The following is a 72,089-nucleotide window of genomic DNA, read 5'->3' on the forward strand; positions in this document are numbered from 1 at the left end:
ATTCTGCAAGACCTATTAAAAATACTTTAAAATATTGCTGAGAGAAATTTAAAACCATCTAAACAAATGGATATATATACCATGTTCATGGATCAGAAGATTTAATTTTTGTTAAAATGTCAATTTTCCTCAAAATTGTTTTATACATTCAACACAATCCCAATCAATGTCTCAGTAATATTTTGTAAAGACATTGATGTGCTGATTGCAAAATTTTGCACAGAATTGCAAAGGACCAAGAATAGCCAAAATAATTTTGAATACTGAGAACAAAATTGAAGGACAGAAAACTCAATGAGTATAAATGATTTGAATATGACTATCAATCAACTTGATATAATTGACTTTTATAGAACACTTCACCCACTAACAACAGAATACACTCTCTTCTAGGCTATCCAAGTCTCAATCAATTCATAAAAATTTTAATCATAAACAGTATTCTCTGACTGCAATAGAATTAAATTAGAAATAATAATAGGAAGATAATTAAAAAATCCTCAAATATATGGAAACAAAATAACACATTTCTAAATAACTCGAGTCAAGTAAGAAATCAAAAGAGGAATTAGAATGTATTTGAACTTTAGCACTTTTATGAAACTGAGATATTTATCCCTATTTTACAGGTGAGAAAACTCATTCTGAGAGCATACATGTCCTGTTCAAAGCCACACAACTGGAGTTTGCCAGAGCTGGAACTCATACTCAAGCTGTGGTAGTTCCCAAGCCCAATCTGATATCCTATGTAACTAGTCATTAATATATGATTGCCCCTAGAACCCAGTACACATCAGAACTTATTGGCAGTAGTAGCTAACACTTATTAAGCCATTTCTATGAAAAAGCGCTTTTTGAAGCACATTACCTGGACTGATTCATTATTTAGCACAACTCTATGAAGATGATACTATACCTGCCATCGTGTAATAAATGAGGAGACGGGGATTCAGAGAAGATAAGTAACTTGCCCAGGCAGTTAGCTAAAGTGGAGCCATGACCTGAACCCCAGAAGTCTGGTTCCAGAGTTTGCATGCTTAGCCATATACTACATTGCCTTTAAATTGTGGGGCAATTGGGGGTGGGTGGAGTGGGAAAAGGGGAGAAACAGATTTTGTTTTTAATGCAACTAGTATATTATTAATCAAAACAAATTAAATATGTGAATTTAAAATTTAAAAATAGGTAAATTTTAAAATATAAAAATTACAAAATTTAACTATAGGTGAATATTTATCAGATTTTAAATATAGATAGAAAAGAGTTTTATACATAAAAAATAATTTAAAAATCAACATATTTGACTACACTAAAATTTAAAATTTTATACTTCAAAAAATCTATATTTTTCATTAACAGATTAATAGCCACACATACTAATCGACCTTTCAAAACAATCAAAAACAACAATTATTTATTCTTGTATAAAAACAGGCCCTGAACATAAACAGACAAAATGACAGAAGAGTTAGAAAAGGCCACTGAATGTATGCCAAATAAAAAAGAAGAAACGCTAGCAAAGAAAGGAATGCAATTTTAAAACAAATTTTCTTTTGGCAATTTTCATATGGCAAAGACAGTTTTTGATTTGTTTAAGTAAGTTATTTTGCACTCTGCCCACAACCAGGCACGCCACCGACCACGGGCCACCTGGGGTCCAGAGGCAGGAGCCGAGGGCCATCCCTGCCCACAACCAAGCAAGGAGCATGCCAAAAACACCACTTCCACACAGGTGGCCCACAACAATAGCCATGCTGCTGCAAAAGCGGCTAGACACCATAACAGTAGCCATAGCCACTGTGCAGATGGCCCGCCAGTCACACCACTGCATTGACACAGGAGAGTCACCAGCAGAAAGCAAAAAATAGAAGAGGACATCACTCTCTATGAGGCCAACTCCAAACTAATAGGAGCATTTTCTCTATGATAATAGTGGGGGACCTGAACACCCCTCTCTCAGCACTAGACAGACCATCTAGGCAACAAATCAACAGAGAAACCATTAATCTTTCAGAAGGAGAGAAGAAATCTACAGTTATTAGAGGTGGGACGGGGGACAAAAAGGGGGATGGGGAAAGATTGGATAAGGGGCATAAAGAATAAATGCAATTTGTAATAATGAATATGCTAATAATATTGATTTGATCAACCTACGTTGTACACAGGTAATAGTAGTCAACATCATACCCCCAAAATATGTATAATCAATTATGTTCCAAAAAAATAAATTTAAAAAAAAGTTACTTTGCTTTTGTTGTTGTGTTCAAATAATTCTTTGGCAAGAGGAGGAGAGAATGGTTTTATTTACAGACTGCTTGTGGAACTGTCAATAGTGCCACTTAAATTGGTGATGTGTGTTTTGAAATTCTAGAAAAATATCTATATTCTTCATCTTGTAATAAAAATTTTATGAAATTATCATGAAGAAAGAATCAGCTTTACACCAAGATTTACATGGAGAGATTTTCTTGGTATGAAAGAAAAAACAGAAAATAACCTATACGTCCAAAGATTAGTTAAACATTATCAAATATATATAGGCATTAAAAATCATATTTTTAAAAAATGTTCATGAATGTTTAAGGAATGGGAAAATGCTTAATGTAAAAACGCAGGTTATGTGGAACATGACACCGTACGTAAGTGAAGCAAAAAGGAGACCCATCTATAGAGGGAAAGAAAGGCAAAACTCTACCACGTATGTTTATCTCCAGACGGTGATATTTTCAAGTATTATTATTATTATTTTTCAAATTTTCTACTATATCCCTTTATTACTATTGCAACCAGAAAAAAAGACGAGTTCTTTCTTAAAACCCCCATTCAACCCACACCTTCCACCTGGGAATGGTGAATGACTCTCTTCCTCATAACATTAGCTTAGAAAAATAAAACATCTGCAGCTCAGTTATGCTGCTAGTCCTGTCTCCAGCCAGATCAAACCTGACCTTAAATAAACAATAATCTTATAGGAGTAAAATATCACTTACAGACCCTGAAAGAGGACCAGAGCTTTTTAGAAGAATTTCTGAGAAACTGAAAAGAAGTGATGTAACAACCTCTTCGGGTCCGTGCATTACTCTGAGAGGGTCTCCGAGGGGGGTTCAGGTGCCTCACTCATCCCATGGATTGATTGCTAGTTGGGACAGGTGTGCTAAGGGTGACCGAGGCCGCGATGAGGATGCAGACAAGGAACAAAAGATGGTCACGAGTGGCTCCAGCCCCCTTGTCAATCCAGGCAGGAAGTTCCAATAGAGATTTCAATAGGTCAAGGAAAGAAACTTATCACTTACGGATTTTTTTTTTTAATGGATAACCCTTTTATGCATTTTTGAAATGCAAGAGTCTTTGGACAGTTCGTTTCTGGATGAATTGCTAACAAAAGAGACAGAGGGATGCCACTGGATCTCAGAGGGCAGAGTCACAACAAGATCTTCATCGATTTGCTAAGTGTGTTTAGTGACAGGCCCTCCAGCAACCAATCAGAATGAGAAATGGGATCTATTAGTGGAGTTGTTAAAGCATCCCTGATCTTTGCAGATGACAGCCGAGTGTCTGCCTTTCTCTACAAACATTAAATCATTCTCACGTGAGAGGGGGAGGGAGTGAGAGAACACACACAGTACTAGGAAAACATCTGAACAGTGATTGCTTTATTTTGGAGATGTCATTGAGAACACCAGAAGTTCCAGTTAGGAAAACATGGACATTTATTTTTATGAGTTTTCAGCCTCAGAAATTATTTATAGGGCAACTCCTGAAACAAAGTAATAATTCACCACAGACTATAGGGCTGTGTCTATGTTCTGAAGCCCTGAGAATAAAATATTCATTTTTAAGTATGTCTACAACTGTGAAAATGAATGCTAAAATTTAGTCATCAGTTGGAACTTGGTCACAATAATTCATAGGCTTGCCAGCCCCCGGATCAATACTGTTTCACCTGTGTGCCTAGAGGTTCCTAGATTTACCTGTCTTAACATTGCTACTCCTTATACCATGCATCACATCTACTTGAAAACATAATTTTGTATTGGATGAAAAAAGAAAAATGTGGTTCTTCCAGTAATTAACTTAGTGCCACTGATCTTTGTAAGAAACCAGAGGGATGAAACATGCCCCATCAGTAAATTAGGCTTATGGGCAATCAGTAAATCTATAGAGTTAGTCATGTTGAGATGGTATTTGACTATGACAGAGAAACCTCACCCCCAGGCAAAGACAAATGCATTTATCACTTGTCAGTGCTTTGGTCTCCAAAACCTTGCTATCTCCAGACACATATGCCTATTATAAATTTCTGCATCCAATGTCTCAAAGTATGGTTGTGATGCCTGGCAATTTAATTTATCTAGTAGACCTTAGATCATTCAGGTTTTCCAGGTGAAAAATAAATATACTATATTGGTCACAGACACTTCACACATATAATTACCAGGTTACGATTTCCTCCACTTTCGTGTTTCCAATAATTATCTTTGTAAAACTTGTGCAATGACTGCACGGCATGAGCCGGCTCCTCCCAGCTAAAATTCTGGGAGTTATGTTGCATGTTATTATTGCTTTGTGTTCAATGTGCATTTCTAGATCTTACTGTAGGATTGCATTCTATTCTCAATTCATAAAAATGGATCAACCACTCAAAGGTTAACCATTGATCATAAAAGCAATGATGAAAACAGTGATGCCCATAAAAAATACCACAAGCCTGCATTTTGAGTTTACTTTAACCACATAGTAGAATTCTTTCTACTACGAAGTCTGTATTCCAAATTTCTTTTCAGATAAGGAGACTTGCTTTCCCTACTCTCAATATGGACAGTTACATTTACAGTTTGAGGTTCTGAATATGCCTTCTCAGAGCTCAAAAAGTAACCTTTTAGCCCTGGTCATAGTAGATTTCTAGTTTTGCATTTCAGGGTTTTACCCTATGAGGTCCCATCCAATACAAAAGCCATGATCTCCCTGCTAAGGAGAAAAAAGTGTGTTCATTTGGTGTGGAGGACATTTTGTAAATGCAGAATAAAACATAGGGAAGGATAGTGTCTCAATTCGTTTTGGGCTGCTATAACAGAATACCTGAGACTGGGTAATTTATAAAGAACAGAAACTTATTTCTCCCAGTTCTGGAGACTGGGAAGTCTAAGATCAGGGCAACAGCAGGTTTAGTGTCTGGTGAGGGCTGCTCTCTACTTCCAAGATGGTGCCTTAGTTTTGCATCATCCAGCAGGGAGGGATTCTGTGTCCTTACATGGCAGAAGGTAAAATGGCAAGTGAGCCTAATGCTGGGTAAAGCCTCCTTTACAAGGGCTTTAATCTTATTCACAAGGGAGGAGCCCTCATGACCTAATCACCTCTTAAAGGCCCTGCCTTGATACCATCACATTGGTCATTAAGTTTCAACACCTGTGTTTTGGAGGGGACACATTTGAACCATAGCAGGTAGCATATAAATTAAACTATTAACAGCAGTTAACTTTGAGGACTGGGATTGGAAGAGACTGGTGTGAGAAGAGAGAAAATTTCACTTTACACTCTATTTTTTTTTGTGCCCTTGTGGCAACTCATTCATTCATTTAATAGATCTTTAATGAGCCCCCTGCTGTGTGCTGGGCAGGTGTTAAAGTAAACAATGAGAAAGACAAAACCCCCTGCTTTCAGTGAGCTTATCTCCTAGTGGGAAAGAAAAGGAGTAAATACATAAACAAATAAGTGCATTTGAAAAATATGCACTGGAAACAGCACAATGAGGAAAATAAACAGTCCAAGGGGATCTGCTTTGGAGAGAGTTGATCGAGAATGGCCTCTCGCAGGAGGGAACATCAAAGTTGATTTTGTTCCATGAGGAGGCATCATCACTCTATGAGGGACGATCTGACCAGTCCAAAAAGAGGGAAGGGCAAATACAGAGCCTGGGAGGGAAGGGGTTGCAGTGTGCTGGGGACGAAGCAGCCCAGCGCCCCAGAGGTTAGAAGTGAAGGGAGAGACACTGAGACGAGCTGGAAAGTGGGTCAGGAGCACTTCACACACAACCTCCTGGGACACATAAACAATTTGAATTTCATTCAAAGAACACATATCTCCTTTTTAAAAAATGCTTTTGAAGAAGAGAAAGCCTCCCAGGCCCAGGTATGACCTTGCACTTGAATCATCTATATTGGCACCCCTATTCCATGGGAGCAGTTATGGGGGTTGGTACAGACCACAAAACAGGAGACAGCCGAGCCTCCATTCATTTTTCTGAATCCCAAGGAGAGGCCTCCAGCTGGCGATGGAGACGTGGACTCGTCCTCCACAGCAGGGGACTGGCTCGGCCACCCATGCACGCTCTACTGCTGTTCCTGATCATAGCAGACGCTTCTCAAGTGCTGCCCAAACTAAACGTGAATGGTCGTGGCACTTTCTGACCTATTTAGTGATATGAAAAGGCCCATTATGAAGCAGACCTCGACTGGAAGGTGAATCGGTTTATCTATTTCTGTGAAGACTTCTCAAACGAACATCAGGGGTTCAAACTGAATGTCCCCTGAAGCAGGACCTAGAACCTAGGAAGGTCACTCTCTGAGCTTCCCCCTCCGTTCTCCCCTGATGGCCCTCATGTGACAGGTGTCCTGCCCTATACCCGGAAGGAGGAAACATCACACAGAGATACGAGGTACTTCAAAAAGTTCATGGAAAAAACAGAATGAAAAGATAATACAAAATTTTCCATGAACTTTTTGGAGTGCCCTCATACAAGAGGTATGTAAATAAACAGGCTGTGCTGCGCAACCCCAGTTTATTTCCATTAGGTCAGACCATTTTGTCCTCCAATCATCCTTCTGTCCATAAAAATAGAGTTTTCCCTGGGTCTTTTGATCCTCATTTCTGAAGGCTACAGTGTCACATAAATCTTATATTAAATAATATTTTTGCTTTTCTCTTGTTCATTTGTATTTTGTTGTAGAGATCTCAACAATAAACCTAGAGATGGCAAAGGGAAATGTATTAGTTTTTGTTTCCTACAAGTAGGTGGAAAGAAAGGAAGGTAAAGGTGGCGACTATATGACAAGACATGGAAGTAGACTATAGTAAGGAGCAAGACAGGGAAGGGACAATGGGACGGAGACAACCTGCCCTGGGCCAAGGGACTTATAAGCACCCAAGTCAAGGTCTTTTTCACAGAGTGACTCGGAGACCTTATTGTCATTTTGAGGAGGTGCATATTTTAATTTAGAGTCCCCGCAAATGCAAAGATTCCCATGCAGAGAGAACTGAGTTTGCTGAGTGTGCAATTGTTTACTCTCTCATCAACTGCACAGTGATCACCCAGTGAGTGTACAACCTGATTTCCCATCTTAATAAACGCTGGCCAAGAGAAAAGACTCCTGAAATTCAGAGGCAGAAGACCTCAGGAAAGTCCCTTTTTCCCTGTTTTCCTCAGAAGACTCATGTCCAAGAGAACACTGGGTCGGATGGTCCCTGAGGTTCCTTCCAGCTCTGTGCAGTCCTAGAATGGCTTTTGTCCGCTCCTAGCCGAGCTCCGATGTTCAAAGCAGAGCATGAACCCAGCATCTGGGAGGTCTCTAGGAGGCAGGGCTTTCCAACAGCCATTCTTCTTACAGTGTTATGTTTGGAAAAGAGATTCTGTGAAAATGATACCATTGATTTTTGCTATTTATTTTTTCTCAAAGGCCTTCATATCAAATTTTCTCACACTTCAGATCAAACATGTCTGTGGGAAGCAATGCTTAGAAAAAGAAGTCACAAAGTCTGCCTCTCTGAAGAGTGGTTCTCAGATATAGAGAAAGGCCCACTGAAAAGGAGGGAAAATGGTCACTTTGCCAATGGCCTGGCTTCTCAGGACACCACCATGATGCCAGCACAGCCCAAATGGAGCTCTTCTGAAGACATCCTCAGTGTGTTTCAGGTAAGAGCAAAAAGTCTTCTGAGGACAATAGATTGACTATATCTATTTGGTAAAGTTTCTGACCCCCTCATGAATCAGAACTTCAGCCTTACATTATCATGCAGATGGGTGATGGCTGAGTATATGCCCCCCAACATTACAGAGTACCCCTCAATTTCCCATAATATCCTCAGGTTCCAAAGGGAAATGTTAATGTCAACACTGTAGATGTTAATATAGTAGAAAATTAACATTACTGTTCCTAAATCTGTCATATTGATGGGAAAGCATAAGTCACAGTTCTAGTTATTCTACAAATGATTGGTTAGTTAAGATTTTGATTTGTTTTGCTGAAATAGCCCTGTGTATGTCTCATCCTCTGTTCCACTGAAGGGCTTCTGAGCTGTGGGAGTTAGATCCCATCCACCCTGGCCGACCTGTATTTTGCAGAAATGATTGGACTACTAATTTATCAAGGGATTAAAGAATGAGACCTTGACTCTGTCAGGCTACCGGGTAAACATAAGTCTTGGCCAAGCAGCCAAGCTAGGAGCACTTACTTACAAGATTTATCTCCTGCTACAGCCAGCACAAGGTGCCCAGCCTGGGGATTTATCTAAAAAAACAGAGTGCAAGGGTTTGACTGGAGGTTTTTTGAGGAAGGCAGAATATGGGGAATTAGAACTACAGACACAGCATCGTAACTCTAGAACTCTCTCACTGCTGGCTGTGAAACAGGCAATTTGTCTCACCTGGATAGTAGCATGAGCCCTTTTTCATTCTTTGTAATAGGTCTGTAGGTGTAGCAGGTGTGGACCAGACCAGCACCAGAAGATGGAAAGAAAGAGGTACCCAGAGACACCCCTTATCAATTCCAGTGATTAAACCCAAGCATATGTGTGCTGTTGAAGAGATACATTTGACAAGTTTTATGAGAAAGCACCTGAATGTGTTTTCTATAAATCTACTAACCTGTTTCAAAGTTGCCCTGTAAATTATAGCTTCTGATTTTGCAGGGCTGTGTTTCCAAATTTGGATCAACAGTGTCCTACGAATGGTTAATTGGAACACATTCTGGGCAATGTCAAAGGCAATTCTGTCCAACAGAAACAAAATGCGAGCCACAAATGCACACAACTGATGTCATTTTTAACTTTCTAGTAGCTACATTAAAAAATAGTAAAATGAAACAGGTGAAATTAATTTTAAAAGTATATTTTATTTAATGCAACATATCTAAAATATTATCATTCCAACATGTCAACAATATAAAAATTGTTATTACGAAATTTAGCTTTTTTTGTACTAAGTTCAAATCCAATGTATGTTTTACACTCCTGGCACATCACAGCTCAGACCTGCCACATTTCCAGGGCTCAACAGCCATACCGGCCATTAACTATCACATTGGAGAGTATAGTTCTAATCTATTGGTATCATTGAATTTAAAACCTGAAACAAAAAAAAATTGTCCATACGATAAAACAACACACTGATGAAGAATAATTGGGATATGTCATCAGTTTTCAGAAGTTGCAGTCCTGTGGGCTTTAGAGTGGTTGTTAATAGAGCTGACGAACTCATCAGCCATTTCCTTATCCTAAAAAAAGACACACTTTCTTTTCAGCAAACGGAATAAAAGGAACCAGCTACTCTGTTAAGAAAACTGAACATGCAGATTATCTACGAAACTCTCAACTTTAAGATCCAGATGTAACTGCAAGTCTATGTTATGTGTAAAAACTAAATCAATGACAAGCACTCATATAAAATTATGTGCCCCTATTGTAGCAACTGGTATCCAAACACTTATTGAAAGTGTACAGCATGTAAAGAATAAGTTCCTTAGTCATAATCGGTAAAGGTCACTATTTTCTAATTCAGAACCAGAAAATAACTCCCCAAGTGCCCCTTTGGGAAGAGACTGAAGACAAAAACAAAAAATTCCCTGGAGCCTAGTAATCATAGCCAGAGAGTCAGATAGAACTGAAACAAATTGTTCTGTCCTCATTTAGCTCATTGTGAGTGTGCAGACAGGGACAGACCAGTATTCCAATGGGAGGGACACAGATGGACCAGAGGAGATCGTGTGAGGCTGTGCAAATGCGGTACCGAGCATGACTGCACCATACCAACACCAGTGTACAAAACACTGGCAATACAACACTTACGGTTCTTGTAACAACTCATTTGTGCAAATGTAACCTATGAATAGCTAATCTTGTGCTTTAAAAAAAAAGTCATTTAATTGCATGGAAAAAATGGTTCAATTAAGAAGTGATTGATTGAGGGGCCAAAGGAATACAGTTTAGCCACACAGTAAATATTTGCAGGTAAATGAAATAGCGTATTTGGCAACTGGCTCCACAAGAGCACTGTTATTTCTAAACTTCTCCAGCAAATGGCTCTGTTAGTGTGGTCTTACTTGTTAACATTCCCTAGTCCCATGGAGAACTTTCTAGTCAACCCTCATTTAATTTTTCCTAATCCTAATACAAGCCCCTAGCAAGTCCCTTTGTACCTGCCACCTGTGGGAGATAAAATTCTTATTATTCTTTTGCCTTCTCATCAGTTGCTTCTGATAAGAATATGGAATCTTAAAAGAAAAAATGCAATTCAAAAGAGACTAGGAAGTGAATGAACCAGAATTATTATAAAGATCTCAAATCTCAATTGGTTTAAAATTGGATGTACTTTTGAATGAAAGTACTAACTTGATCAAGAGGTTAAGAGGTTGAAATGTGCTCCATATGACACTACTGTACTGAATTTAAAGAGAAGAACTTAGAAAAAGCGGTGCTGACAAGGTAGCTGAGAGCAGCTTTGGGATCTAGTTCTCTAAAACCTGCTGTGATGTAAACAGAGACATTCAGGAAGAGGTAGCATGAACAGGAACACAGCTGATTTATAGTGAGATATGACGTAAGTCACGATTGAGGTGGAAGAAGCTGTAGTGTTATGAGATCAATTTATACCTGAATAAAGTTTAAACAGATACACCAAGACTATGAAAACTGGATCTCAGATAAGATCAACATTAAAAGCAGATGTGCTTTATAGCCATATATTGAGAATGCTGAAAAGCTAATGTTTTTCTTGCTTTTGTTCAAATAGTCGAGGTCTATAAATGTACTGGTAGAAGCAGATGGCATCCTCGGATCAGAAGCTTCCATGGAAAACATCTCTGCAGACATCCCTGTTCTTGGGGAGTGGGACCTGGAGCACGGGTTACTCATTGTGCTCACTTGTGCCAGCTTTGCTCACTTGCTGATGGAGGCCCTTCGAAGGGAGGTCTTGAAATTCGTGGGGTTTCTAGCTCCTCTGACCAAAACTGGCACAGAAGGTTTCTTCTTCCTGTGAACTCATCACTTGTTTTATATTAATAATATTTGTATTCATTTATTCAACAACTATTTGTTGAATCTCTTTTCCAAGGGGAGGGAGCAGTGATAGAAGCAATTACTCTTTTCCTCTTGATTCTCAAAATCTATAGAAAAAACAGACATTGATTAATTAATAAAAAAATGAAAATGCAACTGCAATGAAGGTTTCCAAGTAAAGAGCTTGGTGTTGTAAGAGAGTGTAAAATAAGGGCATCCTTAGTCAGGGGTATCAGGAAAGACTTCTCCATGGACATGGCAATTCAACCGAGTGGTCTCGCAGATGAGTAATTTAACTAGATGAAGTGCAGAGGGGTGAACATTCTGGGTAGAGGAAATAGCACATGCAAAGGCACAGTGGTAAGAGGAAGTGTGACAAACAGTAAGAACTAGAAGAAAGACAGTGACTGGAAGAGAGAGAAGAAGGGAATTCTGCAAATCTAGGTGAGACAACAGTGACCTGGAATAATGTAGCAGCTGTAGATTTGGACAAAAGAAGAGGGAAACTGGAGATAGAATCGATGGGATTTGATGGTAGATTAGCAGGGACACATATTAGTCAGGAGTCTCCAGAAAAATAGAACCAATAGGATATATATAGATATATAAGAGGAGAAGTATTATGGGAATTGGCTTATGAGGTTATGGAGGCCAAGAAGTTCCATGATATGCCATCTGCAAGCTGGAGGACCAGGAAGCCCGTGGTATAATTCAGTCCAAGTCCAAAGGCCTGAAAACCAGGAGCTCAGATGGATCACTGAGAGCAGGAGAAGACGGATGTTTCAGCTCAAGAAGAGAGAGTGAATTTGCCCTTCCTCCCTGTTTCTGTTCTATGCAAGCCCTTAACAGAATTGATGAGGCCCATCCAAACTGGTGAGGGCAGATCTTCTTTACCCAATCCACTGAGTCAAATGCTAATCTCTTCCAGAAACACCCTCATAGACACACCCAGAAATAGTGTTTCATCAGCAATCTGGGCATCCCTTAGCCCAGTCCAGTTGATACATAACATCAAGCATCACAGGACATCAGGTGAGAGGCAAAAGGAGAAATCAAAAATAATTCCTATGTCTTAAAATTGAGTAATTGAGAGGTAACATATACTGAAACAGGAAAGCTTTCCTGTGTTGGGAGGTTTTATGTTGTGTTGAGAGTAGGAGAGGTTTTAGGGGGGGAAGGGAGGAAATTAAGAATTTCATTCTGACCACGTTAAGTTCAAGGTTTCTCTGTGATATCCTATTAAATAGGTCAAGAAGGATAAGAAGATTTATACTCAGAAGGAAGGTCTGGGCTTTAAACAGGCTTTTGGGATCCGTCAATATAAAAACAGTATTTAAATAGGGAGGAATTGAGAAGCTCATCCAGGTTAGAGTTCAGAGAGAGAAGAAAGTTCATGTCTAAGCCTCGTGGAAGCCCAACATTGAGAAGTTTGGTAAAGAAGGAGGAACAAGCATATGGAACCAAGAAAAAGGAGCCAACTCATAGAAGAAAAAAACAAAAGACCTTTGAATCACAGTAGCCAAGCATCAAAATGTTTTAAGAAGTATGTGGTCATTGGTGCCAAATGCCTCTGAGAACACACATTCGATAAAGACAAAGATCAGGATTGTTCACTGGATCAGAAAACATGGACGTTGCTGGGGCCCTTGGCAAGGTGGTTCCAATCAAGTTAGAGGAAGAAGCTAAGACACAGAGGGTGGAAGAATAAATACTGCAGGGGTGTGACAGAGCAGAGACGTGACAGAGCAGAGACAAGAGAGAGACAACCTTTTGGGTGACATCTGGCTACTAAGTGTAAAAAGGAGGATGTGGGCTCCAAAAAGTTTCTTTTTCTTTTTCTTTTCTTCTTTTTTTTTTTTTTAATGAGCTATGCTTACTGTTTGTTTTAATCAGTAATGTTGGCAACCGTTTAACAAATGGATCTCGGGGGTGGGGGGAAGCCTTGGTTTGCAGAGCTGGCCAATTTCTGCAGTGCTTCTACTCTCATAGGGGTTGATTTCACGCTACGCATGTGATGTCACTGCATGTGAACTTGGGCAGAGAAGCTCAGAATCAGCTCTCGCAAGCCAGTACCACATGGCTCCAGTATAGCTCTGCTTTCAATGTTTGCATTTTTAGGGGCATCATCCAGGTGAGAGTGAGGGATTTACAATGCAGGACATAGAGACCAAAACCAAAGGAATGGAATCCTTGTAAAAGGGATTCAGGGCACAAGAGAGAGCTGGCCTTTGAGAAGAGAAGGAACATCTCTCCATTCTAATAGGAGGAAAAATGGAAACAGGTGCAGATGCAGATGCTGACAGAATTCCCACCTGTCTTTTCTCTTTGTAAAGACGAATATTCCAGACTAGGACTTTAGAAATTCTATGCCAAATAAATTGCAGTGTCAGGAATCCATACTGTATGGATCAGCACAGCTAACCTATGTGATGTGAACTGGATGCTTTCTGTTTACTGTTATCTAATTTATGCTGCAAGCAACAGGCTGTTTCTAAAAAGAACAAAAGCTGTAAAAACTGTACAGTCAACCAGAATGTAAAGTTATCAGTTGAAGCTTCTTTCCCTGTACTTTAGGGGTGCTCCTGTATTTTGGTGAAGAACCACCGGCAACCTGATAGGTGGTGAGATAGTGTGATTCCGTCAGACTTGCACATCAGAGCAAAGCTCAGGATTCCTCACTAGAATGTGATGCTTCTAGGGCCGGCCTGTGGTGCACTCGGGAGAGTGCGGTGCTTGGAAGCGCAGCGACCCTCCCGCCGTGGGTTCGGATCCTATATAGGACTGGCCAGTGCGCTCACTGGCTGAGCGGGGTGCGGACGACACCAAGCCAAGGGTTGCGATCCCCTTACCAGTCACAAAAAGACAAAAAAAAAAAAAAAAATGTGATGCTTCTAAAGAGAGATGACCTCCTTGACAGAACAGTGCAAGCTAATGCCCTTATAGAAGTACAGCAGCCTAGACATCATTGCTTTACAAAGGGACTCTCGCTTAAAGATCATATCGTGTCTCTGGTTGGGGCACCATGGCACTATGTATGCAGGAGAAAATGAAAACAAAATAATTAGTAATAAAACAGGTCAATGAGACACAAATATCTTTATTTTAAGCCACGGCTTAGCTTTTCTAACAGTGCCTTTCTTGCTCTGAATTGCTGACTAGCTGACGTCCTAAAGTGCTCTCTTTCTAAAAAGGAGAAAGATTTATGCGATCTGAAGAGAAACCAGAGTATAAAGTGCTCTCTTTCTAACCTGCCCTCTATATCCCCAGGGTTTCCTCTACCTGCGACTCCCCTGCGATGGACATGGACACTAGGTGAGACCAGAACAGGCTGCTGGCAAAGAAACCCCAATCCCTGGTCACATTAGGTCCCGGGCTTTATTGCCCTATGGAGCCTGAATGGTGAATTGAGGTTGTGGTGTTTGGGAACAGGGGAATTATGCATGCGGGAACTAGAGTCATTATGCTAATTGAGGAGACCTCTTTGTTGTGAGATTTCCAGAGCAGGAAGCAGCTTGTGTCACAGATTTACAGTAGAAGTCCTAAAACTAGGACCCCCAGGTGCGCCCCAGGGCGTGAGGAGGGAGGTAGCTGGGAGGTTAATCTGGGAACAAAGAAAGCGTGCTGGAAGCAGGCATTAACAAGCAGAGCATAAGGTCTAAGGCTGGGAAGCTCATGAATAAGAGAGTGAAGAGGGAGAGTGTTGAGGGAAGGGAGGAAAGGAGGCAGAGAGCTGTGCAAAGAAGCATCCTTGCTGGAAATTCATGCATGAAAGGAAAAAAAAAAAAAAAAAAAAAGCCAGAAACTAATTTTAAACAGCAAAGGAAAATAAAGGCTGCACAGTTGCTGATCACAGATGAAGGCAAGGCGGGCGGCGGGGAGCGTGTTGGGAAAAGTCCCCGTGCTCTGTCTGCAGGCAGGAGGTGACCTGCAAAGAGAAAGACGTGAGCAGATGCTGCCCCAGAAGAAGCTGGGGCCCCAGGGGGATGAAGGGAGGGCCACACGGGCACTTGGGGAGGTGAAACCTAGGAACAGTCATCTGAAACACTCCCCGTGCTCTTGCAGACCAAGGGAAGAAAACTGTTTCCTGTTATTTTTCTCAAATATAGTTTTTTGCTGCATAAGGTCAACATAAAACAGGGAGGAAATGGGGACCACCGCTTTGCCCAAATTAACCTGGAGTTAAAAGGACATCACCTCCTGACCCAGCAAATGAGAAATCACATTTTTTATTTCCATAATAAAATCTTTTCTCTGTGTAGGAACGTCTCCTTCTGTCTCCAAACCTGTGACGGTATCACCCATTGTTCCTAAAGGAAAAACAAAGAAACAAAAACCCTTGTTGTATGAACGGAACACACACCTCCAGCTTCACCTCCCGCTTTCTGCCTTTCACAGCCAAGGGTCTGCAACAAACAGCCATGCCCACTCCCTGTCCTCTTACCATCTCTTTCCCCTTGACCCTGGGCATCAGGACTCTTCACCCTCACCTCTCTACGGAAACTGCTTCAAGATGCCTCTGATCCCCTGATCAAAAGCAGCCAATGTCCTTCCCTAGACCCTCATCATTCTGGACCCTTCCATAGTAATCAGGGTGTTATCTTTTGCCCCAGGCCTCAGAACTGTCTTGCTTTGGTGTCAGGGGCCATCAGCTGTCTTCTCTAACACTCAACAACTCTAAATCAGTGGTAATAGTGTCCTCACCTGGTATCCACGTCGAACTACCCTGGAGGCTTGCTCCCTGGCAGATTGCTGGGCACCACTCCTAGAGTTTTGGTTCAGTAGATTTGGGTAGGTAAGTCCAGAATCTGCAAGTCAAACCAGTTCTCAAGTGATGCTGTCGTATCCAGTGCAGGGGCCCTTCTTCAAGACCCGCTGCTCAAATAGTCCTCAGCTCAGGCTGTGCATTAAAATTCCCTGGAGCTGAGGTGCTTTTAAAATGCCCAGGCCCCACCCAGACCAATCACGTGAAACTCTCTGGGATGGGGCCTGGCTGTCCCTGAGACTTTAACATGAACTCAGAGTTGAGTCTACATTTGCCTCCTTCCCCAGTTCCACCTTGTCATGCCACCTTCTGTGGTGGCCGCGTGTCAGGCTGGAACTTTGCCCTTTAAGCTTGTGCTCCCTCCCTCCAGGTGGGAAATCACGAGACTTGCCCAAATGCAGTGGCTGTGGGGACAGAGACAAGGTCAGCTTTGAAAGATACCCACGATCTAGAAATAACTACTTAGTAACCATTTAAATATGGGCACTGGAAGAGACAAATAATTCACTTATTTAGCAGTTCTTAAAGACGATATTTCATGACCTCTCTGAATACTGGGAAGACCACAGTCCACACTCGCCCAGTAGTTTTACACAAATATTATGCCAAAACCTGTGTCCACAGGATGAAAAATAGGACACAGTGTTCCTTCTTCTGGCAGTAGCTACGTTCCAAGACCCTCAGTGGATGCCTGAAACCCAGGATAGTACCAAACCCAAATACCATTAATCCAACAGGTTTCCGTTCCTGTCTTCCACCCATAAGTTTAATCCCTTCTACGTCTTAACTAAGCACCTATCATGCACTGTGGCCATAACTTTTGCAGCCTGAGGTGCAACAGCAAATCTAGCACAAATTTCTTTTTCCTTCTTCACAATTTCACAATAGAAGACTCGTTCATACCATAGATCCTAGCAAGTTCATCAAGTTTTTCTTTCCTTACTAAGTTGGGAATTTTCACCCTTTCACTTATAGGAAGCACTTTCCAGCTTCTCTCTGGCATATCCAAATTGCCAGCGTCAAAGACTCTTGTGCTTTGGGGCCATGATGAAGTAAAATAAGGGTCTTTGCTCACATGCGCCGTGATCCCACCGTTACTGAATTAGGCTCTTGGGTCAAAATGTCATCAAAGTGAACAAAGAACCCTGCAGAATTTAAGGCAAGCAACACTTTATTAAAAAGAGATAGACGTATGCATAAGGAAGTCAGCGATAGAAAAGCTATCGGGGAAGCAATTTTAAAGGCAAGCAGTTCCTCCATTGACGTCAGCATCCTGTCTTGCTGATTTCTGGTGTGGGGTGGGGGTATCAGTTCCAGGAACTCCTGCATGAAACTCCCAAAGGCGTCTCAAGGACAACCTGTAACTAAGTTTTTATAATGACAGACAAAGAAAGAATGGGTAGATAAACAGAAGATTTAAATAAAGAACAAGACTTGGGGAAGGAGTTTTGCAACTCAGTGAGTATCTGTTCCCCTCTTATCTCAGTTTATCAGGGCGGTTAAGCCCAAACTGTCTCTTTCAGTTACTTTTATCAGAGAAATGGGGTAATCGTGTGCCCTGGCAGGTCTCATGACTGAGGAATGGAAAAGTAACAAAGTGTCCTCTGCAGGGAAAATGGAGTCAGTCTGGTTCACAGGCCTGGACCTGTCCTGTGTCACCACAACAGCCTATCTGAGAACCAAGATGGCTACTTAGTGACCACTGGTTGGGGAGTGTGGACAGGTGGATCCACTGGACAAAGGGACGATTCATGTCCCAGGTGAGACGGAGCCAGACAGCAGATTTCATCATGCTACTCAGAATGGGGTGCAATTTAAAACTTATAAATTTTTTACTTCTGAAAATTTCCATTTAATATTTTTGAACCACAGTTGAGCACAGGGAACTGAACCCACAGAAAGCAAAAATGAAAATAAGGGCTTCTGTACTCACCTGTGCAGGGATCAAAAGGCAATAACCTCCCTTGATACTTTGCCAAAAAAGTAATTAGGCCTATTTGGAAGCAGATTTTGTTTTCATTTTGTTTGTTTCACATTCTTGGAGGTTTCTTTTCTTTTTCTTCTCCTTGTAAATCCACACATCAGTAATAATACCACATTTGCTATTTGCTTGCTGGCATCTAGTTGCTTTCTCTCCATACACAAACAGCCTTTTCTATTAATTTCTTTTACTATTTTTTGCCTCTTTGCATTCAAAGTAGCCATGTGTTCCAGAAAGGCTAGATAGATCATTATTAAAACATTCATTTCATAAAATTTATGACAATAACAAAATAAATTGAGGCAATGAAAAGATATTTGATAAATTTCAGCAATTACAACTATTACAGAAATAAACAGAACTACGTAGAAAGCCCTAAGCATGATAAAGACTATTATCAAAGTTTAAAATCAAGTATCATATTAAACTGTGAAATAGTAATTCATCTCATTAAAACCAGAACGTAAATGGGAATACCTTCAAGCATCATTTGTACCTGACATTGTTTTGGAGATCCTAGTTGATGTAACAGTAAAAGAAAATAAAACTAGTGCTATAAATCTGCAAATGAAGAGAACAGATTATCTTTATAATAATTTATATAAATTAGTTTTATATAACCATATGCCTAGAACACTGAAGAAAACAAAATAATTTTTAAAAAACTATTAGAATTAAAAAGCAAATTTATTTTTTTAAATACATGAAAATGCAAAAACCGTCTTTGTACTAGCAGAAATCATTCTGAATGAAAGAGGAGTTTTAAAAATTCCATTGATGATCAATTATATTAGAAACTAAATTTCCAAGGAATCTGAAAGAAAGTGAGCCGAGATGCCAGGTACCATTCAAACTTTATTAAAGGAAAAGAATCTGCTGAGCTGTGTTCAAAGTGGCAGGCAGCCCTGGGATGCCTTCAAAATGGAAGACAGCACTAGATGTGGGGTGTGGGAGAGCTTATATGGACTGATACCATCAAGGAGGGGCATTATGCTAATGTGGGTCCGGGTCGAGAACTGCATCCTTGTGGAACCAAAGGGTTTCTGTTTAAGTCAGGAGGCTTCTTGTAAAAGGAAGGGGGGAGGGACTTTGTGCTGGAGTGGAAGACAAGGCCAGGGGCTATTTTGTGCTTATTGTATGCACAATGGCACCGGTCACATCCAAAATCCATCATTCCTGCCTTTTAAGTATAAGAAGAAGGGAAAAGGGGCAAAGGTCTCATTCTTCTGAAGCTACTTCCTGCCGGAGATGGGCAAAGATATGAAAAAAATAAGAGATTTATGTTGGTGGGTAAAACAATTAGGTGGCGGGGTATTGGTTTCATGTGGGGAGGCTGTATTCTTCTAGGGAAGGGTCGCTGATTCTGAGGAGCTGATGTCCTCCTTGCAGGAACAATTCAGCAACCTTTTGGTTGGCAAAAGCCTGCATACATTCCTGCCAGAAATTAGAGAAACACCAAAAGAGACAGGGACCAAAAAGGCTGAGTCCCAGCACAGTTAGGGGTCCTAGTAGGGGCATAAGCCAGAGTATCCAAGGGTTCAGTGAAATGATTTAAGTTGTTTTGGATCACCCTGGACTGATTTACATAATAACAGCATTCCTCCCCCAAGAAGAGGCAGGTGTCTCCCTTCTCAGCTGTAAGGAAGCAAAAAGCCCAATGGTTCTGTAAAGTGACTGTCGTGAGTGAGGTGACCTGTCACTGGAGGGAGGAGATTCTATCATGCTTAGTTCTTCTGAGAGTTTTTGATAGAATTGAGAGGCATTAGCAGGGCCCACTATGTCAGTCCCAGTTGCAGGAAGGATTCCTGCCCCAATTAAAAAGGTACAATTAGTGCTCTACAGGAGTGGGGGCACTTCCTGAGGGGGAGGGGCAGGCAAAGTTGGTCCCAGTCCCATCTCCATCTCTCCGTCTGTCTGGACGGTGATGTCAGGGACGAGCCAAATGAATATGCAATAAATTGCGTTAGGGGCCTGGCAACAGGATAATGTAGTTTTACAAAGGAAATATATTCCGGTTTTAGGGCATGGGTGAGGAGGGGGTAAGTGAGTGGTAGCATTTGGTGTTAGTGAGGCAGAGTGTGGGCAGGCCCTGCACAATGCTGACAGTCCCCACTGAGGTAAGATTAGAGGAAAGTGCAGAGACATTTGTGGAAACATCGTGGGCTGCATTGATGGGGAGGGGGTGGCCACAAAAAGTTTCTCTTAAAGTGGGAGACAGATGAGTTACTAGGGGACCAGTCTCATTCACTGAGGACTGCATCGTCCCTGTGGACCTGGAACCTCCATGATCCAGGTAAGGGGGAGCATTGAGATTGGAGGGAAAACACGGGAAGGATGCAAAGGGTTAGGAGCCAAAAGAATTTAAAGGGGACATTGTTACGATGACATTGCTAAGAAGCATCCTACCGATAGGAGGTAAAGGAGTGCAAGGGGAATATTCTCATAATGTTATACTCTTTGCGGGGGGGGGGATGCTGCTGTCAATCCTGTAGCAAGTACTAGAACAGACAGTATAATAGTAGCTCTTGTGTGAAGGATGTGAAATGGGCCTGCAAGAGTGAGAGGATAATTGCCGGGGGAAAGATCATCCTTCTGGGATTGGGGGAAGATCAAAGGTCCTGGAGATTTTCAGTTTTGTGGGTCATAAAATGGATGAAGTGTAAGGAGATGTTGGGTTGGGAGTTGAGCAGAGGGACCCTCTGGCTTGGTGTCAACAGATTTTTGGGTAAAGTCTCAGGTGCTAGTTTTACCAAGGATAAGTGAGACCAAGGGGCCTTTCCTAGTACTTTTACTGCCACGGGGGTGGTGAGAAGTACAAGGCCCTTCCCAACGTGGCAAGAGAGGCTTTGGGATTCAGGTTTTAATATACACTTGGTGTCCCGGGCTCAGTTTAAAGTCTGAGGGGGTGGTGGGGAAGGGATGAGGTAATAGAAGGTTGGCCTGTTCCTTAAGAAGATCCCTAATGAGCAAAAGAGTAGGGAGATACTGCTCTAAAGGTGATGAGCTGGAAGGGAGAGGTGTGAAAGTGAAGGGTCTGCCATACGTAAGTTCGAGGGGGCTGAGGCCTGTGGGCTTGCAGGGGGCAGCCCATAGGCAAGTGAGTGACTGGTGGGGAGGCCAAAAAGAGGGATGATTTCTGAAGTGAGAGCATGCGTTAGTGCTGTAGCATCCTCTGAAGTGCAGGGAAAAGCCTCAGTCCATCTTGAAAAGGTATCTACTAAGGTGAGAAGATAGTGTGTCCTTTTGTGGGGAGGCATGTGAGTAAAGTTAATTTGCCAGTCCTGGCCAGAAGTGTACCCTCTAGCCTGGTGCATGAGAAAGGACCGGACTTGGAGGCTACCTTGATTGGAGCAACGAGTACACAAAGGACAGTTTTGAGTGATTTGTTTTAGTAACTTGGCCATGTGGAGAGAGCAATATAAGGGCTGAAGAAGGCATAGTAGGGGTTCATAGCCTGTATGAACTGAATTATGGAAATCTAAAAGGATTTGCTCAGCTTGTGTGGTAGGAAGGACATAGCAACCGGAGAGAGTATACCAGTTGTCCTTTCTCTGTTCCCCCAACTGTTGGAAGTGTTGTATTTCTTGGAGTGTGTATTGGGATAAAGGCATAGGGGCTATGAGAAGGACCTGAGCAGGAGAGGAAGAGTGGGGGCCTGGTGATTGAGCAGCCTGTTTTGCAGTTAGATCCGCCAGTTTGTTTCCCTGGGCTATGGGGTCGTTGGAGGTTTGGTGTCCTCTGCAGTGTATAACCCCAGCCTCCTTTGGGAGTTGTGCAGCCTCAATAGCTTGTGTTCGATTTACTATGGCATAACCTGCTCAGAGGGCAGGCATGGAGGTCGCACTCCCATCTATGAACTGTATAATGGGATGCGGGGAGATGTGTGGAAAGGGATTGAGAAAGAGGTCTAAAGCCTCCATGCAATTGTGTTCTAAGGGTCACGAGTGTTTGGGGATGAGAGTGGCTGGATTTAAGGGAGGGTAAGGTTTAAAGGAGAACTGGGAGGTTTCGATGACAGTAAGGTGAATAAGTTGTAGGCAGGAAAGGGAGAGAATTGACTTGGCCTTATGGCTGAGAAGACGTTGACTGTTTGTTGTCCAAAAGTTAGTTTAGAGCTTTCTTATGCTAAAAGGGTGGCTGCCACCAAGGCCCATAAACAGGGGGCCCATCACCAGGCTGTGGTGTCTAGTTGGTTAGAGAGGTATGTAACTGGGGAGAAAATATCTCCTGCCTCTTGTCCCAAAACCCTGACTGCCAATCCTTGGGTTTCGGTGACATATAGGATAAAAGGATGAGATAGATTTGGGAGGGATAGAGCTGGGGCTGTGAGGAGAGCGGCTTTTAATTGCTGGAAGGGAGAATGAATGGGCTTTTTGGCATCTAAGGTAATGGGAGGATCCCCTTTGGCTGCCTCATAAAGTGGCTTTGCTAGCATGCCAAGGTTAGGAATCCATAGGCAAAGATACCCTCCAAGCCCCAAGAAAGAAAGGATTTCACCCTTTGTGGTAGGAGTAGGGAGTTCAGAAATTAGACTCTTGTGAATCCACCATTATTTCTCTGGTGTTGGGGGTGAGGTGATTCCCAAGTAGGTGACTGAAGGTGAAAAAATTTGGGCTTTGCTGGGGGTCACTCGACATCCCCTGAAGACCAGGAAATTAAGGAGAGCAACAGTGTGGGCCTATGAATCCTCATAAGAGGGTCTACAAAGGAGGAGGTCACCCACATATTGTATTAAAGTGCTAGAGGTTGAGGGAAGTCCAGATAAGTCTTGAGCTAAGGACTGGCCAGAAAGTGGTGGCTATCCCGAAACCCCTGAGGTAGTACTGTCCAAGTAAGTTGTTGGGAATGGCGCGTGTCAGGATCAGTCTTGTACTAAATGGTATGAGCCATTAGGCTTTATAACCAGAAGGGTGAGTGTATTGAAAGGCGAGTGGGTAGGCCGTGAGAGATGAGAAGAAAGGAGTTTTTCTATGACAGGTTTTAAGCCTATTAGGTGTTTGTTAGTCATGGGGTACTGTGGGACATTAGGGAACAAAGAGGGGTTCTGCAGTTTAACAAGGATAGGGGAATGGTACATAGCAATGGAGGGAGAAGAAGCATCCCATACTAGGGATTGACCTTGTCCAAGGGGAGGGGAAGGTGGAAGCCCCAGGGGCCAGGTCTGAGTGTGGCCTGTAACAGGAGTATTGTAACTGGAGTTAAAGTGTTTAGGGTTGTTTGAGGAACCTCCATACCATTTTCCATACAACCCTAAACACTTTAACTCCAGTTACAATACTCCTGTTACAGGCCACACTCAGACCTGGCCCCTGGGGCTTCCACCTTCCCCTCCCCTTGGACAAGGTCAATCCCTAGTATGGGATGCTTCTTCTCCCTCCATTGCTATGTACCATTCCCCTATCCTGAAGGTATACCTGTTTCCCAATGTTTATCGCAGCACTCTTTACAATAGCCAAGAGTTGGAACCAGCCCAAATGCCCATCATCGGATGAGTGGATACGGAAAATGTGGTACATCTACACAATGGAATACTACTCAGCTATAAAAACGAATGAAATACTGCCATTTGCAACAACATGGATGGACCTTGAGAGAATTATATTAAGTGAAACAAGTCAGGCACAGAAAGAGAAATACCACATGTTCTCACTTATTGGTGGGAGCTAAAAATTAATATATAAATTCACACACACACACACACACACACACACACACACAAACCGGGGGGGGGGGGAAGAAGATATAACAACTACAATTATTTGAAGTTGATACGACAAGCAAACAGAAAGGACATTGTTGGGGGGGAGGGGGGGAGGGAGAAGGGAGGGAGATTTTGGTGATGGGGAGCAATAATCAGCCACAATGTATATCGACAAAATAAAATTAAAAAAAAAAAAAAAAGTGTTTAGGGTAAGAGTAACTTTGAATTTGAAAAGAATGTCCCATCCCAGTAAGGGGGCTGGGCATAGAGGCATTATTAAGAATTTGTGTGTGAATTGGGTGTGATGTAGGGTGCAGGAAAGGGGTTGAGTGATCCTTGGGTGGTATTCTGATCCCGTGACCCCTACTCTTGTGATAGAGGATGGGGTTGTTGGTCCTGCATATTCAGGAAGGGTAGAGTAAATGGCTTCTGTATCAATGACAAAAGAGATCAGCTTACCTGCTACTGGGCTCATGCATGGTGATCTCTGTGGGGGCCTTGGGCCCTGGGCATCATCAGTCCTCCTCCTGGGTAAACCTGAGATGCTCTGGTAAAGATGGCTGTGAAGCCAAAGGCTGTGGGTTGGGGACTGGGCCACTCCCTCTCGGGCAACACCCAGTGACCTGGCTGTTTGCAGTGAGGACAGATTATGACAGGCCTGTGCCAAGTGGCCCAGTTGACTGCATTTGAAGCAGTTCTCGGGTGGCTTGCCCCTTAAGGCAGCCAGCTTTGGAGTATGTGAGCCTTGGATGGCATTAGCCAGGAGCTGGTATTTAGCCTGATCTCTTTTATAGTTTTTTTAAATATCAGGGGCTGATTGGGTAATGAAATGAGAGTGTAAGAGGGCCATGCCTGCAGGGGAGTTTGTATCTATACATATGTATCTATGTAAAGCATCAGAGAGGTGGGTTAGGAACTCACTGGGATTTTCAGTGGATCTCGGTGTGATCTCTCTAAGCTTGTCATAATTGACTGACTTGTGAGTAGCCTTTGGGAGGCCATGAAGTAGGTGTGTGATCATATTATCCTGGAGAACATGTTTTTCGAGTTGGGAAAGGTCCAAAAGAGAAAAGAGGACATAAACTTGGACAATCCCTCTGTCCCAGCCACTTCATGGAGGGGGAATAAAGGAACTAGAGCTGAGGTGGGGTTGTTAACTGATGAAGGGGAAGTAAGACAGGAGTTGGGTGGCTGAGGACGAGCATCTCAAGACCAGGTGTGGGGAAGACAGGGAAAAGGTGGAGGGGCTGGTGAACGATTTGGAGCATACAGTACCCATACGGGGAGCAGAGTAGTCTGACAGATCAGAGGATTGATCTGATTCTGTAAGGAGAGGTCAAGCATGAGCTAGGAGAATTTGAGACAAAGGACAGTTTTGAGAGAGAGAACATGTTCAGAGATAGGAGAAGCCTGAACAAGGAATCTCTCTAGCCTTTGCTGTTCCAGTGACAAAAGTTGTCCAAATCTCTTAGAGTACCCAAATTGAGAGTGCCATCTTGTGGCCACTGGGATCCATTGTATCGAGGCATTTTAACATCTCCCTCGAGGCCGAGAAATTGACCAGGAGACGGCCCAGAGGGTAGAGCATGGAGTACAGTAGAGCATGGAGGTTTGGATTTGGGGGATCCCATGTAGAGGTTGAGAAAGAGATTGGGCAGTCCTGGTAGGAGAAGAGTGCCACCAAGGAACATCCTCCTTGATGTGCATCTCCTTTTTGAGTGAGAAGCCACCCACCAGCTAATGGAGCGTCCTCTAATAGCTGCAGGGCACAAGAAAGGTTGCCTTGGCCAGGCACCTGGGCTTTGTAGAGACCAGAATCTTAGAGAATAGTCGGGGTAACTCATAGAGGCAGGACAGACCCCCTGACTCACCCTGAATTGAGGCCAGTGTTGGATGTGTTGGTCTGAAATGGCAAAAGTAGAGAGTCCTGGAGGCACCCAGTTTCAGCAGGTCCAGGAAGGACAGCCGGGAGGGGCCAATCACCCCCAGAGAGAGGGGATTATCTAACGGTCCAGCCAGGACCCTTCCTGGTTTCGGCACCATAACGAAAGAAATTGAGTCAAGTTGCTCATAAAGCTCAAACTTTATTAAAGGAAAAGAACCTGCTGGGCTATGTTCAAAGTGGCAGGCAGCCCAGGGCTACCTTCAAAAGGGAAGACAGCACTAGATGTGGGGCGTGGGAGAGCTTATATGGACTGATACAATCAAGGAGGGGCATTATGCTAATGTGGGTCAGGGTAGAGAACTGTGTCCTTGTGGAAGCAAAAGGGGTTTCTGTTTAAGTCAGGAGGCTTCTTGTAAAGGGAAGAGGGGAGAGACTTCATGCTGGAGTGGAAGACAAGGCCAGTGGCTATTTTGTGATTATTGTGTGTACAATGGCACTGGTCACATCCAAAATCCATCAGAATCAACTTAACATAGAAGTTCTATGTGAAGAACATAATTAAAAAACATAAAATGAGACCAAATAAGTAGTTGGGGAAACTTAGTATCACAAAAAATATAAATTAAATTATCAATCCTTCTAAATATAAATTAAATTTCCATAAAAACTAAAAGGAAATCTTTGATGAAAATAGACAGTGTAATATTTTAAAATGTATGTTTAAAGGTTGTTAAGACAACATAGAAAAAAGGAGAATAAGGAAAGAGACTATATGTGAGCTGGTGCAATCAAAATTGTATGATACAGACAAACACAAGAATGGTTGAAGAAATCAGTGGGAAAAAGTCCAGAAATAGATCCAAGTATATATAGGAATTTAATACATGATGAAGGTGGTATTTAAATTCAGTCATGAACTAATGGTTTATTTTATAAATGAGACTGGAATAATTTGCTGTTCATCTGGATAAAACAACATTAGTCCCTTACTTCAGACCATATACAAAAATAAACTTCAGATGGATTAAAGATCTAATGTAAAAAATAAAGCAATCAACATTATTGGGAGAAAATTTAGGGAATACTTATGTAGCCATGGGGTAAGAAAGTCCTTATTAAGCAAGAAGAGAACACAAAGCCATAAGAAAAAAAAAAAAACTAAATAAATTTTGTCTCAAAAATCAAAAATGTCTAAAGAGCAAAAGGCACCATAAATGAAGTCCAGGGGCTATGATAGATTAGAAAACATATTTTCTGATATAGCTGAAAGTCAAAGGGTTAATATCCATATTGTACAAAGACAGACAAATTAATTGTTTCAAAATCAAATAGCCAACAGACAAGGGAGCACGGAGGACTGAACAGGAAATTCATTCAAGGGGAAATGCAAAGGGCCAATAAACATATGAAAAGATGCTCCACCTCACCAGTGAAAAGGCAAATCCAAATCAAAACAAATAAGATGCTTGCTTCCACCCTTGGACTAGAAAAAACGTAAAGACTAGTGAGGACAATGACAATTATGAAGATGACCATGACAACGATGGTGACATATCTATATTGTGTTTACAAGGTGCCAGCCACTGTCCTACACATTTCATGTGTAATAGCTCATTTAATCCTATCAGCAACCCATGTGGTAAGCACTATTATTATTCCCATTTTGTAAATGAGGAAATTATATAGACACATCTGAAATAAAATTTTCATAAAACAATACTTTTCCTTACCACACGCAAAGTTGTTTCACTTGAAAATTGCTGGTCAGGATATGGCAAATTGATTTTATGATACACAAATGGGTAAAACCCACAGTCTGAAAAACACTAAACTATAGAGATGTTCCTAAAATGTTAAATTACGATAACAAGTTTCTGAGTAATGTGTGTGCTTAGATCTCATTTATGGAAGAAGAAAGGAAGACAAAGAGGAAGAAATGAAGGGGGGAAATACATCTAGATGTGAGTATGTACTTTTTAGAGATGTGTGAGTGTTTGTGAGTGCAAAAGAAAAGGTGTGGAAGAAGCCACATTGTTACCTAAGGGGTTGGGCGTGGTAGGAGGGACCTTTTCTTGTATCTCTCTGTTTGCTTTGTTATGCTGCAAGAAGAAACACTTTGCTTTTTGGGTTTTTAAGGACAATTCAACAAACTGGGACAAAAGAGTTTTGTGATCTGTAAACTTTGGTGTTTGGGATAAAAACCTATGTTTTCCTACCTTTATTGCTTCTCATGTGTGAATGGCACTCATTCAGCACTTGACTCCCATTTATTAAAAAAATAAATCTTTCAATTCCATCTATAAAACCTACTGGGAGAGTGATAAACCTCATTATGGTGTCTTTTTATCAAGGGAGAAGAGAAATGACTGTTCTCACCTACAGTAATAATGCAATTGAATGAAAGGGACAGGATCTCCATGGAAAAATATCTAAGAAGAGTCACTAAAGATATTTACAAGAGAAAGGTATAATTCCATTTGAATGAAGTTTCATTCATTCATTCAACATGTACCTGATTTATTTTGCCTCTTTGGCATAATAAACTGCCACCTCTCTTTATATTTTGCAAGTAATTGCTAGAAGTTTCCCCCATAAACCAGAAGGTTTAGTGTCCTCACTAATGCTTCTTCTAACTGAATTGTTCTCAAGGTTTCTGGAGGCTTCAAATATCAAATAAGCCTGGATCCTGCTTTCAAAAGCTGAGAGATGGGCTGGCCCCGTGGCGCACTCGGGAGAGTGCGGCGACGCTCCCGCCGCGGGTTCGGATCCTATATAGGAATGGCCGGTGAGCTCACTGGCTGAGCACGGTGCTGGTGACACCAAGCCAAGGGTTGTGATCCCCTTACCAGTCACAAAAAGACCAAAAAAAAAAAAAAAAAAAAAAGCTGAGAGATAAAAATAAATAAATAACTAGACTCTGTGGTTGTGGTTAGTGCTGTTTGCCTGCTCCATCTTCTGTGCACATGCTAGGACTGTACCACCCTGCCCACTATGGGTAGGAGAGCCGGATTGACCTTTCATTTAAGATCCACTGCATGAATATTCCACGTCTTTTTCTGCAATTATATTAGTAGGTGTCAAGAAACAGTATCCATCAGCCTGGGTCTTCAGCATCTATGATGAGCATACGGAGTAAGTGTGGAATAACCTCGTGTTGTATTAAGCCACTAAAACTGGAATATTGCTTGTTACCACAGCTTAGCCTTGCCTATCCTGACTGATTCACTCCATAAGCACTTAGGTCTTAGTTACAGCCTCCTGGTGTGCATTACTGTTAAGACTGGTACCTTCAATTGAAAGAATGTCCACTGCTGTGACAATGTCTCTGCTCTCTGGAAACCTGGCAGAGCCCAAGTGGCACATGCAGCGGGCTTCAGTACTATAATATTTTTTAGCTATACTCAAATTCTTAACCCTTGTTCTCTGAAGCACAACACCCTTGCCTGGACTGCTGAGTACACAGTAGCTTCTAGCCTCAGACATCACTCCGTAGGAATTCTCAGAAACCCTAGGACCAATGTTGTGCCCAGGTCACCAGGCCAACTGTTTCTCTTTGGGATCCCTGGGGTTCTTATCTGAGCAAGAATCTTGGTCAGTGCCACCTTGGGCCACTTCATTATATTTAATTAACTCCAAATACGTATTAGGATATGGGCTTTAGATTTGGATCTTTTGTACCTAAAAAACGTAGCTTTCATCAATCCACACAAAGTTTGGTTGCTGTCTTAGTCTGTTTGGGCTGTTACAATAAAACTACCATAGACTGGGTCATTTATAAACAACAGAAATATATGGCTTACAGTTCTGGAGACTAGAAAGTCCAAGATCAAGGTGCCAGCAGATCGGAGTCTGACGAGGGTCCATTCCTTATATACGACACTTTCTGTGTCTTCACACAGCAGAAGGAACAAGAGAAGTTGCCCGAGCCTCTTTAGTAAGGGCACTAATCTCATTCATGAGAGTGAAGCCCTCATGGCTTAATCACTTCCCCAAAGCCCTACCTCTTAACACTATCACACTGGGTGTCACGTTCTGTCATGTGAATTTTGATGGTCACCAACATTCAACCTACAGCAGTTACATCCTGTGCCGGGCTAGAGCCAGCTCATATAAGCTCCCGAGAACTGATTGTGTGTGCATCTCTTTCCAACTCTGCCTTCAACGTCTCATGTTATAGCTTGATTTTGACCATGGCGGGAGTATTTATACGTCAGAAATTGGCAGTTTCTACAAATTGGAGTTGTGTTTTTCTTTGGAGAGTCAGTTGTTAAACACCCACCATCACAGCACTGATTACATCCACCCTCCTAGGCTGCAGGCACCTACCGCCTTACAATTTCAAAACTGAGAGGGCTCACTGTTAAACACTTTTCCCGTGACAAGGAAAATTATTTGATCTTTTCTTGCTATTTGCCCCTATGACTTAGTAGTCACTGGATGACTGTTTTAAATTTCAAATCACTTGGTACTTCATTCTAAAGAAATTGTATTAAGTACCTATCATGTGCCGGGTACTAAGAATGCAATGACGGACAAAATGGAAATTCTCCCTGCATCATTAGTGGCTCATTTAAAAAGTCTAGACTATCAAGGCACCTGCCATTGATATAAGATTTTTTTTATACCGTATCCCTTATTTGGCATTTCTGTTTATATCAGTTTCCTCCGAGTTCATAAATAAATTGGTGTGATTATTTCGAGAGAGCCATTGCAGTGGCCATCGTTACTGTTTTGTGTGGTCTGTAACACTTCCTTTAGGAAACCACTCTGCCCACACCATGTAACTCTAGTGGAACTCTCAGTCAAGGTACCACTTTCCCCTACCCAGTGGCAGATGTGTGGCTGAGGATACAGGCGTATATCCCACTCCCCACGTAGAGACTGTTCCAGGATGGCACATGGCCCAACCCTGCCTGATGAAAATACTTTTGCAAAGACTCATCTGGATTCTGGAAGTCTGAAAGGTTATAAATCCTTCAAGAGCATGAGATATATGAACCTCCTAAGCCTGGAGAAGCCCTATCACATGGAGATAGTATGTAAGAGGATGAAGCCAGTGCAGATGAAAGCAGACTCCAGACATGAGGAGGGAGGCAGGCAGGGAACATAATTATATTATTTACCTAAACCCCAAATCCATCCAAGCCTGAAACCAAATCAACTCATGCAATTTTCAGTTACATGAGCCAATTGATTCCTTTTGGCTTAGACTAACTCGAATGGAGTTTCTATCCAGTACAACTGATAGAGTCCTGATCAACACAGCAATGTAAAGGACACCTTAGGAAACAGCATTCTATCCACAGTGAGCTTCAAAGAGAGGTAGCCAGGTGGGGACCAAATCCAGGAGACCAAATCACAGGGGCCTGTAGGAGCAGAGGAGCCCCTAGGGGGCCCATGTCTGCTGGAGCAGTCCTCTCTTTGGTTTGCAGTAACAGTTTGGAGGTGTCCAAAATTTATTTATGTCTGAGAGAGAAAGAGAAATTGAGAGAGAGAGAAGAGACAGCCATAGGGGGAAAAAAAAAAAAAAAAAACTCAGCCCAGGATGAAGAAAAACAGCAAAGAGATGCAGTGTTCCAAAGTCAAGGCTACTAAAAATCTTTACAGGCAAGTCTTTTATTCTGTTTCTGTCATTTTCTTGGTGAAGCAATGAGAGTAACCCATCTTCTCTTGTAGATTTAAGGTTGTCAGCGTCACCTTCCCTTGCACACTCAGTGTCTGCGTCCCTCTCCTTTCTCCTCTTCTCAGCCATGACCTTTGTTATCTTCTCTACTGCAGAGAAACTCACCGTGCCAGTGCATACCTGAATTGCTTACCCATGGCATTTAGGCTTAAAAAATGTTTATTTTTTAAATCTACTTGTAGTTTTTCAGTGGGCAATTCACATTTAGTTAATCAACACGGGGAAGAAACAAGAACATAGATTACATCAAAGGTGCACATTGATGGAATTAAGTGGTGGGTTTGGAATCTAACAGCAGGAGGTCTGAGGGGTGACAAGGAGTTGAAGATAATCAGGATATCAGTGATATTTGGGTTTAAAGGGAAGGAAAGAGATCAGTAGACAGAAGGGTGATGAATATTTTTAAATTTCATTCTACTCATTTGGAAAAAGGCCCAACTTCCTCTAATTTGAACAATGAAGGGGGCTAAGGGGCCAAATCCTGGGCTCTTTAGGTTATCACTGTCTTCCATTCCGGAGTAGCCAGTCTGAGATGATATTTTCAGTAGATCCAAAAGGCATCCAGAAGTCTGTCTAGGCAGGTGGGAGGGCTGGTTAGCTGTAGAGAGTGCATATTCCCCCACAGTTTATCTGCTGAAATATGGGTGGAATTGGGATGCTCTCCCTCTAATTTGGGGTGGTCTTTTGAAATCAAAATTCCTTGGGAAAAACTAAACGCACAAATTACACCCTAAAAAAAAAAATAAACTATAGAGGCATCCCAGATCTTTTGAGACCCATGAAAGTAACCTTGCTTCCAAGAGACGTTGCTCCCATGACCTCTGTAACAAGGGACACAGGGCAAGCTGCAGTGACAAAAATTCTCCTTCTGCAGGGGAGGCTCTAGAATAGGTCTAACTATTTGAATCATGTGTGCCCAGAAATTATCAAAGAATCAAAGCCTGTATGTCATTCCATGAAACTATGTAAATCAATATAAATCATGTTGGTCATTTCCTTATTCATGCAAGTACTCAATGCACTCTCCCAGGCGCAGTGCAGAGCACTGTGCATACACATATTTAACAGTAAATAAATAAATAATAAATAAAGTCTCTGCTTTTCGGGCACTAATGAGAAAGGTAATATTATAATAATGTGGGGCAAATATATTCCATTAACAGAAGTGTGTGCAACATGTATGGAAATATGGAAAAGGAAAGGAAAAACTGAACATCTGGGTTACAGAGCTAGTGAGAAATAGGAATAAATGCCAGTTACCTGAATTTAGTGTGGTGGAATAAGGGCTGATCTGGGACACAGGAGACCTTAACACTAGGTCTCTTCTGTTACTGATTACGTGCATGATGTTGCAGAAATTGGACAATTGAGGTGTGGCTTGTACAGTTCTGTGGCTTTCATATCTGTGTGCATGTGTGTGTGCATACACATGTGCATGTGAATTTTAACTAGCAATGCATCTGCTAGGTAAAAAATATTCGTACCCAGAGCTGTACTGAAAAACTGCTGCTGAGAGAAAGAAACATACACAGGCTCTTTATCTTTTTGTCCATGTTTCCAAATACAGTGCAATTTCCCTGTCTTGTCTGATGGAGTTGATTTTAAACAGACTGATTTAGAGGAAGAAAAAAAAAAAGCATTTCTAACACTTTCAAATCATTTATCTTGATTAAAAGACAGTCTTTACATCCAAATAAGCCTGTCTTATTTAAACCCAAATAAAGAAAACAGCCTTCATCCTAGGTAATGGATGATCAGTATTTTAAATCATCCTTCATAAAATCTGAGTTGAAAGGATGTCTTAGAAACAAACAAAGAGATCTAGAAATGGACCTATTTCTGTGTTAAAAGAAAACCAAAACCAATCAACTGAGAAATAAAACACTCTTGTTACCCTCTTCCTTTCCCTTTGCACTCAATGGTGGAGCTGTCTCCATTTTGCTCACCTCGTTTTTCTACCTGAGCCCACCTGCTATCAGGTTCCACCTTCACACTCTTCTAAACTGTGTCTCCCAGGTCAACGATCCCCTCCTCACTGTCAAATAGAGCCAGTGGAGTCTCTCTGTCCATGTTCTACATGAGTAAGTTCCATATTTTCACACTGTTCTCTCTTCCCTGGGCTTCTGGGACACTAACCTCTCCAGGTTTTGAAAAACATGACCTGTTGATCATGCATCAAGAACTCTGCAAAAAATTCTATATGTGTCCTTATTTAGGTATCACAACATCCCTATGAAATGTGTGTTCTAATTGCCCTTTTACAGAGAACCGTGCCCAAGGTCACAAAGCTGGGACATGACTGTACTGATTCCCAAGGAGACACTCTTAACCACTATGATCATAAGGACAAAAAGAACCAGCCTTGACTTAGCTCATCAGCTAACTGTTTTCTCTATTCTGAATTTTTCCATTTTAAATAAAGAACGTTCGGGCCGACCCCGTGGCTCACTCGGGAGAGTGCGGCGCTGGGAGTGCAGCGGCGCTCCCCCCGCGGGTTCAGATCCTATATAGGAATGGCCGGTGCACTCACTGGCTGAGCGCAGTGCGGGTGTCACCAAGGGTTGCGATCCCCTTACCAGTCACGAAAAAAGACAAAAAAATAAAATAATAAAATAAAGAACGTTCATTTAAGTACCTGTAGAAGGACACAGAATTCCTGCAAACGCTCCTTTTGTGTCAGGTACCAGATGAGATTTTCGTATTCTTTTCCTCAGGTAATCAGCAAAACAAGTCAATGAGATGGTTACTACTATCACCCCTATGTTACAGTTAAGGAAGTAATTGTTGAAAGAGCTTGCCCCAAATTCCAGAGCTCTCTCTTCTGCCTTCATCTGTCTCCTCCGTTCTCCATCCCTTCATCTCCTTCCTGCCTCTCTTCCCTGCATGCTCCATCTAGGAAGACCTCAGTCCCACACTGTCTACTCCAGGCCTGCCCCTCTGGCCTCCTCTAGGTACAAAACCAGTTGTCAATCATAACGAGTCCCCGTGGCAGCAGCTACAGAATAGCCTCAGATATGCACCAGGACGGGATAAACACTCCTTGATGGAATGGGTGAATGCAGCTGTCCAGCCTGTGTGGACAAATGCTGGAGAACTGCCTGAAACTGAGTAGATGGCAAACGAATGCTGCGCTGGTTCAGGTGACTTGGGAGCTGGGGATGCGACAGTCCGTGTTTGATGTGAACACCCATGGCCCAGACGATGAATGTTTAACTAGCAGCATGAGAGACAGTGCTGCAAAATGCTCCATCAATGTCCTTTGGGTCACTGATGGCCATACTGGCCCCATACATTTGTCATCCTATACGTGAAGTAATGACCATGATGGCCAGTCCCGGCAAAGCAGAGGGGAGAAGACAAACAATGGGGTTCTAAAGGTGGTGAAGACTAAGTCCCCAAGAAATGCTCAGAGTGTTGCCCCGAAGGGACCGAGCAAGACCAGCCATATGCAGATGTGGTTTGACTTGCTTATGGCAGGAGTTGATAGGGAAAAAAATCGGCTGGCAACCAAATGCAGTCCTGTTTGCCTTGTGTCAATAATTACTCCCTAAACAGCATTTCACTAAACATCCGGAAATAGCTGGTAAGGCACGCCCAGTGAATCTGAAAGATTTTATGGCTACTTCCACAGAGGTGGATGGACTGTTCTGTTTAGATTAGGGAGCAGCCCGAGGTGCTTGTCTTTTGGGGGCAGATGAGAACTGGAGGCCTCATGTTGCACTGGCAATACACTGATCAGAGACAAATGTACAGTGAGTGCTAATGTTAGTGGATACCAGCGCAGAATGTAGCCTGATACACGGCAACCTGGATAAGAATCTGGGGGCCACAGTGAATGTTGATGGCTATGGAGGATATTCTATTAAAGTCAAAGCTGTGTCTTCACTGCTGGGCATAGGATGATTGCCTCCTCATGTATATACTGTGTATATATCCCAAGTAGCTGAATACATCTTGGGTATAGATGTACCTTATGGGTTATACCTGCAAACAATGGCTAGAGAATTCTGGTTGCAGATACGGACAGTAAAGCCTGTGTTGCAGTAAAGCCTGTGTTGCAGGGACATGCTAAGCATGATCCACTGGTATTACCCAAGCCAAGACATGTAGTCAGTGTAAAACAGTGGTGCCTGCCCGGAGGACATGCGGAGATCTGTGTCACTATACTAGTGTTAGAGAAGGTTGGCATCATTCATCCCATGCATAGCCCCCTTAATGCCCCACTATGGCCAGTGAAAAAACCTGATAGGACCTGGCGGATGACTGTGGAGTATCGAGAACTAAACAAAATAGCACCTCCTTGCACGCATCTGTGCCTTTGGTTCACGACTTGATGTATCAGCTGATGACTCAGCTAGGAACTTATTACATACTGGACCTTGCAAAATGCTTCTTCCTCTATCCCAATCTCAGCTGATAGCTAATATCAATTTGCCTTCACCTGGGAAGGAAGGCAATGGACTTCTCAAGTGATACCCCAAGGCTGCCTGTGTGGCCTAACCATCTGTCATGGTTTAGTGGCCGGGGACTTAGCCAAGTGGACTAGGCCCAGCACAGTTACAATGTTTCATTATATAGATGATGTCTTACTAACCTCCAATTCTCTGGTAGATTTAAACAAGGCAGCTCCAATGCTGCTAGGCCATTTGGAACAATGTGGGTGGGTTGTATATAAGAGTCTTACCCTTTGAATTTCTACTTGGAAATGCCAGCAGTGGATGGTAGGCCATCGACCCCTGTGGGGACAAGCCATGTGGCAAGAGTTGTGGAAATTAGGACATGAAAAGGAAGTAAGTCTTTTCCATGTCACAGGACACTCCCCTTAGCCAGTCTGGGCAATGACAAAGCCATGTGGCAAGAGTTGTGGAAATTAGGACATGAAAAGGAAGTAAGTCTTTTCCATGTCACAGGACATTCCCCTTAGCCAGTCTGGGCAATGACGAAACCGAAGCTTTGGCTAAGGTAAGATGGCTGGAGAGAGCTCCAGCTGCTGATATAGCCCAGTGGTGACATCAATGAATGCAGCATGCTGTCGGCAAGACCATGTGGTCAATGGCTCAAAAGTGGAAACTGACCATAAAATGGGAGGATATAGTGAATGCCTGTCACGTTTGTCTAGTGTGCAGTCAAAAGAGTCCACATTCCTGACAGGTGCCACATACTGATGGGCAAATAACCCATGGAAGGGTCCCCCTGACTCGATCGCAAGTGGATTTTGTGGGACCACTGCCAAGGTCAGAGAATTTCAGGTATATCTTCACACACATTAATAAGGCTACTGGTCTTCTGTTTGTATGGCCCTGTAAGGCCCCAGACCAGATAGGCACTATTAAGGCATTGAATAGCCTTACGGCCATGTACGGTTGGCCCCTAGTCATAGAGAGTGATCATGGAACCCACTTTACTGGACATGAAGTACAGAAGTGGGCTTCCCAGTTGTCTATTCAGTGGCAATTACATGTACCATATCATCTCCAGGCAGCGGGAATGACTGAACGGTAGAATGGTCTTCTGAAAAAGGAACTAAGGCTATCCACCTTCTCCAACCAACCCCTATCCCTGGAGGGATCCGACAATCAGGATCTTAAATGAGAGACCCCGCAAGGGCGGGCCCTCTCCAGTGGAGGTTCGGCCACAGCACATGTTCCTGCAACCATTCTTTCCAGGGTGGTAAGCTGGCATGTATTCTGCCAGAGGGATGAGAGCTCCTTCTACTGGTGCCAATAACCCTTTTGTCTCTTCACCCATAGTATTGTGGCTGCAGGCACCCGAGTCAACTGGACACATACATACGTTGCTGTGGCCAATGTGTCGGCTTGCTGAACATGTATCAAGTTTCCTACCAGTGTGGCTGCAGGATTCCCATAGGAGATCATCCCTATGGTGACTACTAACTGGACCTGACCTGAACAGGATGTTGTGTGTATATCCATGACTATCACCATAATGTTACTCAGGTTTTGCAGCAATTAACCAGTCAAATTCATGCTGTCCAAAGATGACAAGGGATCTCCAGGAGTGGTGGCCAATATGTCGACCTCCTGGAGGTGGGTGTTAGCTGTACTGGGAGGAAGTGCCTGTGTTGTGGTGGCATGTTGTTGCAGCCTATATGGCTGCTGTGGCCTGTGGATGCAAGGGTCAGCCATTCTTGCTAAGGGAACATCACAGAAGATTTCAGATGCACAGACTGTATGGCAAGAGACCCTGGAAGGGGTGGGGTGTGAGGAAAATGGAGTCGGTATAGTTGTTGCTTTGCCTCCCACGGATTTGTCACCCCTTTTCCCCTGGGTGACAGAGCCACAAAAGATTACTCAAAGCCCATCTCTTCTGAGCAGTGAGAAGCCCCAAAGTGGTTAATCTCCCAGAACCCTCAAAAGAGGCATTCCTTTCATTTCATAAATTAACCATGAATTGGGGTTCTCTTCCCACATTTACTCTCCAGACCAGGAAGTTTCAGGAAGAGAACATAGGTGGGGTTATAGTTTAACAATATAGGCTGGTAACGTTCAATAAAAGAAGCAAAGTGACATTCCATAAGGCAATTTAAGTGATCCACCAACAAAAGCTTGATCTTAGCAGACATTCCTTCCACCTACAGCAGCTTCCCAGTATCTTTACACATCAATCAGTAACTTGTCTGTCTTTGAACTAGTAGCCTTGCTGTGTTACAATTCTTTATCTTACAACAGAAACTATAGCCTGGGGAAAATTTCCTGGTTTTTTGCAAGGTCAACATTTTACATGTACTTTTAAGAAGTTAGACTAAACCTGAAAGTACAAGAAACTAGGCCCTGTGAAATATATTTGCTTTATAGTATACTCCACATATAGTCAGGCCCCCTCGTCTCATATCCAGCTGGGTATGATTCAGCACATCCATTGTAAACAAGTTATGTAAGAGTGGTGTAACTGCACATGCACGCCCTTATACTCCTTGGCTTGTTGGCACTATTGTGTACTTTCGGTATGGAAGACAGTGGCTCTGAACCACTGGCCAGCAGAACTCATGTTGGAATAAAGTATGTCTCTCCTGTTATCGGCTGCCAGAAGCTTCTTTCAGCTACTTGACTCACAGCCTGCACAGGACAGGGCAGAGGAGTCTGTGATCCAGCCTGACAGTTATCTTTCTATATCAATGCATAACAGCTCTTTCTTACTATTCTTAATAACTTCACAATAAACAGTATGAAGTACACATTAAATAATAAAAGATTTTGGTGCAAAAGGCAAATTGAACAAATAAAGTCATCCCTTGGTATTCATGGTGGATTAGTTCTAGGACCCTTCACAAATACCAAAATTCATACTCAATTCCCTGATGGTGCAGTATTTGCATATAACCTACACACATCCTGTTGTGCACTTTAAATCATCTCTAGGTTACTTATCATACCTAATGCAGTGCAAATGCTACGTAAATAGGTGTAATACTATATTGCTTAGGACATAATGACAAGCAAAGAGAGTCTGTCCATAGCTCAGTACTGAACATAGTTCAGTATAGACACAAACATCTTTTTTTCATGAATATTTTTGACCCATGGTTGGTTGAATCCACGCATGCAGAACCCACAGATGCAGAGGCCAGACTGTACATGTATATGTACTCCCTGTCAAATGTCCCATTGAAATTATCTATATATATATTTGAATTATATATATATTCTTGAGTTATATATATACACACATATATATATTTGGGTTACACACATGTATGCATATATATCTGTAGACAGATATTTTATTTATTTATTCACTTTTAATTGAAACACAGCTGATTGTACATATCTGTGGGATACAGTATTGAATATTCATACCTGTGTGCAATACTTGATCCTCAAATCAGGTTAATTACTGTATTTATCATTACTGTATTTTGAAAATTCAGTAAATTATTCTGGTTGTTGTATCTTTCTTTCCTTTTTTTTTAACTTTTTTTTTTCAGCTCTCACTTATGAGTGAGGACATGTGGTATTTCTCTTTCTGTGCCTGGTTTATTTCACTTAACATAATTTTCTCTAAGTTCATCCATGTTACTGCAAATGGCAGGATTTCATTCCTTTTCATTGCAGAGTAGTATTCCACTATGTATGTATACCACACTTTCCTTTTCCAGTCATCCGTTGATGAACATATAGGTTGGTTCCAACTCTTAGCTATTTCAAATAGAGTTGCAATCAACATGAGAGTGTGGATATCCCTTCAACATTATGCTTTCCAGTCCTTTGGGTGTACACCCAGCAGTGGGATTGCTGGACTGTATGGCAGTTCTATCTGTAGTTGTTTGAGGAAACTCCATCCTGTTTTCCATTATGGCTGCACTAATTTACAGTCCCACCAACAGTGTAGGAAACTTCCCCTTTCCATGTATCCTCATCAGCATTTTTTTACTCTATCTTTTTGGTAATAGCCAGTCTAACTGGCATGAGATGATATCTCAATGTTGTTTTGATTTGCATTACCCGATGCTGAGTGATGTAGAGCATTTTTTCATGTGTCTCTTGGCCATTTGTATATCTTCCCTTGAGAAATGCTTATTCAGCTACTTTCCCCATTTTTAATCAGGTTACTTGTTTTTTTTAGTGTTAAGTTGTTTGAGTTCCTTGTACATTCTGGATATTAATCCCTTGTTGGATACATAGTTTGTGAATATTTTCTCCCAATCTGTCGGTTGTCTTTTCATTCTGATAACTGTTTCTTTTGCTGTACCGAAGCTATTTAGTTTGATATAATCCTGTTTGTTTCTTTTTTCTTTTGTTGCCTGTGTTTTTGGGGTCTTATTAAAAAAACTCTTTGCCTAGTCCTGCATCCTGAAGTGTTTCCCTTATGTTTTTTTTTTTATTAATTTTATAGTTTTGGTCTTATATATAAATCTTTAGTCCATGTTGAGTTGATTTTGGTATATGGTGAGAGATACAGGTCTAGCTTCATTCTTCTACATATGGATGTCCATATGGTCCTGTTGCCCTTGTCAAATATCAGTTGGCTGTAAGTCTTGGGGTTGATGTCTGGGTTCTCTATTCTATTTCATTGCTCCAAGTGCCAGGTTTTATGCCAGTACCATGCTGTTTGGGTTATTATAGCTTTGTAATATAGTCTAAAGTCAGGTAGTGTTATGCCTCCAGCTTTATTTTATTTATTTATTTATTTATTTATTTTTGCTCAGGATTGCTTTGGCTATGCGTGGTCTTTTTTTATTCCATATAAATGTCTCTATAGCTTTTTCCATTTCTGAGAAAAATGTCATTGGAATTTTAATGGGGATTGCATTGAATCTGTAGATCCCCTGGTAATATGGACATTTTCACAATGTTAATTCTTCTGATCCAAGAGTATGGGACATCTTTCCATCTTCTTGTGTCCTCTTTAATTTCTCTCAACAGCGGTTTGTAGTTCTCTTTGTAGAGATTTTTCACATCCTTGGTTAACTTTATTCCTAAGCATTTTATTTTTTTGGTGGCTATTGTAAATGGGTTAGCTTTCTTGATTTCTTTTTCTGCATGTTCACTGTTGCAGTGTAGAAATGCTACTGTTTTTTGTGTGTTGATTTTGTATCTTGCAACTTTGCTGAAATAATTTATCAGCTCTAGGAGTTTTTTGTAGAGGTTTTAGGCTATTCAATATATAGCATCATATCATCCACAAACAGGGACAGTTTGACTTCATCTTTTCCAATCTGGATGCCCTTTATTTCCTTCTCTTCTCTGATTGCTCTGTCTAGTACTTCCAACACCGTGTTGGATAGGAGTGGTGAGAGTGGGCATGCTTGCCTAGTTCCTGTTCTTAAGGGAAAAGCTGAAAGCTTTTCAGGATGATATTGGCAGTGGGCTTATGATGTATGGCTTTAATTGTGTTGAGATACTTTCCATCTATACCTAACTTGTAGAGAGTCTTTATCATGAAAGAATGTTGAATTTTGTCAAATGCTTTTTCAGTGTCTATAGAGATGATCATATGGTTTTGGTCTTTGCTTTTATTGATGTGGTGTATCACATTTGTTGATTTGCATATGTTGAACCAACCTTGCATCCCTGGGATGAATCCCACTTGATCAAGGTGCATAATTTTGTGTATGTGTTGCTGTATTCTGTTACCTAGTATTTTATTGAGGACTTTTGCATCTATATTCATCAAGAATATTGGCCTGTAGTTTTATATTTTTTAGGTATCTTTGTCTGGTTTTAGTATCAGTGTGATGTTTGCCTCATAGAATGAGTTTGGGAGAATGGCCTCTGTTTCAATCTTTTGGAACAGTTTGTAGAGAATTGATATCAGTTCCTCTTTAAAGCTTTGGTAGAACTCTGCAGTGAACCTGTCAGGTTGTGGGCTGTTCTTTGTTGGGAGCCTTCTGATAATGGCTTCAATCTCTTTTACTGTTATTGGTCTGTTCATATTTTCTATATCTTCTCACCTCAGTTTTGGTAGTTTGTATGTGTCCAGAAATTTATCCATTTCCTCCAGATTTTCAAATTTGTTGGCATATAGTTATTTATAGTAGTCTCTAATGATTCCTTTTATTTCTGAGGTATCATTTGTAATATCACCTTTTTCATTTCTAATTTTTGTTATTTGGGTCTTCTCTCTTCCTTTCTTAGTTAGCCTTGCTAAAGGTTTGTCAATTTTATTTATCTTTTTGAAAAACAACTTTTTGTTTCATTGATCTTTTGTATTGTTTGGGGGGTTTCTATTTCATTTAGTTCTGCTCTGATCTTAACTATTTCTTTCTGTCTACTAACTTTGGGTTTGGATTATTCTTGTTTTTCTAGATCTTTAAGGTGAAGTGTTAGGTTGTTTATTTGCCATCTTTCCATTCTTCTGAAGTAAGCATTTCCCCCTTAGTACTGATTTTTCAGTATCCTACAGGTTTTGGTATGATGTATCATTATTTTCATTAGTTTTAAGAAATGTTTTAATTTCCTGTTTCATTTCTTCTTTGCTCCATATGTCATTAAGTAGAATGTTGTTTAATTTCATGTGTTTATATCATTTCCAGAGTTTTGTTTGTTATTGATTTCTAATTTTAATCCATTGTGATCTGAAAAAATACATGGAATAATTCCAATTTTTTGAATTTGTCAAGACTGGCTTTGTGACCTAACATGTGGTCTATCCTGGAGAATATTCCATGTGCTGATGTGAAGAATGAATATTCTGAAGTTTTTGGATGGAATGTTCTGTAGATATCTGCCATGTCCAATTGGTCTAAAGTGTTGTTTAGATCTTGTGTTTCTCTATTGATTTTTTGCCTGCAAGATCTGTCCAATGTTGAGAGTGGGGTATTCAGGTCCCCAGCTATTATGGTGTTAGTGTCTATCTCATTCTTTAGATCTAATAGTATTTGCTTTATAAATCTGGCTGCTCCAACATTGGGTGCATATATAGTTATGATTGTTATGTCATCTTGATGAATAGATCCTTTTATCATTATATAGTGGCCTTCTTTATCTCTTTTTATGGTTTTTGGTTTAAAGTCTATTTTATCTGATATAAAATAGCTACTCCATGTCATTTTTCATTTCTATGCATGATATACCTTTTTCCATCCTTTCGCTCTTAGTTTACATGTTCTTTACAGGTGAGGTGAGTCTCTTGAAGGCAGCATATTGTTGGGTCCATCTTTTTAATCCAGTCAGTCAGTCTGTGTCTTTTGAGTGGGGAATTTAATCCCTTTACATTTAGAGTTATAATTGAAAGGTGCTGATTTACTCCTAGCATTTTATTGATTTTTGTTTAGATGTCTTAAGTACCTTTTGTTCCTTTCTTTCTAATTTTCTGTTTGTCTTCTGTATTTGTTGGTTTCTAGGGTGGTAGAAACATCTTAGGATTTTTGTTTTGCTGGTAGGTTTTGTTATTTCTTGAGTATTCATGGCAGTGATGGTTGTTTTTCAGGTATCAAACCCAGTACTTCCTTGAGAATTTCTTGTAAGGCTGGTTGTGTGGTACTGAACTCCCGCAGTTTTTGTTTGTTTGAGAAACATACTATTTGTCCTTCATTTCAGAAGGATAGCCTTGCTGGGTAAAGTATTCTCAGCTAACAATTTTTGTCCTTTATTATTTTGAATATATTATCCCATTCTTTTCTGGCTTTTAGGGTTTCTGATGAAAAGTCTGATGTTATTCTGATTGGGGCTCGCTTATAGGTAACTTGCCACTTCTCCCTTGCTGCTTTTAAGTTTCTCTCTTTGTCTTTGAGTTTACCAGTGTGACTATAACATGTTATGGAGAGGTTCTTTTTGGATTGAATATGTTTTGGGATCTTTGGGCTTCCTGAATCTGAAGATCTGTGATTTTCCCTATACCTGGGAAGTTTTCTGCTATTATTTCATTGAATATGTTTTCAATGCCATTTCCTTTTTCCTCCCCTTCTGGAATACCCATTATTTGGATTTTTGAGCACTTAAGGTGTTCTGTTATCCCTCTTAGATTTTCTTCAATTTTTTAAATGCTTTTTTCTTGTCTGCCTGTGTTAATTCAAACAGCCTGTCTTCATGGTCAGAAATTCTCTCTTCTGCTTGTTCTAGCCTGCTGGTTAGACTCTCTTCTGAGTTTTTTATTTCATTGATTGAATCCTTCAGCTCCACAAGCTCTGCTACATTCTTTTTCAAGGCATTGACTTCTCTGTACATTTCTTCTTTTAGATCCTGTATATTTTGTCTCATTTCATTGTGTTGTCTAACTGAGTTTTCTTGTATCTCACTTAGTTTCCTTAGAATTGTTGCTCTAAATTCCTTGTCAGTCATTTCAAAGACTTCCTGTTCTGTAGGATCTAGAGCTTGAGAGTTATTATTTTCCTTTGTTTGTGATGTACTTTCTTGATTTTTCATATTTCTGGTATCTTTCCTTTGGTGTTTAGTCATTGTCACCGGGGATATCACAGTCCAGTCATTTCACCCTGATGTCTGGCTTGGATCCTGAAGGGACTGCCTACTCTGGGCAGCAGGAACTAGCCTGGGCTGGGAGTCCCACAGTGCCTGCCTGTTCTGGCACAGCTGACTTGGGGTGTGTGGGCCTAGCAGGTCTCAGGCCTCTCTGCATGATGGGGACTGGACTGGGCTGGGGGTCCCATGTAACTTGCTTCTTCCAGCACTCCTGACTCAGGGCTTGTAGACCCAGCAGCTCTTGGGCCTCTCTAAGCAGCAGGGACTGACCTGGGCTAGAGATCCCACAGTGCCTACCTTTTCCAGCATGACTGAGTTGGGGCATGTGTGCCCGGTGGCTCTTGGGCCTTTCTAAGTGGCAAGGACTGGCCTGGGCTGGAGGTCCTGTGGCAACTGTCTTTTCTGGCATGGCTGACTTGGGGCATGTGGGCCCAGTGGCTCTCAGGCCTCTCTAAGCAGTGGGGACTGACCTGAGCTGGAGGTCCCGCAGTGCCTGCCCTTTCCGACATGGCTGATTCAGAGTGTGTGGGCCCAGAGGCTCTCAGGCCGCTCTAAGGAAAGGGGACTGACCTGGGCTGGAGGTCCCACAGTGCCTGCCTTTCCTGGCACAGCTGACTTGGGGCATGTGGATCCCCTGGCTCTCAGGCCTCTCTGGGTGGTAGGCACTGGCCTGGACTGGGGTCCTGAAGCATGTGGCTCCTGCCTCAACAGGGACAGTTTGACTTCATTTTTTCCAATTTGAATGCCCTTTATTTCTTTCCCTTGCCTGATTGCTCTGGGTAATATTTCCAATACATGTTAAAAAGGAATGGTGAGAGTGGACATCTTTGTCTCATTTCTGGTATCATTCAGAATAATATTAGTGGTGGGTTTGTTGTATATGGCTTTTATTGTGTTAAGATACTTTCCTTCTATGCCTAATTTGCTAAGAATCTTTATTATGAAGGGATGTTGAATTTTGTGAAATGCTTTTTCTGTATCTTTTGAGATAATCATATGATTTTTGTCCTTGATTTTGCTGATGTTGTGTGTCAAATATATTGAATTGTGTATGTTGAACCACCTTTGCATCCCTGAGATGAATCCCACTTGATTGTGGTGTATAAGTTTTTTGGTGTGTTGCTGTATTCTGTTTGCGAACACTTTGATGAGGATTTTGTATTTATGTTCATCAGAGATGTTGGCCTGTGGTTTTCCTTTTTTGTTGTGTCTTTATCTAGTTTTGGTATCAGGGTGATGCTGGCCTCATAGAATAAGTTAGAGAGAATGGTCTCTGTTTCAATTTTTTTGAATAGTTTCAAGAGAATTGGTGTTAATTCTTTTTTAAAGTTTTGGCAGAATGCAGCCATCCAGTCCTGGGATTTTCTTTGTTGGGGATTGCTGATTACTGCTTCAATCTCATTGCTTCTTATTAGTCTTTTCAGGTTTTCTCTTCCTATTGCTTCAGTCTTGGTAGTTTGTATGTGTTCAGGAATTATCCATTTCCTCTAGGTTTTCAAATTTGTTGGTGTATAGTTGTTTATAATAGTATTGGTTGAAATGTCTCCTTTTTCATTTCTGGTTTTTGTTATTTGGATCGTCTCTCTCTCTCTCTTTTTTTTTTTTTTTTTTTTTGGTTAGCCTAGCTAATGGCTTGTCTATTTTGTTTTACTTCTCAGAAAACCAGCTTTTTGTTTCACTGATCTTTTGTATCATTTTTGGGGTCTCTATTTCATTTAGTTCTGCTCTGATCTTATTTCTTTCCATCTACTAATTTGGGGATTGGATTGTACCTGTTTTTCTAGTTCTTTGCAGTATAGTGTTAGGTTGTTTACTTGAAGTCTTTCTATTCTTTTGATGTAAACATGTATTGCAATAAACTCCCCTCTTAAGTACTGCTTTTGCAGTATCCCACAGGTTTTGGTATGATGTGTCTTTATTTTCAATAGTTTCAAGACATTTTTTAATTTCCTGTTTAATTTGTTCTCAGACCCATAGGTCATTCAGGAGCATGTTGTTTAATTTCCATGTAAGTAAATAGTTTCCAGAGTTTTGTTTGTTATTGATTTATAGTTTTAATCCTTTGTGATCTGAAAAGATACCTGAAATGATTTAAATTTTTTAAAATTTGTTGAGACTCGATTTGTGACCTAATATGTGGTCTTCTTGGAGAATGTTCCATGTGCTGATGAGAAGAATGTATATTCTGTAGTTATTAGATGGAATGTTCTGTATATATCTTCCAGGTCCAATTGGTCTAAAGTGTAGTTTAAATCCTGTGTTTCTCTCTTGATTTATTGCCTACATGATCTGTCCAGTGCTGAGAGGTGGATGTGCAAGTCCCCAACTATTATCATATTGGGGTCTATCTCTTTCTTTAGGCCTAATAATGTTTGCTTTATATATCTGGTGTTATACACTTGGTGCTCAAGTGTATATATATTTGGGTGCATATATATTTGTGATTGTCATGTCTTCTTGCAGGATAGACCTTTTTTATCATTATATAGTTCCTTCTTTGTCTCTTTTTATGGTTTTCAGTTTAAAATCTATTTTACCTGATATAAGAATAGCTACTCCTGCTTGTTATTCATTTCCATTTGTGTGGTTTATCTTTTTTCATCCCTTCACTATTTGTGTGTGTCTTTACATGGAAGTTGAGTCTCTAGAAGACAGCAGATATTTGGGTCTTGCTTTTTAATCCAGTCAGTCAGTCTGTGTCTTTTGAGTGGGGAATTTAACCCATCTACATTTAGTGTTGTTCTTGAAAGTTATTGCCTTACTTCTGGCATTTTACTGATTTTTGTTTGGGTGTTTTAAATATATTTTGCTCCTTTCTTCCCATTTTCTTGTTTGTCTTTGATGTTTGTTGGTTTTCTGAGGTGGTAAGATTTTGTTTCTTTCTCTTTCTCATTTGTATTTTGTTCAGATGGTTTTATTCTTACTTGTGTATTGTGGTAGTGATTATTGTTTCTGGATTCCAGGTGCAGGACTTGAGGATTTCTTGCAGTGCTGGTCATGTGTTGTTGAACTCTTGCACATTTTGTTTGTCTGGGAATACACTATTTCTCCCTCATTTCTGAAGAATAGCCTTGCTGGATACTGTATTTTTGGCTGGCAGTATTTTATTTTAGTACTTTGAATACATCAGAATATATTTTCTTCTAGCCTGTAGAGTTTCTGTTGAGAAGACTGCTCTTAGTCTGATGGGGACTCCCTTTATAGGTGACTTGACATTTTTCCCTTGTTGCTTTTAAGTTTCTCTCTTTGTCTTTGAGCTTTGCTAGTTTGACTATAATGTATATCATTTTTTATTGAGACAAACTCTTTTTGGATTGAATCTGTTTGGGGATCTTTGAGCTTCCTTGATCTGAAGGTCTGTGTCTCTCCACTTACCTGGGAAGTTTTCTATTATTATTTCATTGAATAGGTTTTTAATGCCTTTTTCTTTCTCCTCCCCTACTGGAACACTCAGGATTCAGATGTTTGTGTACTTTTCTGCTAGCTCTCTTAGATTTTCTTCATTTTTGTTTGATTCTTTTTTCTTTTCCTTTTTTTTTTTTCTTTGTCCACCTGAGTTATTTCAAAAAGATTATCTTTGAGATCAGAAATTCTTTCTTCTGGGCCAGCCCCGTAGCTCACTTGGAAGAGTGTGGTGCTGGGAGCACAGCAGCGCTCCCTGCCGTGAGTTCAGATCCTATATAGGGATGGCCGGTGTGCTTACTGGCTGAGTGCAGTGCAGGCGACACCAAGCCAAGGATTGTGATCCTCTTACCGATCACATTAAAAAAAGAAAGAAAGAAAGAAAGAAATTCTTTCTTCTACTTGCTCTAATCTGCTGCTTAAGCTCTTGGTTGTGTTTTCTATTTCACTGAATGAATCCTTCAGTTCCAGAAGTTCTGCTACATTTCTTTTTAAGATATTAATCTTTTGCTCAACTTCCTCCTTAATATCCTGGATATTTTTTATCATTTCATTATATTGTCCGAGTCTTCTTGTATCTCATTGAGTTACCTTAAGATTGTTGCTCAGAATTCATTTTTACTCATTTCAAGGGTTTCTTGCTCTATGGGCCCTGGTAGTTGATAATGACTGTATTCCTTTGGTGGTGTCATATTTTCCTGCTTTTTTGTGTGTTTCTCATATCTCTACATTGATGTCTGGGCATCTGGTAGAGCAGTTGCTTTTTCTATTACTCTGGATTGGTCTTTGAGGAAAGAGACTTCCTCTTTTTTTTTCTGGCTTCCCCTGGTGACTTTCCTTATGTCAGTGTAGTCAAGTGGGGAGCAGGCCACCTGCACTGTGACTGTGGCAGTGAGCCACCCTTGTGGTGGCAGTGGCTGTGGTGGACCACCCATGTGAAAGTGGTTCTTTTGGCAGGCTCTTGCCTTCAGCCAGCCAGGGGGTTCTGCCCACAGATCCTGGATAGGTCCCTGGGGGTGCTCCTGCCTTATCCTGGGAAGTAGGAGCTGCTCGTGGCTCCTGCCTACGTCACTGGATGTGTTCCTGCCTTGATAAATAGGTATTTTAGGGCCGAGCCCGTGGCGCACTCGGTAGTGTGCTGCGCTAGGAGCGCTGCGATGCTCCCTCCGCGGGTTCGGATCCTATATGGGAATGACTGGTGCACTCACTGGCTGAGTGCCGGTCACAAAAAAAAAAAAAAAAGGTATTTTAAATCATAATAACCTCCAAACCCTGAAAAACAGTAGTATCTCAATAGCAGAATAGATACCTTGAATAATTCCTGGTAGATATAAAGCATATAAATAAAATAAAATTAATGGAGATATACAAAGAAACAGATTTTCTCAACACAAACTATACAACCATAGAAATGATCTCCAGGCAGTTGTGAGATATTTCACTTACGAATAACATTTTAAAATCTGTACTTATAATTTTTTTTTAAAAAGTGGTTCTCATGGGAGTAGAATAGTGGTTGCCAGAGGCTGGGATGTGAGGAGAACGGCGGGCAGAGGAGACGTGGTGGGCTAACAGGTACAAAACATGTACAAGTATATGTTAAAATGAAAATAATAAAATGAAATAAATAAATAATTTTTTTTTTTTTTTACAAAAATTCACACTGTGATTGTCAGGATTCTCCTCCTTCTTCTTCTCTCACCCTAAACAAGGAGTCTGGCCTGAGCAGCTGGACTTTCACCTCCAAGACAAATGCAAAAAAGGAAAATTAGAAGGGGAGGTTTGCTCAGGGTGCAATGGGGGCACCCAGAGAGATACTTATGGCAGCCTGAGACCCCCGCAACAGACACAGAGATGTTAGGGAGACGTTTGGGGGAAGATATCATGCCACCAGAAATAAGTTTAACTAAAGATTCCCACCTCCAGAAAGGAGGTCTCCTGACTATGGCACGTATCTGCAGATACATTGCTCAACGCCCACACCCATAGTGAGAATCGAGCCTGACAAAGGTACAGAGCTCGTGAGCAGCCCCTCTATTCAAGGAGCCCATAAGCAAGGAAACGTGGTCACCTGAAAAACGAAACAGCACTTTATTAACAGACAAGCCAGGCTTCACACAACTTGCCATTTAGAGCTGCATCACAGAATGGGGCCCAGATGTGGCAGATGCTCTCTGTACCTACCCATCGCCCCTCTGCAGGCACTCACCTTTCTGTATCACCTCAATAGCTTTTTTTTTTTTTTTTTTTTTTTTGTTAAGATGACTGGTAAGGGGATCTTAACCCTTGACTTGGTGTTGTCAGCACCACGCTCTCCCAAGTGAGCGAACCGGCCATCCCTATATAGGGATCCAAACCCGTGGCCTTGGTGTTATCAGCACTGCACTCTCCCAAGTGAGCCATGGACTGGCCCCTACACCTTGATAGCTTCTTACTGCAAGTTCCTACAACATCCAGATCCAGCTTTGTCTGGCAGCAGGAATGTCCTCAGCCTGTGCACATGGCAGGCTAGAAGGGCCAGTGAGTGACTCCCCAACAGGAGCCACCCTCAACCAATCATGAATGGGCCTTAGTGCAAGATGCCACAGCTTCTCATCTGTCAGGTATGAGGTGCATTCTTCACACGCTCTCAGAGGTCTCCATGCCCACTGAAGGAACCTGCTCATGAGCACACCTGTACTGACTTCCTTCCCTTTCCCGCCCATTCTCACTTCCCCATCCCCTCCTGGTGCTTCTCAGCATCACCTCCAAAGCAGACCTCTTGCACTTGAATCCTTATCTCAGGGTCTCCTTCTGGGGAAACCAAACCTAAGACTCTAGTCTTTGAGGTCTTCCCTCCTCTTTGCAATTTTTACCCTTTTGCTAATTTATAAAAATCAGAGAAGTATGTATTAATCTAGGGAGGGCTTTCATTTTCAGAAGTCTTTAGAAATGTTAAAAAAATAAATAAAAATAAACAGAAGTAAACTTTAGTTTTTAAAAAGCATCTGACTATAAACATAACCCATTTAATCTTCTTAGAAGACAAATTGATAACAAGGCTTTTCTTTTTTATCAAGTGGTATCAGGAAGCCCAGGATCTCAGCCCAGGATCTCTTTCTGGAGGTCCGTTCCTCCTCCCCAGCTCCCACATCTGTTATCCAAAAGCCCCAGCAGAGAGAGAAATGGCAAGTGCAACCAGTGGCCTAAGAGGACCCCAGCTGGGTTTGCTACTGTTCCTGTTGCTGCCACAGAACCTGGTTCTTTAAACTTTGTCCTTTCCCAACAGAAGCATCCCTGCCTTCAGTCCTGCCCTCAATGACTCAGTTCCCCATGGTGGCTTCAGGAGGGTGCCCTGCCCAGACCCAGCCTTGGGACCCACGTGCACAGCCACAAGGAGCCACTGAGGTGCTGAGGGAAGAGTCGCAAGCATCTGCTCCAAGGAGATTGTCTGCATTTTCCCAGACAAAGGTGAAATGTAAAGCGTCTGTTGATAAATATATGTACTGTGCAGTCTCAGCCAGTCCCTGCTACACAAGTGAATGAAACGTTCCCACAAGGATAGACATTGAAATGTATGCGTTTTTGTGTCCACGTGATGAAATTGGGATTAATTTTTATTTTTCTTTTTGTTTCCATATTTTCTAAATATCTTCTATAAAACAGGATTACTTTTGTCACTAGACTTTTTCATGCTATGAATTATTTTCTAAATATGAATAGAAACTGCCACTGATGTTCGCCAATCATTTAACAAACACCTGTGGAGTGTTGTTTACGTGCTGGGCACTTCCTAGGCCCTAGGAATGCACAAATGAACAGGACGGACAGATGTTTTTCCTCACGGACGTCACTCTCTAGTGAGGGAGACAGACACTAACCAAGTCGGCAAGTAAGTGTCAGATATAAAGTCTGGTCTCGGTGGGTGCCGTGAAGAGCAGGACAGTGGGAGGAGGCATGGAGGGGGCCCGGGCAGAGCAAGGGCAGAGGGTGGCATCTTGGGTCAGGCTACACTAACAAAGCATCATGGACTGGGCGGTTTCTAAACAGAAATTTATTTCTCACAGTTCTGGAGGGTGGAAGTCTGAGATCAGGGTGCCAGCATGGTCGGGTTCCAGTGAGGGCTCTCTTCCTGCTTTCCAGGCAGCTGACTTTCCATGTATTCTCACACGGTGGAAATGGGGTGACAGTTCTCTGGGGTCTCTTTTACAAGGGCACTAATCCCATTCATGAGGGCTCCACCCTCTTGACCTAATTTACCTCCCAAAGGCCCCATCTCCTAATACGGTCACATTGAGGGCTAGGATTTCAACATATGAATTTGGGGGGAGGGGGGACACAACACTTCAGTTCCTAACTGGTGGCTGCCAACCACTAAATGAGAAACCACCCGGAAAGTATCTGTCTCGAAGGAGTGTCATATCTTTCTTCATTCTGTGCATGAAAATTACACAAACCACTGGAAAGAAATTCAGTTTTATCTTGCATTTCAGACTAAAACTGTATTATTTATCTTCTATATGAAACTGCCTAAACCTAGATTGATTTATGTGTTAGAAATAACTTTTAAAATGTATTTTTCCGGGCCGACCCCGTGGCGCACTTGGGAGAGTGCAGCGCTGAGAGCGCAGCAGCGCTCCCACCGCAGGTTCGGATCCTATATAAGGATGGCTGGTGTGCTTACTGGCTGAGCGTGGTGCGGCCAGTCACAATAATGACAAAAAAAAAAATGTATTTTTCCACCTAAATTCAGGTTGGATGCATGTCATCTTTCCTAGTTATTCCAATTTTTCCCTCTTCCCCTCTCACCCTCTGGACTTCTACTTTCCAAACCTGCCTACGAACACCCCTGTAATGTACAGCAACAGGCCCCACAGTCAGTGCAAGTTGGCCACAGGGACTGGCCAGCCACCTCCGTTCTTCAGAGCCCATGTATCAAGTGAGTGACAGTCACACCCTTCGTCATCAAATGCCCAGGCCAGGCAGGCCAGCACCGGCATCAGTGGTCAGGACTCAGAGGAATCCCTTTTCACCACGTGGGCTGGATCACTCAAGTTCACCTGCCTTTTGCAGCCTGTGCACTGCTGCTGAATGTTTGTTCTGTTAAAGCAGAGCATCCAACTCACCAAGCAACAAATATCCCCAACCTCATTTACTTATCCCTGTCCTTCAGAAATGGCCGTTTGGTTTTCTTCTTTCCAGGTCCTTTCAGCCATTCTCAAGTGTAATTCAAGGTGTCCCAGGAGTCCCCTTTGTAGCTCATCCAGTGTAGCCACGAGCCACTCTGTCTGCACTTACACAGCAGCTCTCAATGGTGCTACAGAGAAGGACAGAAAAGGGCAGGGTCGGATAAGAAGCCAAGGAGGAAAATCTGCGTATTGGAGATTCTTAGTAGACACCATAGGAAACTCTAAAAATTATTGTATAGAAAAGAACTCAGGTGGATGAACTAGTGTTGCCGTAAAACAATTGCTCTAAAATTATTAAAGAAAACACTGTTCACATTTAACTGAAAGTTTCCACATTCTGCAGTTGAAAACTCTAAATGTGGCATGCGTGAAACCTTTGCCATTCAGCCTTGAGCAGGGGGTGTAGCAAATGCCTAGCCTCTGGTTCCAGCGAGGCACTCGAAGAGACAGCTCTGCATTTCCTCCAGCGAGCCAAGGGAAGCTGCTGCTGAGTATGGTCAGACTTCAGTTACCCAAAGCTGAGAGCCAGGAAGATAAAAAGACCTCGGGCAAGGAAATGCAACCAAATACATGCACGAAATCTGGATCCATTTATTCACAGAACTGCCTGATTTACTTCTGTAATAAACAATTCTAATAAGATTGATTATCTGGTTTTTCAACCTGTAGCAAATTAGAAGAGGCAAATAAGAAATGGGGCAGGGATGTCATCAGAGCAGGAACACTGATTTAAAAAAAAGAAAAAGTGGCACATACAATAAAAGTGACAGGGGCGTGTTAGAAAAAAGGTTAAAATTTGTTCAAAAGCAAATAAGAATTTCCCAAGCAAAACAGCACAGGTTTATTTAGTAAAGGGGCAAAACAGTCTAATATTTTACCCAACTCTAGAGATACCACAATAACTGATATTCCCAGTGAAGGCTTTGGGTAACCACTAGCAAATGCAGGTATGCTCAGGATCCTCATTAAATGAAGTGGAGGGAGCGCTTTAGACAACTTCTCATCAAAAATAGTCAAGTGGGGAGAGTTGACTACAAAGGGGCACAAAGGAATTTGGGGTGTCATAGAGATGATCTATATCTTGACTAAGATGGTGGTGACATGGGTGTATGCATTTGTCAATTCACCAAATGCTACACGAATAGAGGTGTGTCTTATTGTATGCAAATTATACCCAAATGAAATTATTTAAAAAGTAAAAATAAAGTTCAAGTTAAAATTTGGCACTTACGAGACAAGAGTTAGCTATTGGGGAATCCTCTAGTATATGCAATGGCCAAGCTCTCTGATGATAGAGGCTACTTACATTAATACAAGACACATATTGTGTCAGCCACTGTGCTGAGTACTGAGCATAAAAATAATTTTTTAAAAAATGGAAATATAGTCGCTGTCTTGGAAATGCCCAGAGTTTGATGAATTTAGTGGCTAAAGGATACATTACTTTCCATAAAAACTCAACACACATTAGAATATGGTGTTGGAGGAATTTAGAACCAGAGAGAATCTCAGACATAGGTCTTACTTGTTCCTTGCCTCTTCTTTGGGTTTTGCTGACCTACACAATTTCCTGGCTTTGGAATAAATACCTCCTTTTCTAGCATCATTTTAAATGGGAATCATGACCATAACCCCCCCAAACAAAAACCCAAGGGAGCTGCTGGCAGGGTGGAATTTCCTCTAGATTTTTGATCGATAAACAGGATATGTCACAAGCTGTGAGAATCTAGTACCTATTGGGTGTGAGAGGAGACAGCACTGAAAAAGTAGGCTGTAATTCCCCAGACCCGGCCGGGAGAAACTCTCAACACTAAATCGTCTGGGACTGTCTGTGAAAACCTACCAAAAGCTACAAATAAAAAAGTAGGAAATGATTAGAGGACTGAAAAGAACAGCATCTTGGCCAGATCCAGGCTCATAACAATGTTCTGGACATATTTGTTGAGTGGATGAGGAAAATAACAAGCTTTAGCTCTTACAGTTGCTTTAGAACAGAACAGGGCTACGAGGCTGAGACTGGCACAGAGGACAAAGTTAGGGGATTCCAATCCTAACTCGAGCTGAGCGTGACAGCTCTGTGTGCTTTCTCTCTGCCCATTCCCCCCTTCCTCAGCCTCATCTTGATTGTAAAAGGTTTACATGCTCACTCAGAGGGCACCCAGAAGTCTCTGTTTGCCGTGGGAACAGTAGCCCCAGAAGTAACCTCTTACCAGCGCTAACCTTGGCCTGTCAGGTGCAGGCAGTGTGTGAGCTGGTTATCCCAGAAGGAAACAGACTCTAACTCAGGTTGTAATTATCTTAATGGAGGGGCCATGCACAGAGCTGTGTGCACAATTAAGGGAAACAGCGAAGGACGGTGAGGCACCCAGAGTCTAGCAACAGTGGGAAGCTGTCACAGCCCTCAGGCCTAGGATCACCAGATTCAATAAAAATGCAAGACACCCAGTTAAATCTGAATTTCAGAAAAACAACAAAATTTTTTTTAGTACAATACATGTCCCAAATATTGCACATACACATACTTAAAAATTATTGGTTGCTTATCTGAAGTTTAAATGTCACTAGGTGTCCTGTATTTTATCTGGCAGCCCTACCCAGGCCTGAGGGCAGCACAGGGTTACTGAAGTCCGGTGAGGGCGGGAGCCAAGAGGAGGGTGGCCTGGCAGAAGGGGTCACCGAGGCAGGCAAGCTGGACATGGAGCCCACAGCAGTGAAAAGCGAGGAAGAAGTCGGGACCTCTCCCTTCCTGCTCTCTCATCTCCTGCTGGTGCTGGGGCTGCCTATTGGCTGAACACAGTGGGAAACCAGCCAACAAGAGAGTCCTGTTAGCGGTTGTTCTCCTGAGGCAAAGAGGGTGGCAGAGAAGGCAGAAAATGGATATGGCGACTGGGAGCAGAGATTAACCAGCACAGGAGCACATTCTACTCCTAAAAGAAACATCTCTGCATTCCTTCTAGAAGCATTTATGTTTTGTTTTTCTGTTACTTAAGGCCACCAGTAAAGTGGGATTCATGGAAAGCAACTATTTACAAACAGTTGCTTGCAAATAATTTTACAAAAACCATGGCATCCAAATTTTATGTGTTATATTTACACACTCACGGGAAGATACCTCTTTCCAGATGCGTACGTGTTCGGTTCACAGGAAGCTGGAGAAGGCATTGTAACGGGCCAGGGTGATGACTCGCCTCCTGGACAGGGAACAACTTCTTGTTTTGCACCTGGGAACTATCTCAGGAGAGAAACAAGTCATTCTGTTGGCCTTATTTTTTCCAGAAGTTAAAAACCAAACACCGTACCAGGCTTAATTTGCAATCAAAGAATCAAGCATGTTTGACACTCTCATTTTTTTTTTTTTTTAGTAGTGATAATTATAATTAAATCTTTTATCATTTCTAACCTCTTTGCCCCCTCCAAGATCAAGGTAAACATTAAAGACAGTGAAGAGGAGGCGGAGGGGCTAAAATTGAAGTCCCATAGAGACCTTTATCTTAAGGACGTGGGTGGGGCAGGAGGGTTGGGAAACACTAGGGAAAGCTCTGGGCCTGCTGTAGGTGGGCACCCTGGGTTTTGCTGCTAGTCCTGCCTTCTGGTTACTTCCATCGCATTGTGCAAGTCACTTACCCTCTCCGGGCCTGTTTTTTCTTCTCTATAAGGGGACCAGTTTTTAGCCATACTGGCCTTTTCCTGACCTAAGAGTCTCTGAATCCAGTTGTGCTTTGAAAACTCAATTCTCAGTAAGTCATCCAGGACTCCAAAATCTGAGGAGCTCAAGTCCCTCATATAAAATGGTATAGTATTTGCATATAACCTCTGGCCATCCTTCCACATGCTTTAAATCATCTCTACATTACTCATAATACCTCATACAATGTAAATGCTCTGTAAATAGTTGCTTTACTGTACTGTTTTTATTTGTATTATTTTTCCATGTTGTATTGTTATTTTGAATTGTCTTCTTTTGGATATTTTCCATCTACGGTCGGGTGAATCCGTGAATGAGGAACTTGCAGAAACACTGGGCCAACTGTAATCCCACGGGATTAGAGTAAACAGAAATCTTATCCAACTGTATTAACAAAGGAGGCTGCACTACCCAGAGTTAACCGAGGAGACTGGCACGCCCATGGGAGCTCAGCTTCCGTTCAGCTGAGATTTTGCCTTCTGGCTTGTGGGGAGGAAATGCTTCCTCAATGCCTACCACAGGATAAAGGGGCAAGTTTTCTCAGTCCTTCCATAAACTCAAAAAGGGATTTATTTCAGCAAAGGCACAGCAGCCCTAACTTCGAATCCCAGATGATCCAGAAAAAGGGAATAAAACAAACAGAAAAATCCCTGCAATACATGGACCATTCTCTTGAAAGTCTGTATTCTTAATTCTACCTCATTTGTTTATTAATGTTGTTATCTTTTCACCTCCTGCTTTGTCCATCAGCTTTCAGTCCTTCCTGTTCCATGGTCATAAGTTCACAGCAAGACTTCTTTGATAATTTGCACAAGAATATGAGACTTTATCTATACCTCCAGGAGCAGCAGAAGAAATGTGGCAGTAAGATCCCTGCAGAAGCTTGAAGGCGCGTCCTTACTCTTTGCACAGCTAAAAGGAGCAGACAGAAAATGAGTGCCTATCTCAGTTGTCCTGCATCTGGATTGCACCATGTCAAGGTAGAAAACCGATCCTTGTTTTTCCATCCCAGCTGAAGAGTTCTAAATGCCAAGGCTGTCCACCTAGGTCACCAATTGCATGGCCTAGAAAGATCCCATACACAGGCGCTTACCCAGATTGTGGGGTGCAGAGAACGTAGCCTCATGCTAAGTCCTCCTTTAGTAAAAAAAAAGGCAAGAATGAATTCTTGTGCATACACTGGCATTCCGATGACCCCACAGAAAGACCACAATCAAAGACAAAGTGTCACAAATGAGAATGAGCCGTTGGGCTCTCAATGCGATGGTAATGTTCTCCAGCCTTTGAAGTTTGCAAGGAATATGAGAAACCAACTGGAGGTCCCACGGGGCCAGTGTGAGGGCCCCACAGGACTGTGTGAATGGGGACACTGCAGGCATTTCTCATGGGTCCCCATCTAAAAAATCACCAAATTTAAACAGGCAGCTGCTGTTCAAGGCCTTACAGTGCTGCGTGGAGGGAGCCGCGGGGTGACCTCGCCTGCTCAGCCAGCAGTCAGTCTGATGAGAAATGCAGTTGAGAGAACACACTGGAAAGCCAAATACCTGTCAGGCTCCTTCACACTCCAGTGTTGCCAGAAGGTCTATAAAAATGTCATTGTCTCTCAGCTGCTGGTGATTATATTACCCTTTACATTGGCTGTTGGTAATAAAAAAAAAAAAGCAAATATCATTTTTTGCACTGGTCTGGCCTTCCTCTGGCCTTTTTCAAACAATAATAGACTAAATATAAAGAGACAGAAGTCATTACTTGGCTCTTTAACTAGTGCCAAGGAAAATGAATAATTAAGGAAACATTACTTGAAAGAAATTTATACAGTTGCTTTTAAGTTAGAACCAAATAAGAGCTCTTTAAAAATACATCATTTCCCCTTTATCTTAACACGGCACTCGTACTCCAGCCTAATATATTATGGTTGCTACTGTTTAGCTCTTACCAGAAAAAGAAAAAAAAAAATGCTTTTATTTTCCATTATCCTATTGTAAGTCCCAAATCAAGCAGAGACACAGAGGGGAGGGGAAGAGGGAGGTCAGGAGAGCTGGGTCTGTCTGCACAGCTTTCTCTACATCTGGCCCAGCAGCCGATGTTTCATGCAGTTCACCTGGGACAGCAATCCCCAGACGCCATCCTCTGACTCCCCTTGAACAGCCACCCCAATTGTCGAAAGCCTAGCCAACTTTTTTGTTATGCACTCAATTTTGTTCTTAAAGTTGCCGGGAAGAGGCATGCCTGGGTACCCCTCTACGAGGGTACTTCATCAAGTTCATGGAAAGAGTCACATTATCTCTTAATTCCATTTTCCAAGAACTTTTCAAAGTACCCTCGTATATGTGTCAGCATGTACATCCATGCTGGGCAAGGCTGGCTCTCGTTGGGCAATAGCTGGCTTGCCCCCCCTCCGTGCTCTCTCCCTCTCTCCCTCTCTCTTCCTCCCCACACTTGGGTCTTCAGCCTCCCTTAGGTGGGAAGGATGAGACAGAGCTGGCACCAGACCCTGGAGAACATGCTCTGCACTGCCTTTGCCCAGCTGACGATCCTGACCTGTTAGAGCGAGCACGGCAGGATGGACTTGCAGCAAGTCCAGGGCTTGGGGCAGTGACAGCAGACTGCTCTGAGGCTTCAGGAACAGCCTGTGCAGTGCTGCTGTACCAGAGCCAGAAGCAACCTGAAGCCTGACCAAGCCCAGGTGTGCAACTGCCCGCTAACCTGACACTGATTCTGTGTACAGCGTACATGAGGCTTGAGGCGGCAGGCCGTGGGTACTATCTGACTGTTTGGTGTCCTGTTCTCAAGTGCCTGGCACAGCACACTTAGCTGCTTCCCATGCCAGAGCCCCATGCCTTTCCTCTGTGTAATGGGCTGACTTATATCCCCCCACAAATTTATGTGTTGAAATCCCAACCCCCAGTTCCTGACAATGTAACCATATTTGGAGATAAGGCCTTTAAAGAGGTGATTAAGTTAAAATTTTTGAGGCCACTAGGGTGGGACCCTAATCCAATACGAATGGAGTCCTTATAAAAAGAGGAAGGGACACCAGGGCACACACAAGCAGAGGGACCACCATGTGCAGAGGTGGCAAGAGGGTGGCCTCATGAGCCAAGGAGAGAGGCCTCAGGAGAAACCAACCCTGCCAACACCTGGATCCTGGACATCTCCAGAACTGTGAGAAAATAAATTGCTGTTGTTTCAGCCGCCCCGTCTGTGGTATTTTGTTTGGCAGCCCTGGCAAACTCATACATTCTACAAAGGTCAAACCTCTGCTCCTTCCTGAAAAGATACTGCATTCGTTTTCTACGGTTGCCATAACAAAGTACCACCAACTAGGTGGCTTAAAACAGCCGAAATGTAACATCTCACAGTTCTAGAGGCCAGAAGTCCAAAGTCAAGGTGTCAGCAGAGTCGATTCTTCTGAGGGCCTTGAGGGAGAATCTGTCCCACGCCTCTCTCCTGACTCCTGCTGGTCCTCTGGTGGGCCAGTATTCCTTGGGTGACAGATGTGTCACCCTGATCTCTGCCTCATGTTCACATGGCATTTTTCCTGTGTACCTGTCTGTCCCTCCATCCAAATTCCACTTTTTTATAAAGACACTCTTCAGATTGGATTAAGGCCCTCCCTAATGACCTCATCTTTTTTAAAATGAAGATGTAATTGACAAATAGAAATTGTGTATATTTACAGTGCACAACATGATGTTTTGATATGTGTGGACACTGTAAAAGGTTAAATTCTAATGATCTCATCTTCACGTGTTTATCTGCAAAGACCCTATTTTCAAATAAGACCATCTTCAGAGATACCTGGAGTTAGGACTTCAACATCTTTTTGGAGGACACAATTCAATCCATAGCCGCTACCTGCAGAAATACACTTATTTCTAGCATGCTAATGCCAGACAGTTATTTGTGAGTGAACGAAAGGAAAGCCACCTTCATTTTTGCTTCTAAATACTCTCAATCTACTCATTTATGTTTTAAGTTTTGTCTTTGTTTTTGTTTTATCAGAGAACAGAACTTTTCTGGGCCCAATAAGAAAGAACTTCAACTGCAGGTGCCACCGGAGAAGGCTCACTGCAGTACACATGCCCAAGTGGAGAGTATTTCCTGGAAGAAGGTGTCATTACCAGGTGGGTGCAAGACCGCTAAAGTGCTATTGCAGAAAGGGCTCCACGACTGGGTACAGCTAGAAGAAGACGGAGGAAGGAAACTGAAAGAGGGTGGGAGTTGCACAGATTTTTGCTGTATTCTTTTCATCATATTTTTTGTCCAGTGAACTTGGCCTCGGCATCCAAGGGAGAGAACAGTGTTTCAAAGGAGCCTCCTATGAGCTTACATGGTCACATTAGACTCAGAGCAGAGAAAATCAGAGGAGAGCAACAGATTCTTCTGACAAGAGCAAGACAGGAAGAGAAGAGGAAAGACCGGCGGCCTCTTTAAAAGCCACCTTGACTTGTTTCCCTTGCCTGGAAGTGATTAATTATACATCATCGCAGGGAAAGGCACATGTGTCAGAAATGCTCTTCAGTGAACTGTATCCATTTGTGCTTTCACGGAGTCGATCCAGGTGATTAAGGCAGAGGGGGACTTGTATAAAGAGAAAAATCTACAAAGCGGATTCATCCCACGCGTATTCGCTCTTTCAAAGCAAATTCAGCAGGAAATCCACATCACTGATGCAACCCTTTGCAGTTAATTTGTTCCCAGGGGCACATTGGGAGGCCATTAACCCAGAAGCATATACATGAAAATCCCATTATTTGAAATATATTCATTGTATTTCTGTTTACCTCTAGGCTGTGCATTGAGAGGCCAACAGTAAATAGAAAGAAAGTTGAGCAGGAGAGGAAGTAACTTTGGGAACTTCACACCAACAGGAAGGACACCTGCTTGGCAGCACCAGAGGCTGTCATTATGAGAGCTTGTTTAAAAATCACATGTAGCAACAAGTCGTAGGCTGGTGTGTGTACGTGTGTGGGGGGTGAAAATACAATCTAGGTGACTTATGTGATTGGTGCTTCAGGCAGTGCCTGCCCACAGTCATTGTCACTGGCCACTCCACAATTCTGAAGTTTCTCATTTCAGGAGAATCCATTGCTCGTGACAGCATTGAACTTTTGAAGTCTGCACAGTAAGACACATGGCTGCATATTACTACTTTGCTGGAAAAAGAGATAAAATATCAACAGGGTGAATTATTTAGAAGCAACCTGGCATCATTTCCTTCAAGTCTGGCCTTCCTTCACGCTTTAGCATCCAAAGTTACCTGTCCTACAGTCTCTGTCACACCCATGGACTGACTTAGCGGCCGTTTCTATGCTCCATCACTGGGCTGCCCACACGCCCCACCTCTCCCAGCTTCCTCCTGCCTTCTCTTCCCTGGTTCATTAGAGAAAGTCAGCGCAGTGTGAGTACCTCCCTGACCCACAGCCGATGCATGCTCTTTTCTAGACAGGTTCCATCCCATTCCAGTCATCTCTTGGATGAGCTGAGCAGCTGCACAGCAGCAAGGACGAGGCTGTTTACTACAGTTGCTAGACCCCCACGTGCCATTTCATGCTCACTGGTAGCCCCTGCTCTGGCAGAACTAGACCTCCAGGGCTGTGTTGTCCTCTCTTTTGAATTGGTGAACTCTCTGGTCCTGTTCTATGTGCATCATGCCCAGGTCTGGTTTGGTCAGAAGAGTGGACCACCCTTCCTCTCCTCCAAGGTGTAACCCAGGGGAGGTCTCTGAAAGCATTTCTGTAACTCTGTGTCGTGAGACCTGTCCGAAGACAAAATTAGGACAAATTTAAAGCTCTTAATTGGCTTTTATTATGATTCTAGAATCAGTCAGCTCTCAGAGCCAGAACAGGTTCAAAGAATTCCCAGGCTGCGACACGGTCAGACAATATTTATGGACAGAAAACAGAAGTGATGTAAGAGACAGCTTAATTGGTCACAGCTGGGTGTTTTGCTTGGAATGAGCTGGCCACCTGTGAGTGACTAAAGCTCAGCTGCTGTGACTGACTAAGACTCAGCCACTTGTTACAGAGCATTCTCCAAGGTGAGGCTTTCAGCTGGTCTAGGTACCAAGCCAGGTTGCAGTTCACCATGTGAGGACTCAGGGACAGAGGCACTCTCAGACTTGAACTTAATTTAATGTAACAGGAGAACCTAAAAAACTACAGTCCCTTACTTACTTGGAAGTGGAGCCTTTTTATCCACCCAAAAACACAGAAGGGGAGAAACCGCTCAAGGAATCATCACCATCAAGTGGTCCTCACTAGGCCACTTGACTAATTAATTACCTGCTTTACTGGTTGGTTTAGCTGTTTAGTACCACACAGACAGAAGCCAAACCTTTATGGGGAGTAACCAGCCAACATATTGTAGCAGCCTTCAAAGCACTTGCTCATTGGGGAGGACAGAAGAAGCTACAGAGAGAAGTCATAAGCAACTTAAATGTCACTCAACAGGAAAGCTGTTTTTTTAAAAATGAAAGGGACACCCATGCAATGGAATCCCTGCACTGAGTAAAGAGAAAGAATTCCATTTCTGTTGCTTCTCTTCAAAATATATCACAAAGTGGGGATGCAACTTAAGAACAATATATGTCATATATGATCACATGTATGTTATAATAAACATCAAAAACTATTCTGTGGAAGGAAGAAGAATACTTCCACAGTTTTATATGTGCAATTTTTTAAAAAATAGAAAGATAAGTTCTCTCCCTTGAGAAGCTTCCAGGCAATGAGAGAAGGCAAGACGAACAAACAGGACATATTTTGAAATAGTTGTTGACCTGTGAGATACAAGCTATCTGACTCTGAGGTCACTGAGAGAGAGCAAGGAGTTGTCCCTGAGACCTGCCTGCAAAGGTCAGAGGGCTTCGAGCAATGGGAAAAATTGGGAGAGATGGAGAAAAAGGAGGGAGGCAATTAGACAAAGTGTCTTACGTTGCTATCGTTCTTGGGGGAGCCAAGCAAGGACAAACTATACCCACTTCCTTCACCCCTGCCACAGGGGGCAGATGCATTTTCTTATGGTGATAAAAGCCATTACAGACGTTTGCTCTCTGATAGTTAATCAAAACTTAGAAAACATACATTTATGGAAGGAATAAAAATATGCATTACTCTTTCAAAACTAAGTAAAACATTGCATTTCCTTTAACATAAATAAAAGTAGATATAAAGCAAAAAAGAAAAAAAAAGCAGTAGCTTAGGTACAAGGAGTGTATTTTAATTCTCAATTGACTTGGGATCATTTTCTGAAAATCCATTCTCTCACTCCACTAATTACAACTACTTTAAACAGAAGCCCATTAATTCTGTATGAATATTGTGTTTCTAATGAAAAATAGATTAAGAATCACCTTTCTAATTGGCCTATACTGAGTTCTCCTTTGAGTTATAATGTGCTGCCTAAAGCCTCCTGCTTAGGGGCTCTTCCTGTTGTAAGAACTTGTAAGAGCTTCAGCAGCTTCCTTGTTGGATAAAGGCCGGTGACTCCCACCATAGCTCAGCTGCACCCAATTAATCCCCTGCCAGGATGCTGCTGGATGAATGATTCAGCAATCTTTCAAAGGGCCTGGCTAATCTTTATGCACAGCCAACATATGTTACAACAAAGTTAATCCAACAGGCAACATCAAGAAATTAAACAGATCTATTCACAGGAGGAAGAGAGCGCATAAGCAAACAGACGAGGTGGGGAGGAACAGGGCACGCTCAGCAAAGACTAGGAATTCTGCCTTGACAAGTTAAAATGTTCTCCTTTACCAAGAAGATCAGGCAAGTCTTCATGATTCAGACCAGTATTTCCACACGCCACCAAAATCTGCAGTTTTGGAAGTTAATAATGTTTTGAAAAAAAAAAGTTCTGTGGTCTAATAAATTTGAGAAACAGTTGCCTAATCAGAGTTAAACAGGTTTTGTTCTTACTGCAGGAGTCCTCAGAAACTTGATTATTGCTAATGTGCACAGTGGCTCTCCAGGAGGGCTGATAGCAGCCAGCGTTTCTCCAAACTTTCTCAACCACAGGTCCTCTGTGGCCATCAGTACACCTACATTGTTTAGGAAACAATAACTTAGATCACTGTGTATGTTTCTTGAGGAAATATATGTCCTAAGAAAGTGTGTAATGCCCCAACAGACTCTGAGAACAATTGGAATTAGTTGCTTGGAGTTATAAGTTAACTGGCTGGCAAAGCTCAACTAAGCAATTAGATTCCTTTATAGCTAAAGTTTGGCCCTTCCTTTCCATAGTAAAGTTCTTGATTATTATTTCAAGTTCGCTATGGTCTTGTTCCTCAACGTATGGTCCATGAACCAGAAGGATGGTGATCACTGGGATTTGCCAGAAATGCAGTGTCTCACGTTCCAGCCCAGACGTCCTGGGCCAGAACCTGCTCTTGGACAAGACTTCAGGTCCTCAACATCACCTGGCATCAGGATCAACTGGAAGAAAGGGAAGACAGACGCCATGCGTGATACTTCGACGCGGCCTCTTTCACATGGCTCTGTTGATCCCGACTTCAACAAATCCTGAAAACAAACCATCTTTAACATGCAAAACAGACATCCCAGGATCATTGCTGGCCCCACCTTTCCTATCAGCCTCAGCCTGTCATTGAAGCTCACACCACCCCACAGCTGTCATCCCCAAGGTGGATGAAACAGGGGAGGTGGATGAAAGATGGCATTAGGGACATCATTGTGCACATTACTTGGTAAGATTTTTTTCATTAATTAATTTTAATGGGTCCATAATAATTGTACATATTTATGGGGTACATGTGATATTTTGATACACGTATACAATGTGTAATGATCAAATCGAAGTAATTTGGATATGCATCACCTTAAACATTTATTATTTCTATGTGTTGGGAACATCCCAAGTCTTCTTCTAGCTATTTTGAAAGATACAATAAATTATTGTTAACTGCAGTCATCTAACTGTGCTACTGAACACTAGAACTTACTCCTTCCATCTGACCGTATTCTTGTGCGCATTAACCACCCTCTCCCTGTCCCCTCTCCTGCCCCCCTTCCCAGCCTTTGGTAACCACAATTCTACTCTCTACTTTCATGCGATCAGCTTTTCTAGGACCCTCATGTGAGTGAGAGCATGTGCTATTTGTCTTCACTTAACGTAATGTCCTCCAGGCTCATCCGTGTTGCCAAAAATGACAGGATTTCATTCTTTTTTATGGCTGAAAAAGTTAAGGCTTTTTAAGGCACGGTTTTTACCTTTTGCTGTGACTGTTCTTATGCAGTGTCTGCAACCCACAGTTCCCCAAATCGACTGGATCAGAATTTCCTGCCACACCAGTCTTCAGGCATATAACCAGCAAGAAGTGCTCTTTGAGCTTTGCAAGTACGGGAAGCTGATGATGCGGAATCGGCATTTGCTCTGCCCCAGTGGGCTTAAGCATGTGTGCACAGCATAGTTAAGGGTGCAGTACTGAGTTTGTGTCTGGGATTAGGTTTCAAAGCTCTTGACCAGGATTAAGAGTTCAGGCAATGGTCACGAAACAGTTTTCATCCATGTGAGCCAACTGGGGAATAAGCCAGCAGCCTTGATCCCATTAACACTGGTTCTAATGAGCCTGTCCAACTAGGTAGAGGGAAACAGATGACTATGGGGGATAAGGAGCATATATATGGCTAAACAATTGGGGGGGTTCCCTCTTAAAAAAATTAAAATAAGAAAGGAACTGCACTTCATGGCACTGATGAAAACCAAAGAGCATGTTTTGTCTTGGCCACTCCAACTGGATGATTGGGATATAGCAAGAGGGGAGGAGAAGAAACATGTAAAACATTAATGTTTGCAGTATGACCCTGAAGGTTTTCAAAGCCGTTTTTTCCAGAAGCCTAACTGATTGGCACAGTCTCAAACCTCTGCAGGTAATTTAATGTCCTGAGCTAAATCTGTAGCTTTGGCAAGGAGCTGCACATGCAAATCTTATCGTTATTAATAATAGACTTGGAACCCTTCCTGCATGGACCCTAGTGAAGTGCTTAGAGAAGCACCCATGCCACGAGAAGGAGTCCTCGTTTTTCTGGAGGAAGAAGAGCTGAAAGTAGGAGGCACCCCACAGACATCCCTTCCCTCCCACTCGAAAGCCTCATTTCCCACATCCCTGTGGCCAGTGGTTGCTCATGAAAGAAAGATTTTGCAGCGTTAGCTCTGCTCCAGGAGTGTAGCTACTCTCTAGGAACTGCAGAGACCCAGCCAATTTAAATGTCAGGATGTCCAAAAAAGCAGCACTTTTTCTTGATAAATTGAGGGACAGAAACTCTTATAGAAAAGCTTGCCAAAGAGGCCACCTGTGCTCTGTTCTGTTTTGTTTTGTTCCCTATCTAATCCCCCATTAACACCCACGGAAATAAAGACGACAGTCCTTAAGCTCTGTCCTCAATTTCCTTTTAGCATCCCTTCTTTGTAGTGGGTCACCTGAATTATCACGTACCTAGCCAGCAATTTAGATGGCAGTGACTTATTTTACTGTTGCTTGAGACATCTCAGGATATGAACCCTCTGCAGGATTTAGACTACATGTATACAACATGGCCATAGCCTCCAGTCACCAGTGCAGACCAAGAAGTTCTCAATTATATGACAGTGGGATTGGTGCCAAGACCGAGGTTCACATGAGCTGCTGATGAATCGCAGAGGTGTGCCCCTCGTCTGGGGTAACTGGGGAAACTTTTCTAGGTTTAGGTTTTCAAAAAATAGGAAATCAAGGAGGAATGGACATTCTAGACCAAGGACAGAGCCTGTGGGAGGACAAAGAGAAGAAAAAAAAGCTTAGCACATTTGCAGACAACAAGCTCAATATGTCTGGAGAAAAGGGTGTGTAGGAAAAATGAGAGGTCAACACAGAAGCAGGCAATGGGTGAGGGCTTAAAGTAAAAGGGCCTTATAAGTCAAGTCGAGGAGTTTGGGCCATCATAGGGTCTCTGAAGAAGCTAAAGCATTTGGCATGGCCAGATTCACCCTTCAGGCCCATCACACCAGCAGTTTGGAGAATGCATGGGAAGGACTGACACCAGAGTCAAAGGGACCAGTAATAGAGCAACTGCCTCAGTCAAAAGGCAGGGCAGAAAATGTGCAGATGGGGAAGATGGAAGACGGAGAGTGAATCCTGGGAAGTTTGGTGCTAAACCCCTCCTAGCCCACTCAGCCTGAGCTCATGCTCACCAAGGTACAGGCTCAGTGGAGTTGGGGGCTGGGATGGAATTGTCAGCCTCAGGGACAGCAGCTTTAACTCAGATTGACCCCATCCCCCAAGAATCCATGCCTATGGGATGCCATATCCCTGTCTTCTTGAGGCTCTGGCCACAGTTTTGGCTATAGTGCCGAGTTCTCTACAATCCAGGAAAAAATCAGCCACTCAGTCCCTTCTCATCACAGCAGTAACCCCTACAATTCCTGCCTCTGCAGGTGGAAGATAAAGAGGAATGCCTACCAGTCCCAAGAGTGTCCCAGATATTAGAGATTTCCCCTCAAAGGGCTAAGAATTTAATCTCCTGCCCTTTTTCCCACAGAGCCCTTGAGAACTGGTCTTTCGGACCAGCAATCCCAACCATCCTAAGCGAGAAACTTGGGGCAACTGTGCAACAGCTGGTCAAAGTCAAATCCTGTAGGCTGGTAGGAAAATGTGCCATTCATCAGCATCATGGGTTCCTAGAGAACCACATTCAACCCTGTGTCACCACTGCCAGCACCACCCCTGGGTAGACAAAGTGTTCTAGAATCAGTGTAAAAGAAATTAAAGGCACAATTCTCATCCTATAAAACATATCATCTAGCTGGGAGAAGCAGAACATTCACAGATGTACAAAACAACTTAAAAACACATTTACAGAGAAATGTAATTGAAAGCATAAGTGTAAGAAACCACTTCCTGAATGGAAAACACCATCACAGCATCACACTTTACCCTAAGTGTGCAGAGCAAAGGAACCTCCCTTTCAAGCTTAATCATTTATTTTTGTTTAGAGTTTGTTTTGTTCTAGAAAGGTTTTATACACGAATACATTTATAGAAATAAAAATAGAAAACTAGAACCCAGGAAAATAAGAGCACAAAAATGCCAACAACAATCAGCCCATGTGTTATAGTTATGCTTTGAATCTAATTCTTCTTTTTCCTCGAGAAAATAAAGACACAATTTCTTATGTAGTTAGGGTTATGTATGATCACATATTGGAGGGATACTGAATTCTAAAAATTTGGTTGCTCAAAGTGTGGTCCTTGGACCATCAGCATTGGCATCAAGGGGAAGTTAGTTAGATATGAGAAATCTCAAGCCAACTCCAGATCTACTGAATAAGAATATGCATTTTAAGATCCCAGCTGATTTATATGTACATTAAAGTTTGAGAAGCACTGTTCTAAAAGTCATCCTTCACCAGGAATTTCAAACAGGAGATCTTGAGTAATAAAAGAGCACTCTATCCACAGGGTTTTGTACAACTAATGTAGTAAATAACTGAATGTCTGTTCTTTACAGCCATTTTTGAAATGTCAAAGGATATAATAATAACACTAAACCTAAGGGAAAAAGTGCTCAGACATGACACCAAAAGTACAATTCACAGAAGAAAAATTGGGTAAATTGGACTTCATCAAAATTTAAAACTTTTACTCTGTGAAAGATTCTGCTAAGAGAATGAAAGGCGAGCTGCAGTCCAGGAGAAAATATTTGAAAACACTATATACAACAGAAGACTAAGATCTACCTGCCTGCCTGCCTGCCTGACTGACAGCAGCAGCACTGCTGCCACTGCCACAGACACCAGTGTTGTGCAAGTGGTCTGCCACGGCCACCACCATGGCAACTTCTGCTTCAGGTGCAACTCATTGCCATAGCAGTAGCCACTACCACCTTATAGGCAGCCTGCTGACTACTCAGTGGCATTGACAGAAGAGTCACCAGTGGAGCCTGGGGAAAGAAGTGAGCGAGCACAGACGCATGGCCCAGTGGCCTACCCTACAGGGGGAATTACGCTGCCACACTCAGTACCATACCTGGGGGTGGGAGGTACATGTCCAGCCCACAAGACCGTCTTGATCCGGGAGAGACACATGCAGAGTTCCCCAAGAATGAAGAAACCCAGGATACCCAAATAGAGTAAGGAAGAATATTCCCAGTCACCAACAACCCATCCCTCAACTAGGGGGAGCAAGGTCCCAGGAGGAGCCTCTGCCTGTAGGAAAGAGGAAAGAGAAACCCTACTCATGGCCACCCATTCGAACTGAGGAGCTGCAATATACCACAGTGCACCCATCAGGCTCATGGGACACTAGCCAGGGTGCCAACAAGCCCACTCAGGGTTACCCATGCCATCCAAGAGCAACAGGGCACCCAAGGACTTCTCCCAAAAACTTGAGACCTTGCCCACATCCTCAACAAGCCAACAGAGTGACACTAATCTCAGCAAGGAATCAATGACTGCCCAGTGACTAGGATACAGAAGCACTACACACAACTGCAACACCACTGAATATGGCCAAAGTACCCCCACAGAGACTACACTACTGTTTCTATCTATAAATCAATATTAAAATACCCCACTCAACAGTCAATATAAAACACATCTACAGGAGAAAGTCTCTCTCCTCAAAGCCTATTCCAGAGTAATAGAAGAAGCAGCTGCTCTACCAGATGACCAGACATCATTACTAGAAATACTAGAGATACTAGAAATATGAAAAAACAAGAAAATACAATACCACAAAAGGAATACAGTAAATCTCAAGTATCAGACCCCAAGAGGAGAAAACTCTTGAAATGACTGAAATGGAATTCTAAGCAACCATCTTAAGGAAACTCAATAAAGTACAAGAGGACTCTGACATCACAATGAAATTTGTAAGGGTAACCAGGATCTGAAGGAGGAAGTTTACAAAGAGATTAATACCTTAAAAAAGAATGTAGCAGAACTTCTGGAGCTGAATTATTCATTCAACAAAACAAAAAACACAATCGAGAGCTTAAGTATCCTGTTAGAGCAAGTGGAAAGAAGAATTTCTGATCTTGAAGATAGTTATTTCAAAATAACCCAGGTGGACCAAAAAAATGAAAAAAAGAATGAAAAAAATATGAGAGGTATCAGACAATCTTAGGCACACAAACACCTGAATCCTGGGTGTTCTGGAAAGGGAGGAGGAAGGAAAAGGAATTGAAAACCTACTTACTGAAATAATAAAAGAAAACTTCACATGTATAGGGAGAGACATGGACCTTCAGATACAGGATGCTCAAAGATCCCCAAACAGTTTCAATCCAAAAAGGTCCTCTCTCAGGAACATTATAGCCAAACTGGCAAAGCTCAAAGACAGAGTGAAATTTAAAAACAGCAAGATAAACGTGTCAAGTCACATATAAGGGAGTCCCCATCAAACTAACAGCAGCCTTCTAAACAGAAACCCTACAGGCCAGAAGAGAATGGGATTATGTATTCAAAATGTTAAAGGAAAAAAAAAATCTGCTAGCCAAGAATATTATACTCAGCAAGTCTATCCTTCAGAAATGAGGGAGAAATAATGCATTACACAGACAAATAAAAACTGTGGACATTCACCACCACACAACTAGCCCTGCAAGAAATCCTCAAGGGAGTCTTCCATCTAGAATTTGAAAAATGATAATCACTACCAAAAATACACAAGAAAGAACAAAATCCACTGGTAGAAAAAAAAATGCAAAGGAGAGAGAGAAAGTTTATCTTACCACCTCAAAAAACAAACAATAAAAGAAGAAAGGAACAAAAGATATTTAAATGTCCAAACAAAAATCAATAAAATGCCAGGAGTAAGACAGTAACTTCCAAGAACAACCCTAAATGTGAATGGACTAAACTCGCCATTCAAAAGACACAGACTGACTGATTGGATTAAAAAGATAGACCCAACCATATGCTGTCTTCAAGAGACTCATCTCACCTGTAAAGACATACACAGATAATACGGAAGAGATGGAAAAAGATAGACCACACGAATGGAAACTAAAAATGAGCAGTAGTAGCTTTTCTTACATTGGATAAAATAGACTTTAAACCAAAAACATAAAAAGAGACAGAGAAGACCATTATATAATGATAAAGGAATTAATCCGGCAAGAGACATAGCAACTATAAAAATATATGCACCCAATACTGGAGCACCCAGATATGTAAAGCAAACACTATTAGACCTAAAGAAAGACATAGACCACAATACAGTAACAGTGGGGGACCTGAATACCATTCTCTCAGCATTAGACAGATCATCTAGGCAACAAATCAACAGAGAAACACAGGATTTAAACTATATTTTAGAGCAGTTGGAACTGGCAGACATCTACAGAACACTTCATCCAACAACTACAGAATATACATTGTTCTCATCAGCACATGGAACATTCTTTAGGATAGAACACACACTTTGTCACAAATCAAGTCTCAGCAAATTTTTAAAAACTGAAATCATTTCAAGTATCTTTTTGACCACAATGGATTAAAACTAGAAATCAATAGCAAACAAAACTCTGGAAACTATACAAATACATGGAAAGTAAACAACATGCTCCCAAACAACCTATGGGTCCAACAAAGAAATTAAACAGGAAGTCAAAAAAATTTCTTAAAACGGATGAAAAATAAGATACATCATACCAAAACCCACGGGATACTGCAAA

Source organism: Cynocephalus volans, chromosome 10 (genome assembly GCF_027409185.1).
Source record: "Cynocephalus volans isolate mCynVol1 chromosome 10, mCynVol1.pri, whole genome shotgun sequence".
Lineage (NCBI taxonomy): Eukaryota > Metazoa > Chordata > Mammalia > Dermoptera > Cynocephalidae > Cynocephalus > Cynocephalus volans.